General features: G+C 41.6%; 2 protein-coding genes, 1 long non-coding RNA gene and 1 pseudogene across 4 annotated transcripts; all 4 read right to left on the reverse strand.

Annotated features, from left to right (window-relative positions):
• Window positions 1–7,033: 7,033 nt before the first annotated feature.
• LOC110487371 (uncharacterized) lies at window positions 7,034–18,514 on the reverse strand. Of its 2 annotated transcripts, XM_090196067.1 has the most exons (2): window positions 17,913–18,514; window positions 7,034–9,582 (listed from the first exon to the last, which is right to left on the reverse strand). In XM_090196067.1, the coding sequence occupies exons 1-2, from the start codon at window positions 18,235–18,237 to the stop codon at window positions 8,456–8,458; spliced, it is 1,452 nt and encodes a 483-aa protein (XP_090052193.1). In that variant the 5' UTR covers window positions 18,238–18,514; the 3' UTR covers window positions 7,034–8,455. The 2 variants fall into 2 exon arrangements, with proteins under 2 accessions (XP_090052193.1, XP_090052194.1); XM_090196068.1 differs by lacking the exon at window positions 7,034–9,582 and having other exon boundaries at window positions 17,872–18,465.
• A 2,182-nt stretch (window positions 18,515–20,696) lies between these two features.
• LOC118938252 (uncharacterized) lies at window positions 20,697–22,914 on the reverse strand (annotated as a pseudogene).
• Window positions 22,915–27,362: 4,448 nt separating this feature from the next.
• On the reverse strand, window positions 27,363–38,612 carry LOC149978839 (uncharacterized). The gene is made up of 2 exons (XR_016485852.1): window positions 38,305–38,612; window positions 27,363–28,103 (listed from the first exon to the last, which is right to left on the reverse strand). It is a non-coding gene; the product is annotated as an uncharacterized LOC149978839 (long non-coding RNA).
• Window positions 38,613–48,769: 10,157 nt separating this feature from the next.
• LOC110487397 (uncharacterized) lies at window positions 48,770–59,620 on the reverse strand. Its single transcript, XM_021559329.3, has 2 exons — window positions 59,118–59,620; window positions 48,770–50,022 (listed from the first exon to the last, which is right to left on the reverse strand). The coding sequence occupies exons 1-2, from the start codon at window positions 59,383–59,385 to the stop codon at window positions 49,760–49,762; spliced, it is 531 nt and encodes a 176-aa protein (XP_021415004.2). The 5' UTR covers window positions 59,386–59,620; the 3' UTR covers window positions 48,770–49,759.
• Between the last annotated feature and the right edge of the window lie 4,641 nt (window positions 59,621–64,261).

Raw genomic sequence — 64,261 nt, forward strand, 5'->3', positions numbered from 1 at the left:
TTGGTTCTTGACAGAGTTCTTTGTCTTTGTAGCCCATCCCAAAGGGTTTTGAGCAGTGTATATTCATGGGTTATCAGTGTGTTTAACAACAGTCAGTGAATGCGTCATTACATGTTTTAATATGTTATTACAACACCACCCCTCATCACTGTCCCTAAAACTCTTCTGCAAGCAGGTCTTTCTAATCGACCTGGCCCGGGTATCCTGGAAGGATTTTGACCTTATCCCTTCAGTAGGGGATGCCTGGTTGTTCATTAATTGTAATTTCCTCACCATCTGAAATAATTATGCCCCTTTCAAAAAATGTAGAACTAAAAACAGATATATATAGCCCTTGGTTCACTCCAGACCTGACTTCCCTCGACCAGCACAAGAACATCCTGTGGCGTACTGCACTAGCATCGTATAGTCCTCGCGATATGCTTCTTTTCACAGACGTCAGGAACCAATACATACAGTCAGTTAGGAAAGCAAAGGCTAGCTTTTTCAAACAGAAATTTGCATCCTGTAGCTCTAACTCCAAAAACTTTTGGGACACTGTAAAGTCCATGGAGAATAAGAGCACATCCTCCCAGCTGCCCACTGCTCTGAGGCTAGGAAACACTGAGAATTTCAATAAGCATTTCTCTACGGCTGTCCCATGCTTTCCTCCTGGCTACCCCAACCCCGGCCAACAGCTCCCTACCCCCCGCAGCTACTTCCCCAAGCCTCCCCAGCTTCTCCTTCACCCAATTCCAGATAGCTGATGTTCTGAAAGAGCTGCAAAACCTGGACCCATACAAATCAGCTGGGCTAGATAATCTGGACCCTCTCTTTCTAAAATTATCTGCCGCCATTGTGGCAACCCGTATTACTAGTCTGTTCAACCTCTCTTTCGTATCGTCCGAGATTCCTAAAAATTGGAAAGCTGCCGTGGTCATCCCCCTCTTCAAAAGGGGTGACACTCTAGACCCAAACTGTTACAGACCAATATCCATCCTGCCCTGCCTTTTCTAAAGTCTTCGAAAGCCAAGTTAACAAACAGATCACTGACCATTTCGAATCCCACCGTACCTTCTCCGCTGTGCAATCCGGTTTACGAGCTGGCCACGGGTGCACCTCAACCCCGCTCAAGGTACTAAACGATATCATAACCGCCATCGATAAAAGACAGTACTGTGCAGCCGTCTTCATTGACCTGGCCAAGGCTTTCGACTCTGTCAATCACCGTATTCTTATCGTCAGACTCAATAGCCGATAATAACAACCGATCAATCAACAACCGATCGCTAACCACACCCGCCCGACTAGCATCACTACTCTGGACGTTCCTACTTAGAATATGTGGATAACATACAATACCTCGGTGTCTATAAACTTAGACTATAAACTCTCCTTCCAGACTAATATTTAGCATCTCCAATCCAAAATTAATTCTAGAACCGGCTTCCTATTTCGCAACAAAGCCTCCTTCACTCACGCTGCCAAACACCCTCGTAAAACTGACTATCCTATCGATGCTTAACTTCGGCGATGTCATTTTCAAAATAGCCTCCAACACTCTACTCAGAAAACTGGATGCAGTCTATCACAGTGCCATCCGTTTTGTCACCAAAGCCCCATATACCACCCACCACTGCGACCTGTATGCTCTTGTCGGCTGACCCTCACTACATATTCGTCGCCAAACCCACTGGCTCCAGGTCATCTATATGTCTTTGCTAGGTAAAGCTCCGCCTTAACTCAGCTCATTGGTAACCATAGCAACACCTACCCATAGCATGCGCTCCAAGAGGTGTTTCTCACTGGTCATCCCCAAAGCCAACATCTCCTTTGGCCGCCTTTCCTTCCAGTTCTCTGCTGACAATGACTGGAACGAATTGCAAAAATCGCTGAAGTTGGAGACTTATATCTCCCTCACTAACTTTAAGCATCAGCTATCTGAGCAGTTTACCGATCGCTGCAGCTGTACACAGCCCATCTGTAAATAGCCCATCCAACTTCCTACCTCATCCCCATGTTTTTCTTTTTTTTTTGTGCTATTTTGCACACCAGTATTTCTACTTGCACATCATCATCTGCACATCTATCTCTCCGGTGTTCATTTGCTAAATTGTAATTACTTCGCTACTATGATCTATTTTTTGCCTTACTTCCGTACTCCATTTGCACACACTATATAGATTTTTCTATTGTGTTATTGACTGTTCGTTTGTTTATCTCATGTGTAACTCTGTGTTGTTTTTGTCGCACTGCTTTGCTTTATCTTGTTGTAAATGAGAACTTGTTCTCAACTTGCCAACCTGGTTAAATAAAGGTGAAAAAAATATCCTAACTTTATTTTAGTCACATGTTCAACTATCATCAGCTGATCGAGGAAATCATTTTCTGAATGACAGTCGCATGACAAACATCACGACATGCAACATGCAACCAAAGTGCTTCTCTGGTAAAGACAGTTATGCCGTGCTCCATGTTGGATCCAACATCCCAACTTTGGTCATAATGTGTAGAGAACTATTCCTTGATGGATAGGCTATTGTACAACACACAGAGCTATTTTCCTTTATTTGTTGTTAGGTGAAGTTATGGGCCAATTTGGCCAATTGGGGCGAGGGGACGGACTAAAGTCATACTGTTACATTGGAATGTGATTTATCTCTGTGCAATGTTGAAAAATCTATGTTAACCTCTTTTTTTTTTATGTTGATATGACTTCTAATGTGTTGAATGATCTTTAAGGTTGAGAAGTTTATGTGTATGTTTGTGTGGGTCTGCAACCACACACCCTCTGGACAGACAAGCCAAAGGCGCTCGGCCCAAGTCAGGGAACCGTTGATCTACTTCAGAGGAACAGTGTCTAGAGTGATTTCCTCTTGTTTTGACACCTCACTGGAAAACTAGAATAACTAGCTGTTGCTACAGAACGAGACGACCAATTCACAGTTAGTCTGTGTCTCGTTCTCCACACACGGACACATACCAAAATCACCTGTTTTCTATATGCACAAGATAGTTTCACTATATAAGGCTTCTGAACTCCTTGTGTCATGGAGCTCTCTGCCTTCCACCTCAGAGTGTAGGGTTGACCAGCTACATTATTGCAATTCTTATCAAATAAAGGTTGATTGTTTGAAGAGATGACAAAGTCTATGCTGATTGGTTAGAATTTCCACCATAATGTGCAGTAGGCTTTTTCAATACCAACAATGATAGACCAGACTCATAGTACAGAATGAATAACTGTCTGCCCAGATCAACATCAGTTCACTGTCTCACCTCATACTGTATTGGAGCAGCAGCAGCTGACTGCCCAGTTCAACATCAGTTCACCGTCTCACTTCGTACTGTATTGGAGCAACAGCTGACTGCTCGGTTCAACATCAGTTCACCCTCTCACCTCATACTGTATTGGAGCAGCAGAAGCTGACTTGATCGTTGATGCTAATCAGCATGTTTTGAATCTGAGAGTAAATAGTGCCGACTACACTCTAAAAATGAAGGGTTCAACTGGAGTTGTTCTCAGATCCCCTAAGAACCGTAGGGTTCTTGGTCAATGAAAAAAAGCCCCAAAAGGTTCTTCAAAGAACTTGTTAGAAGGTGGGTTCATCGAGGAACCTCCGTTGTTGCTGGACTTCTTCCGGGAACTTCGCAATTACAACTGAAAACGATGGTGACAAGTTTGGATGCGACAACAAGTTAAAGAGGTTAAATTGGGTTGATGTTTGGCTCTGAATATGTCTCGAAATAATTTATATAATAATATAACATACTAATAATGAATAACGAAGACAATGATGGTTTTCTGTGAATATCTTCCATAACGTTACTATAGTTAATTACCGTAAATATTAGAAAGCCGGGTTTGACCGTCGGATTTGTATGAGCTACAGTACAGTACCGTTATCTAGCTAGATAACGTTATGTCCTAACTAGGCACAACTAGGTTTGGATTATTTGCCTCAACTATATTCTTTCCCATATATTGTATATAGTTTCCATAAAGCCAACATGGCTTTACACTTCATTAATGTAAGTTCACAATCTAGAGCAGTTCTCATTTTTGTGAGAATGAACTAACTAACGTTAACTAACTAACTAACTAACTAACTAAGGACGGTGACCTGTCCAGGCGGGATGTTACAACGAACTGAATCGTCAATGGAGGTCTTCCTCACAAGGGGGCATAACGTTACATGTTCAATACTATCCTATTTTGGAAATGTTTCATGTTCAATACTATCCCATTTTGGAAACGTAACATGGGACAATACTATCCCATTTTGGAAACGTTACATGGACAATACTGTCCCATTTTGGAAACGTTTCATGTTCAATACTATCCCATTTTGGAAACGTTACATGTCCGCCCCCTTGTGGAGAGAAATTAATATCTTAAATGGTAGCTGTAGATGGGATTCAAATGCATAATGGTATAAATACAGTGTCTAGACTTCGTCTTTTGTATAAATGCCCATCAGAATCCAAACACAGTATTGCCACGCAGCAAAATGTTGCATAATAATCTTTCAAGTCAGCCTGATAAAATATTGAACAATTTGTGTACAAAGATTTCTTGAAATGTGACATTAGGCCTGTATGGCAGTACTGTTACTGTATTGCACTACTATATTGGCTAGTGCTTTCTCCAATATGTTCTTCTATTTTACATTACATTGTATGTCGATACCATTTATCTTTCAATATATATTTTAGATATATTTTTTATGCTTGTAAGACTATTCTTTGACGCATTTTCTCTTCCTTTGAAATTCTTATAGGACAAAACATGGGCACAATGCAACTGGGATCAAGAAGGTTGGAGCAGCAACCTGTTGTAGGACAGCTGCATTTGAAGTGTACATTAAACCTACATAGCAGTCAATACAAACTGAAATCTATTAGCATACAAATGTGTTCAAATTATCTTTTCAGATCTTCTCAGAAATTAATCAAGTCCATGAAATGAATGTAGACAAAAAAATAATTCAAGGTCAACATAGGTGTGCAAAAAGACAATTCAAGGACTATCAGAGGTAGAGAGGTGAGGCAGGGGGGAGGACATCATCCTGCTATTTTGACAGTCCCTGAAGGACAATACAGAAGAGGGATTTGCTCTTATTCCTTCCCTTTCTCTAATGTATTTTGTAAAAAAAATTGGACTGGAGACCACAGCAGCGATTCTGCTCTTGCCCAACCTCTTCAATGAGGACCCGAGTGGCCTTTATGTCCGTGTCAAGGTATGCTTATGCACCAATCATCTGTTTCTTCATAAACATAGGTGTGCATGCTGATATAAAACTACAGCTGAACATTTGTGATGGTCTTTGTTAATTGTATGTGTATTAATCTTTTCTAACTTTTGTTGACACAGATTTCACGCTCTTCACTCCTTTACTGCACATCACCATGAGAGTGAAATCCCGCTGGCCTTTGATGGGGAGAACATCCACGTCCTCGAGGACGTCCCCATGGGACTTGGGGCTCTGCTAGGGCTGGATTTTTTATTTTCCCTTAAATTTCCCAAAAATGTCAGAAAAACACTTTTGTTCTTAAGTTACTGTGTTCTGGGGATAAGAGAAGTTGGGGTGAAGTTACCAGTGCCGGTCATAAAGATGGCAAACTTCCTAACATAACTAAGTGGATATGATATACACACTAAAGCTGAAAAATCTGTATTTATCATCAATCTACAATATTGTTAGTTTACCTATGATTCATTTTTAATGTGTGTTGTTTTTATTGTACATTATTGTTTTTATTTTTTTAAATGTCATGAAAAGCACTATACAAAGTAAATGTATTATTTATTATGGTCTGACATGTCTGCAGAAATGTTGAAATTTTGTAATGTGTTTTGTTTGGTAAATTGTTTTGTAAATATTAATTCACATTTGTGGTGCCACTAAATAAACAATTAATTATTTAAATCAATATTGTTATTATTATTATTAAAAAATATATATAATGGAGGGAGGGTGGACAGGGAGTTTAAAAAAATGAACCCCAAAAGGTTCTTTGAGCAACCATTATAATGGGTTCTTCAAAGAACTTATAGGGGTTCCCCCACAGTTTCAATTTGACGAACCCCTACAGGATACTACAGGATCCTTTACTTTTTATAGTGTATATTGATAAAAGTCACCTTGTCCGAGAGACATTTACATAGTTATACACAGCCCAATTTGGGATGGCTAATTTGGGGCAAAATAGAGGCCACAACAGACAGAACTGATATCGCCCCATAATTCAACGTCCTTGGACGTCACGTGCTGAGTGGGAATGACCAAAGATATTCTATTTAGCTACACTTTGTAGTACATTTTTACACTGTAATAAATGTTTCTGATGCCACATTGCCCGTTTTCAAAGGGAGTCGTTGGTTTTTAGGGGCAGTCGCTTTTTGTCTGAAATTATTTTCTCAACTGCGATACCAACTCCAGTCAGCAGATGGCGATGTGCGTCTTTCAGGTGATTCTGGCACTGTGACGTATCATCTAGTGGACGGGATGCTTCTTCAACATCAACAGTTAGTCAGCCACCTTTGTTCACTCTAACTTTATGGAAAAAGGTTTATTCAATAAATCTAGCAACTCCTCCCATACTGGGAAAATACAGGAATACACACTCAGAACCTGGGCTCTGTTTACACCTCCAAAGGTGCCTCCCTCACACAGGAATACACACTCAGAGCCTCTTGAATGGGCCCTGTTTACACCTCCAAGGTGCCCCCCTCACACAGTAATACACACTCAGAGCCTACGAGGCTTTTCTAAAAACTACACTTTGAGTGTTTCGCTCATCTCTTTTTTTTAAAACTAGGTTTGAGATGTGGTATCCACTCGGCTCGCTGCCTCTCAGATCAAAGGTGGGTCCATCTGCTCCATTCCCAAAGTGTGGTCTCCCTGAGATCCCATGTTTGAGGGATCCCTGGTGCACCATTTACCAAGGTCGTCAGGAGCGGTCACCAAGTGAAGATTCACATCCCCATCGCCAAATGTGGTTAATTTCTTTAATATCAATTGAGGAGACAAACTTATCACACAAGTCAGAGTTATTCTTAAACTAAATCTTTATTCACTTAATAAGGAAGCAGGCAATACAACGTACACATATAAAAGTTAATCAATTGAGTGCTCTACGATAATGATGGCTGGTCGACGAATCACCCCCAGATGATTCGTTGAGAGCCACGAGACATAAGTACAAAGGTCTTTTACAGCCAAGATACACCCCTTTCAATCTACATGACGAACAACAGATGTATAGAACGGGTCACAAGATTAAGATTTGTATGAAAGGTACTTATAATTCACAGCAGACAGTATCTGCTGTAAAAACAGTACTCTTTGTGTAGAGACCAGGGTCTGGCCCTGAGGTCATCTCTCCCTGGTACCATATAGAAAAAAACATTATCTCATGCTCTGGAATGCAGTCTCTTTAGATATCATCACCCAAAAGACACTGTAAATCTCCTGTCAGTGTTTTCTCCTAGAGGCCCATCCTCAGTAGAACACACAGACACAATAGTTCTAAGAACCCTCTATTCTGTTGCATAAAACAACCATTTGATGCAATAAAAGTATTATAACATAATCTTGCAATTTTTGCTCTCAGTGTCCTCTGAAAGTTGACTAGTAACAACAACTGGAACATAAAAGACACCCACCATGAGACCCTCTAAATCTGCCCAAGAATAGGAGAACAAAATAATAACCCACAAACTTAAAGACAGGAAGCAAACCAAAAAGGTGGATCAACTAAAGGTGTTGACTCTCCACATCTATCAAGACAACTGGAGCACTGGGCAAACAAAAGAACTGGTGTAACACATACTGACTAACGAGGTGACACCAATCAGTGCGCCCTACGAGCTAGACGTGCTAAAGTCCAACCTCAAAACATAAAAGAAAAACTAAAGCCAGTAACACCTTCCCCCTTTAAGACAACAAGAAATATATCCTATATTTTTGTTGGACAAGATTGCTCACCACCAACAGAAAACAACTTCCATTTCACATTATAATCAACTACAATGCTTCACTTTCTACAATATTAAGATGGTGTCTACTGGCTGTCAACAATTAAAAACAAGAAAAAAAAGTTTATTTCTAAATAATAATATACAATAGTGTTATTTCTCACCTTTTTCTTTCTATAGAATCCTAAAACGAATGTAGTAAAAAAACTCCACTAGCTTCTAGAACTCTCATCTTCCTAAAACTCACTAGCTTCTAGAACTCTCATCTTCCTAAAACTCACTAGCTTCTAGAACTCTAGTTTTCCTAAAACTCAATAGCGTCCACTTGGAACGAGCCCAAACAAAACTCATCTCCAATACGGAAAAACTTGCAGTCAAAATAAATAGTGATGCACTGGCTAAAAGCAAAACACAAAACTGTTTGACTGCCCAACCTTGAGACAATCAACAAACAAATACTCCTTCTACAATGTTTGATATAATGAAAAAACTCCTTCATGCATGTATTTTCTGATGTTTAATCAGATATCTTTTATCAGAGTATCTCTTGTCACATTTATCACAGTCATAAGGTTTCTCTCCTGTATGTGTTCTCTGGTGTGATATCAGGTGGCTTGACTGAGTAAAACTCTTCCCACATTGAGTACAGCTATAAGGATTACTTCCTGTGTGTGTTCTCTGGTGAGTAGTTAGCTGGCAAGATGTAGTAAAACTCTTCCCACATTGAGCACAGCTATGAGGTTTCTCTCCTGTGTGTGTTCTCTGGTGTGCTATCAAGTGGCTTGACTGAGTAAAATGCTTCCCACATTGATCACAGCTATAAGGTTTCTCTCCTGTGTGTGTTCTCTGGTGTGATTTCAGGGTATGTGGCTGAGTAAAACTCTTCCCACATTGACCACAGCAATAAGGTTTCTCACCTGTGTGTGTTCTCTGGTGTGATATCAGGGTATGTGGCTGAGTGAAACTCTTCCCACATTGACCACAGCAATATGGTTTCTCTCCTGTGTGTGTTCTCTGGTGTACCATCAGATTGTTAAATGTAGTGTAACTCTTCCCACATTCATCACAGCTACAGGTTTTCTCTCCTGTGTGTGTTCTCTGGTGTGATTTTAATTGTCCTGAGAGTAGAAAACTCTTTCCACAGTCAGAGCAGCTAAAAGGTTTCTCTCCTGTATGGATTTTTTGATGTACATTAACAACTTTTGAGGAGGTGAATCTCTTCCCACAATGAGCACAGCTATAGGGTTTTACACCTGTGTGTGTTCTCTGGTGTGATATCAGGATGGTTGACTGAGTAAAACTCTTCCCACATTGAGTACAGCTAAAAGGTTTCTCTCCTGTGTGGATTCTCTGGTGTGACATCAGGCTGGTTGACTGAGTAAAACTCTTCCCACATTGAGTACAGCTAAAAGGTTTCTCTCCTGTGTGGATTCTCTGATGAATTGTAATGCCTGAGGAGGTGAAACTCTTCCCACAATCAGAGCAGCAGTGAGTTCTCTTCCCTTTGGATCTCTGCTGGTGTTTCTTGAGGTGTTCTAATGTGGAGAGACTCTTCTCTGCCTTGTCAGCATCATGAGGTTGTTGAGGCTCCCCAGAGGATCCACAATAGTCACGTCTCTCTCCTGTGTGAACAACAAAGTCAGACAGATGGTTACAGGGCCACAACAGCAGAAATCCACTGTAAAAGGTGATGCCAACAGCGTAGCCATGATGTTATACAACAATTGATGTCTGTAATGAATGCTCAAATTATTTAACAAATGTCTTAAAATGAGAAAGAACAGTCATATTTTCATCTTGTTTTCACATTATTAGTAACTTTGATTATTGTAGGCTAGGAAAAAGTTATTAAAGTTGTTGAAATCCTAAGCAGTGTGCCAAAATACTTTTGGTTTCCAATATAGGACCCTTTCTGTGTTTGCTAAAATTGCACCACGAGGGCAATGCACACACAATTTGTTTGCAGAAACTCCTCCCTGCGAATTAGGAAACCACTAGTTATGGATGTAGTATATCTGCCTGGAGCAAAAATGGTGAGTGAAGATTTTAGTTTTTCAGATTCCAAGAACACAGGATGAGATGTTACTGTCCTTTGTGCAAGCACTTCCAAGAGTTATGAACAGTGAGCCTGGTGAAATTTTGGGAGCGCATCGTCAGTAGTGTACCTGGAGCAAAAATGGTGAGTGAAGATTTAAGTTTTTCAAAATGTATTCTGAATATTACAGCACACTATCAGTGCAAGATCAGGATGCTACTCAAGGAAACTCACATGAACTTCTTCAGTCTATTTAAACTCACATTCTTAAGCCGAGGCGTCCCGCTAGAGTGACAACTTCCAGTGAAACTGGAGGGCGCGCAATTCAAATGTTTAATCATAACAATTATGGATATTAAACATTTAGGTACATATACAGTTGAAGTTGGAAGTTTACATTCACCTTAGCCCAAAACATTTAAACTCAGTTTAAACTCAATTCCTGACATTTAATCCTAGTAAAAAATTCCCTGTTTTAGGTCAGTTAGGGTCACCACTTTATTAAAAGAATATGAAATGTCAGAATAATAGTAGAGATAATTATTTATTTTAGCTTTTATTTCTTTCATCACACTCCCAGTGGGTCAGAAGTTTACATACACTCAATTAGTATTTGGTAGCTTTGCCTTTAAACTGTTTAACTTCAGTCAAACATTTCGGGTAGCCTTCCACAAGCTTCCACAATAAGGTGGGTGAATGTTGGCCCATTCCTCCTGACAGAGCTAGTGTAACTGAGTCAGGTTTGTAGGCCTCCTTGCTCGCACACACTTTTCAGTTCTGCCCACACATTTTCTATAGGATTGAGGTCAGGACCTTGTGATGGTCACTCCAATACCTTGACTTTGTTGTCCTTAAACCATTTTGCCACAACTTTGGAAGTATGCTTGTGGTCATTGTCCATTTGGAAGATCCATTTGCAACCAAGCTTTAACTTCCTGACTGATGTCTTGAGATGTTGCTTCAACATATCCACATCATTTTCTCGTCCTCATGATGACATCCATTTTGTGAAGTGCACCAGTCCCTCCTGCAGCAAAGCACCCCCACAACATGATGCTGCCACCCCCATGCTTCACGGTTGGGATAGTGTTCTTCGGCTTGCAAGCGTCTCCCTTTTTCCTCCAAACATAACGATGGTCATTATGGCCAAGCAGTTCTGTTTTCTCCACAAAGAACAATCTTTGTCCCCATGTGCAGTTGCAAACCGTAGTCTGGCTTTTTTTATGGCGGTTTTTGGAGAAGTGGCTTCTTCCCTGCTGAGAGGCCTTTCAGGTTACGTCGATATACGTCGATATAGGACTCGTTTTACTGTGGATATAAATACTTTTGTACCCGTTTTCTCCAGCATCTTCACACAGTCCTTTGCTGTTGTTCTGGGATTGATTTGCACTTTTCGAAACCAATGTACGTTCATCTCTAGGAGACAGAACGCGTCTCCTTCCTGAGAGGTATGACGGCTGCATGGTCAAATGGTGTTTATACTTGCAAACTACAGTTTGTACAGATGAACATGGTACCCTCAAGCATTTGGATATTGCTCCCAAGGATGAACCAGACTTGTGGAGGTCTACAATTGTTTTTCTGAGATCTTGGCTGATTTCTTTAGATTTTCCCATGATGTCAAGCAAAGAGGCACTGAGTGTCAAGGTAGGCCTTGAAATACATCCACAGGTACACATCCAATTAACTTGATGTCAATTAGCCTATCAGAAGATTCTAAAGCCATGACATCATTTTCAGGAATTTTCCAAGATGTTTAAAGGCACAGTCAACTTAGTGTATGTACATTTCTGACCCACTGGAATTGTGATACAGTGAATTATAGTTCCTAGGAAACTATACAGTTTTTTGTTTTTTTACGTGTTATTTCTTACATTAGTACCCCAGGTCATCTTAGGTTTCATTACATACAGTCGAGAAGAACTACTGAATATAAGAGCAGCGTCAACTCACCATCAGTACGACCAAGAATATGACTTTCGCGAAGCGGATCCTGTGTTCTGCCTTTCACCCAGGACAACAGAATGGATCCCAGCAGGCGACCCAAAAAAACGACTTCATAAAAGAGGGAAACGTAGCGGTCTTCTGGTCAGACTCCGGAGACGGGCACATCGTGCACCACTCCCCAGTATACTTCTCGCCAATGTCCAGTCTCTTGACAACAAGGTTGATGAAATCCGAGCAAGGGTAGCATTCCAGAGGGACATCAGAGACTGTAACGTTCTTTGCCTCACGGAAACATGGCTCACTGGAGAGACGCAGTCGGAGTCGGTGCATTCAGCTGGTTTCTCCACGCATCGCGCCGACATTAACAAACATCTTTCTGGTAAGAAGAGGGGCGGGGGCGTATGCCTTATGGCTAACGAGACGTGGTGTGGTCACAAAAGCATACAGGAACTCAAGTCCTTCTGTTCACCTGATTTAGGATTCCTCACAATCAAATGTCGACCGCATTATCTACCAAGGGAATTCTCTTCGATTATAATCACAGCCGTATATATTCCCCCCCAAGCAGACACATCGATGGCTCTGAACGAACTTTATTTGACTCTTTGCAAACTGGAATCCATACATCCTGAGGCTGCATTCATTGTAGCTGGGGATTTTAACAAGGCTAATCTGAAAACAAGACTCCCTAAATTGTATCAGCATATCGATTGCGCAACCAGGGCTGGAAAAACCTTGGATCACTGCTATTCTAACTTCCGCGACGCATATAAGGCCCTGCCCCGCCCTCCTTTCGGAAAAGCTGACCACGACTCCATTTTGTTGATCCCTGCCTACAGACAGAAACTAAAACAAGAAGCTCCCACGCTGAGGTCTGTTCAACGCTGGTCCGACCAATCTGATTCCACACTCCAAGACTGCTTCCATCACGTGGACTGGGATATGTTTCGTATTGCGTCAGACAACAACATTGACGAATACGCTGATTCTGTGTGCGAGTTCATTAGAACGTGCGTTGAAGATGTCGTTCCCATAGCAACGATTAAAACATTCCCAAACAAGAAACCGTGGATTGATGGCAGCATTCGCGTGAAACTGAAAGCGCGAACCACTGCTTTTAATCAGGGCAAGGTGAACGGAAACATGACCGAATACAAACAGTGCAGCTATTCCCTCCGCAAGGCAATCAAACAAGCTAAGCGTCAGTATAGAGACAAAGTAGAATCTCAATTCAACGGCTCAGACACAAGAGGTATGTGGCAAGGTCTACAGTCAATCACGGATTACAAAAAGAAAACCAGCCCCGTCACAGACCAGGATGTCTTGCTCCCAGGCAGACTAAATAACTTTTTTGCCCGCTTTGAGGACAATACAGTGCCACTGACACGGCCTGCAACCAAAACATGCGGCCTCTCCTTCACTGCAGCCGAGGTGAGTAAAACATTTAAACGTGTTAACCCTCGCAAGGCTGCAGGCCCAGACGGCATCCCCAGTCGCGCCCTCAGAGCATGCGCAGACCAGCTGGCTGGTGTGTTTACGGACATATTCAATCAATCCCTATCCCAGTCTGCTGTTCCCACATGCTTCAAGAGGGCCACCATTGTTCCTGTTCCCAAGAAATCTAAGGTAACTGAGCTAAACGACTACTCACTTCCGTCATCATGAAGTGCTTTGAGAGACTAGTCAAGGACCATATCACCTCCAATTTGATTTGATTTGATTTCAAATAATCTGTCTGTTAACAATTGTTGAGTAATCCACTCGTTCAACATGCAGACAAAGGAATCCAAAAAGCTAAACCCTAAACTTTGTTTCAACAAGTCAAAATATGTTTCTATTTACTCCTCAGATATAAGTAAATGTCCCTAAATGTAATTAAACTATAATATTTCTTACGGAAAGAAGTATGTTCAATAGGAAACCGACTTTAGCAGGTGCGTCCTGTCTTCATGTCGCGCGCAAACACGAATTTCCAAGACTGTGTCCCTGTACTAAAACTGATATTTCTTATTCGTTTTGGAAGTTACAAGCCTGCAACCTTGAACATAGACTGCTGACACCTTGTGGAAGCCATAGGAACTGCATCCAGGGATTTAATTTTCAGTATGCCTTTTCTGTTGCAATTCTAAGAGGATGGTCTCTCAAAAATGTAAAAAATATCTGGTTGGTTTTTCTTTTGATTTTCTTCTACCATATCTAGTGTGTTATTCTCCTATATTATTTTAACATTTCTACAAAGTGTTGTCTTTCCAATGGTACCAATTATATGCATATCCTGGCTTCAGGGCCTGAGCAACAGGCAGTTTACATTGGGCACGTCATTCAGGCAGAAATTGAGAAAAAAGGGGCCTAGCCCTAATTAAGCTCTGTCTATTCACTAGTTCACCAACGTGAAAAAAATACACTGTAAAAGGTGATGCCAACAGCGTAGCCATGATGTTGTACGACAAATGATGTCTGTAATGAATGTTACAATTATTTGACAATTGTCTTAAAATGAGCAAGAAGTCATATTTTGTCTTGTTTTCACAATAGAAGTAACATCTAACAACTAGAAATAATGTTGTTGAAACTCTAAGCAGTGTGCCAGAAGACTTTTGGTCTCCAATACCGGCCCCTTTCTGTGTTTTCTAAAATTGCGGCACGAGGGCAATTTGATTGCAGAAACTCCTCCAAGCTAATGAGGAAACCACTAGTTATGGATGTAGTATATCTGGTAATGAGGAAACCACTAGTTATGGATGTAGTATATCTGCTCATTTGGAAACCACTAGTTATGGATGTAGTATATCTGGTAATGAGGAAACCACTAGTTATGGATGTAGTATATCTGCTAATGAGGAAACCACTAGTTATGGATGTAGTATATCTGGTAATGAGGAAACAGCTAGTTATGGATGTAGTATATCTGCTCATTTGGAAACCACTAGTTATGGATGTAGTATATCTGGTAATGAGGAAACAGCTAGTTATGGATGTAGTATATCTGGTAATGAGGAAACCGATAGTTATGGATGTAGTATATCTGGTAATGAGGAAACCACTAGTTATGGATGTAGTATATCTGCTAATGAGGAAACCACTAGTTATGGATGTAGTATATCTGGTAATGAGGAAACAGCTAGTTATGGATGTAGTATATCTGGTAATGAGGAAACCACTAGTTATGGATGTAGTATATCTGGTAATGAGGAAACCACTAGTTATGGCTGTAGTATATATGGTCATGAGGAAACCACTAGTTATGGATGTAGTATATCTGCCTGGAGCAAAAACGGTGAGCAAAGATTTGAGTTTTTCACAATGTATTCTGAATGTGAATGGGGGAAAACTCATGGGAGTAAACTCCATTTCTAGGTTGCTTATGAGTGCATTTCACACAACTTTGGATTATAATTGTAAAGCTCGCTTGAATCTCCTACTTAATATGTTTGTGTTACTGTCGCAAATCAACTGCTTTAAACTTTTTAAAAACACTTCAACCAGAATTGTACTTTGGCTAGCTTTGCCATCAGCCTGACAATGAGGGTTTGTAAGTGTTTGCCAAATTGGCCCATAACTTCACCTAACAATAACATAGACCTACTGTAGGACCCATAACTTCACCTAACAACAACATAAACCTACTGTAGGACCCATAACTTCACCTAACAATAACATAGACCTACTGTAGGACCCATAAGGTCACCAAACAACAAATATACCTATGTCATGATGTTTGTCATTTGACTGGCATTTAGAAAATGATTTCTTGAATCAGCTGATGATAGTTGAACATGTGACTGTAACTAAACAGCTACAGTATTAAGAACTATGTGTAGTTATTGAAGAACCACGTTAATGACAGTATCCATTTGGGTGCTGTCAATCAACTTCAGATGACTCTCGGTTTAAACCATTGCGAAATCCAAACTCTGAAATGATTTAGGATTTCTGTGCCCGTGAAAACTGTTTTCCCAGCGTAACATAAGGAGACAATAAATGTTACATAGTTCGAGTGCATTTCAGAGATCTGAATACAAAAAATGTCCGACAACAAGATCCGGTATTTAAGATTACTTCTTATCCTTTGCAAAAATAGCCTAAAGCAGCTGTGTCTGTCCCGAATTCACTGGGAAACTGAGGCCCCAGAATATTTTATACAATGTCGCAAGCTTGCTATTGGGAGTTTCGGCTGACCCAGTTGATGGAATGTTTCAAGTTCGTTGTCGACAGGGCATGTGCAGCCAATGTGATTTATAGAATATTTATTTTTAATCAGGATATTTTCTACCTGCAGGCTGCAGTGTTTTTATTTGTAGGCTTTATGTCGGCTATTTTTACATAGTTGGCAACTAGAATTCATCCATGATGTCATAATGGCAATAAAAGTTACTTTAAGATTTGTATAATTTTCATCTTCTGGTTAGGTTATATTGATGACTGGCTCCCTCTAGTAATTTGTGTATCTGTAATTATTTAATCACAAAACAGCTGGTTAAAGCATCAGACAAGTTACATACATATAGTTGATTTTATTAAAACACATGGGGCGATTGATGGAAAGAACAGATGACTCTTGGTTGACCAAGATATATTTTAGTTGGGGACAGCACTAGAACATGATTTTGGGGCTCATGAGTGGCGCAGCGGTCTAAGACACTGCATCTTAGTGCTTGAGGCTTCACTACAGACACCCTTGTTTGATTCCGGCCGTTATTGGGAGTCCCATAGGGCGGCACACAATTGGCCCAGTGTCGCCCAGGGTAGGCAGTCATTGTAAATAAGAATTTGTTCTTAATTGACTTGCCTAGTTAAAAAAAGGTTACATTTAAATAAATGTAAAAAATAGTGTTTTATGACAAACTGTTTTTTACAAATCCGTCAAGGCACCAACTTTGAGAAGGGATTAAAACAAAGGTTTCAAACCAATTCATGAATGTAACTGAATCTAGGTATGTCTTGCCTTTAATGTAATGGCATGAAAAAAAAATGGCTGAATATTATACAATGACTTATCAACAGCTCTAATAATTTGACACCCACAAGAAATCTTCACTGGCAATTATAGAATATACTATATAGCCTAGAAACCTGGTTAAACTATCATTATGACATCATGGATGAATTCTAGAATATACTATATAGCCTCAAAATCTGGTTAAAACTTTCATTATGAACTCATGGATAGCCAGTCCTTGTATTCATAGTGTAGTGAATTCAGGGAGTAGGCCTGAGGTGGACTCAAACCTGGGTCCACTGACTGTCAAGTCAACACCTTATAACTGTTACGCCAAGATGTCTGAACTTCATGACGAGGTCGCTAGGTGTTGGGTTACAGTTGCTACAATAGCTTTCTCTATGAATTTGAGAGTGGTTACACTTCTCCTTCCCCCATCCTTCAGCTGTTTACCAAACCAAGTCTCTGGGCAGTCATTTTGTTGCTGTTTAAAAAACCCACACAACCCAGCAATCTGCTGTTCAAACAATAACAAATCTGTCATTCCACCACTGTTTTGGTAATAAGATGATGATGGGTCTGGAGAAATGTAATTACTTTCAAATTCATAGACAGACCTATGGATGCAAGGACTGACCATCCATGATATCAACATTATAGTTTTAACCATGTTGAGGCTATACAGTGTTGGTTTACATTGGTTTTTTTTCAGATTCTGATGGGGTACAACAGTTGAACAAAGCTCATGAGGCATTTATAAGTGATTTCTTCAAGAAACAATGAATTAATTAATGTATAAGTCCCACAATGGATGTAACAACTGCTGATTGCCCCTTTAAGACTACATATTGGGCTAAACTAATAGGAGATATTGAGAACTACAGTACTTCAGGCATTGTCAATGGATGCATTGACAATGCCTGAATGTTCTACACCTTAAAGTGAAGCTTCAGCCATTCCTACAGAACAACATTAAAGTGTAGAACCCCTTTACTTCATATTGGTTCAACGACTGTAAAGACGGTACTTACTGGTGTTAAACAGATCTCCAACCTCCTCCTCTTCCTCCTTCAACGTGACAGTCATCTCCCCCTCCTCCTTCACTCCAAAAACTGCATCCTCCTCTTTCTCCTCTTCTTTTACTGTAACATCCTCCTCCTCGTTCACTCTGAACGCGTCTTCCTCTTCTTTCACTGAAACGTCTTTCTCTTCTTCTTTCACTGTAACAGCCTCACCCTCTACTTGTTTTTGTATTGTAACAGCCTCCTCTTCCTCCTCCTCTTTCACAAGAGCTTCTTTCTCCGTCCAGCAGACCACCTCTTCTTTAACAGGAGGAGAGTAGCTTAGTGAACTCATGGTCGAGGATGTTAGCTAGCTAGCATTAGCGACTAGACTAGTTCTAAGCTAATTTAGCAAACCAGCTAGCTGACAAACAACGTAAATATGTAATTAAATGGGCCATCAAGTACATACAACAGAAGTGTGTTTCATACACAGCGACTAATATACACCAAAACAGTGTAAAGAGCGTGAGTGTTGCTGCTATGTTTGCTAGAAAGCTACGGAGGTGTCTGACTAGCTGTTGTTGTTGTTGAAGGAGCGTCCCGTCCACTAGATTACACGTCACACTGGCAGCGTCGCCGGAACCTAAAAAACTCACATCTCCACCAGCTGACTGGAGTGGGCAACGCAGTTGAGGAACCAAACGTTTATTTTTCATTTATTTCATAAAAGTTGATTATTATATTAAGTTGTTCAAAGAGAAGCATGTGTTGATTGATTCGTTTTAGAATTTAAAACAAACTTTACACCCACTACATATTTTTATTTAGCCATACATCTGACATGGATCATTTTGACCCCAGAGGCATATCTTTTATTATAGCCAAAATGTGGTTTATTCAATTCTTCCAATTTTTCATGACTTTGTCAATCAACTTGTTCTTAATAAATCTAAATATGGTTTAGTGTTTCAGTATCAATATGGACTTTTAACAAATTCAAATTTGGAGTCATTTTGACTCCAGGCAAAAGCACCTTTGATAAATAGGATGTTTATTTTCAAATCCAAATCCAAATCACATTTTATTGGTCACATACACGTGTTTAGCAGATGTTATTGCGGGTGTTGTGAAATGCTTGTGGTTTTAGCTCTGACAGTGCAGTAATATCTAACAAGTAATATCAAACAATTTCACAACATATACCCAATACACACAAATCTTGGTTTCTCTGTCGACATCCCACCAGAGGGTGGAGGGGCACCAGTATCAGTGGTTTTGACCAGATAGACACCTGCAGACACACAGTATAGTGCCTCTCATGTACTCTCCTAAGATTGGAGTTTTCTATACCACATATCACATGACTGTACAAAACTGCCAATGGTAGAAAACTCTGCCAACATTCTGCCAGCAGAAGAAGAATCTGCCAACGGTAGAAAACTCTCCCAGTGATAGAAAAGTCTACCAGGGGTATACAGTGCATTCGTAATGTATTCAGACCCCTTCACTTTTTACACATTTTGTTACATTACAGCCTTATTCTAAAATGGAAGATTTTTTCCCTCATCAATCTACACACAATTCCCCATAATGACATCACAATACACCATAATGACATCACAATACTCCATAACGACATCACAATACCCCATAATGACATCACAATACCCCATAATGACATCACAATACACCATAATGACATCACAATACCCCATAATGACAAACCAAAAACAGTTGTTTTTTTACAATTATGCACGTATTCAGACCCTTTGCTATGAGACTCGAAATTGAGCTCAGATGCAACCCGATTCCATTGATCATCCTTGAGATGTTTCTACAACTTGATTGGAGGCCACTTGTGGTAAATTCAATTGATTGGACATGATTTGGAAATGCACACACCTGTCTATATATGGTCCCACAGGTAACCAAGCCATGAGGTCAAAGGAATTGTCCGTAGAGGTCCAAGACAGGATTGTGGCAAGGCACAAATCTGGGGACGGGTACCAAAAACATTTCTGCAGCATTAAAGGTCCCCAAGAACATAGTGACCTCCATCACACTTTTTGGAAGGAGTTTATTATAATTATTATTATTTGTAGTCTGAATCCGTGGAGCTGCAGGGATTTATAGGCTTAGTTGTCTCCATCATACCTAATGGAAGAAGTTTGTTATTATTATTATGTGTAGTCTGAATCCATGGAGCTGCAGGGATTTGTAGTCTTAGTGGCCTCCATCATACTTAATGGAAGAAGTTTGTTATTATTATTATTATGTGTAGTCTGAATCCATGGAGCTGCAGGGATTTGTAGTCTTAGTGGCCTCCATCATACTTAATGGAAGAAGTTTGTTATTATTATTATGTGTAGTCTGAATCCGTGGAGCAGCAGGGATTTGTAGTCTTAGTGGCCTCCATCATACTTAATGGAAGAAGTTTATTATTATTAGTAGTAGTCTTGCATGTCGTCTACTTTGATGCTAATTAGCATTTTCGAATCCGTGAATAAAGGATCTCCATTAGTTCCTGCCAAGGCAGCAGCTACTCTTCCTGGGGTACAGCAAAATAAAGGCAGTTATACAATATTAAAAACATTACAACAGATTCACAACACATGGTGTGCCCTCAGTCACCTTGTCCTAGAGAGATTCACATGGTTATCAAAACGTCACACCAGGGTGAGCCTAAACAAAACACAGCCCTGTGGGAAAATGAATGGTGGAAAAACGATGTGAACCATTTCCCTGTTTGACCTGTAGTTGTTATGGATATTCTGAATCTACAGCGCCCCTCAGTGGACGGGTCACAATATGTTACTTTGATAAAGCGCACTTTATTTAACCTCCATGTTATCTTGTTTTTACATGAAATTGTAGATTTTAGCGGTATATAGTATGCATTTTGGATGCTTTCAGTGTATTTTCAACACTTTCAGACAATGGATTAATCGCAATAAAAAAATAGTACACTAACATTACACAAAGTTATCTCAAGTCTGACAGCCCAAACAAAAACACACATTCTCAGTCAAAAACACAATTCAGAACACAGCCTCTCTCATGTGTTTTCAGGTCCTCTGACTGGGAAAATGTTTTTCCACAATGAGAGCTGTGGTATGGCTTCTCCTCCGGCATATTTGTATCTATTCTTTCATGCTCTTTCAGGTACCTTAACCGGGTAACTCTCTTTCCACAGTGGGAGCAGTGGTACGTCATTTTTCCTGTGTGTGTCCTCTCATGCTGGTTCAGGTTTCCTAACTGTGCAAAATGCTTTCCACAATGGGAACATTGGTAAGGCTTTTCTCCAGTGTGTCTTCTCTCATGCTCCTTCAGGCTCCCTAACTGGGTACAACTCTTTCCACAATAGGAACATTGGAAAAGTTTTTCCCCTGTGTGTTCCTCTCATGCATTTGCAGGCTCCCTAACTGGGTAAACGTCATTCCACATTGGGAACAGTGGTAAGGCTTCTCTCCAGTGTGTATTCTCTTGTGTGTTCTCAGGCTCCCTAACTGAGTAAAACTCTTTCCACACTGGGGGCAGTGATGTCGTCCTGCTGGTTTGGACGTCTCAGGGTCTGGTTTCCCTGAAGGACTCTTCCTGCTGTCAGAAGGAGAGTCTGGTCTCTCTCCTGTCAGAGACAAACATATGATTTAATTAAACAGAGACCTGAATGAAACCTCCACATGATAAAACTTCCTATGACGTTTAATCAAGACTAGATCCCTCAATCACCTGAAGTCAGTTTTCACAAGTATTATTAAACCGACTACAAAATGCAGGTCTCTGTGTGGTTCTTAGTCAGAGAGGCCTTCAGTCAGTATGGTCAGGAGGAGTTTGGTTGTCTTTTACAAGGAGCTCTTGACTAAGGCATGATTACACCAGAGGAAGTCATGTCAGAGTACTTCCAGTACAAGAGATTTGCCCAGGGCCCATCAGCTGGCCCAATGAGACATTTTCCTCAATGTCCCGCAGTCATGGGTGTACTGGCATAATGTTCAATGCCCGCCGCCCTCACAGATCATGCTATAGTAGAGTTATATGTTGATATAAACTCCGAAAGTGTGAGGAAGGGTAGATTTAGACTCAACACCATGTGTGACAGGTTATTGGTAATATTCATAGCCTGTTATACATTAAAAAGTATTAGTAAGTTCATAGTATGTGAGGATCTTAAAACATCTAAGGTTAAAAATATCATGCATTCAGTATTAGTTGATAGAGATTGATAACATTCATATAATTGTGTTACATAGTTCAAATCCGTCAAGCGTACAAAGGGTACGAATTGTGAGAGGAATGTGTAAACGTTATATTGATTACTTTATTTTGTGGTGCCTAATGGAAGGGTAGAAGTGTTAATCTGTCTACTAAATGCTCTTAATCTATGAGCCTGAGATCGATTGCTCTGGTCTCCACCCAAGTTCCCGGGGAAATCGCGGTCTTTCCTCATTGAACTAAAAGTTCTCATTGAGGAAATGATATCGTATCACTCTCGTGATTATTTCTCCCCTTTTTCAGGTACGTTATTGATGATAAAAAAAGAGAGTAATTTAATTTGGACTATAACAAGAGGAGGATAGAGCCGCCATTTTATCTATGAAAGCAGGGAAATCACCCGGTTTGGGCGGCCTTCCTGTAGAATATTATAAAAGTATATTGACATTCTTGTACCTGTGTCATGATGGGTCGAAGATGGAAGACTGGTTTGCCCAGCAGAGATCGCCCTCGTCCCTTGTAGAATCTGTCTGGTCGTAGTGTCATAAAACGGATACGTTGTACCCTGTTGTTCTCAGGAGCTTGTCTGTCCTTTCCTAGGCCACATAGGTTTCCAGCTGCAGCTGATAACTCGCTGTTTAGGATGTATCACTTCTTCTTCAGTGAATAAGAATTCAAAGTTCTTACCAAGTTGCCTCAGCTCAGCTCGTACTATATTCTGGCTAGATTCGAAATTCATGCTTCCTGTGTAGCCCTCATCTGGAACATGAGGTTGACTTCCGTCAATGGGCTTTTGTAGTGGGGGAGAGAAGGGCATGTTTCATAGTTCTCAACCAATGTCTGTTCACTTGGGCGTGGCCACTGATTGAGCCCAGTTCACTTATTGAAAACAATTATATCATTTCGAAGCTAAAATTTCGAAGCTAAAATCATATTTAAACATTTAAATTGCACAACTAGAGATAACTAGAATGTGTAGACTTTCCAAGATCATACTTCACGCTGATAGCATTGCCTGAAAGACACACATCGCCATCTGTTGACTGGAGTGGGTAACGCAGATAAATGTTTATTTTATTTCCAGACAAAAAGTGCATTTTTACATTTCTTTCATTAAATAATAATATAATAGTCAGACAACTTCAGATTTGTAATAAATATAAATTTAAAATCTACTTCCACATTCTACCAATCCAACAGATATTTCTACTACAAGGAATATTATCCAATGAGGTGGGTCTTTCCACATTCTACCAACCCAACAGATTTTTCTACTATGAAGCAACGCTTTCAGGTTGATTAAAGTTTAATTCCCAAATAGCCTATACAGGTTTGGTCATTATCAGATATTGGAGCATTGAAAGATGATGCACAACAACGGTTTCTTCCAGGAAACCACGACTCCAATAAACACCGTGGTCAAAATAACTGTAAAGTACGTCACCATCGAAACGACTACCGCTACAATCAACCTGTTCGCAATACATAGGTATTGGGATCTGACCTCATTGATCTGTCAGTAAGCTATGTTTACATAGGTATTGGGATCTGACCTCATTGATCTGTCAGTAAGCTATGTTTACATGGGTATTGGGATCTGACCTCATTGATCTGTCAGTAAGCTATGTTTACATGGGTATTGGGATCTGACCTCATTGATCTGTCAGTAAGCTATGTTTACATGGGTATTGGGATCTGGCCTCATTGATCTGTCAGTAAGCTATGTTTACATGGGTATTGGGATCTTACCTCATTGATCTGTCAGTAAGCTATGTTTACATGGGATCTGACCTCATTGATCTGTCAGTAAGCTATGTTTACAGGGGATCTAACCTCATTGATCTGTCAGTAAGCAATGTTTACATGGGTATTGGGATCTGACCTCATTGATCCGTCAGTAAGCTATGTTTACATGGGATCTGACCTCTTTGATCCGTCAGTCAGTATAATCCAGCAAAGCAGTCCTACTAGTTCTGCAGGAATAAGGCAGGGTAGTGGGGCACAGCCCAGCTAGCAGTAATAAGGCAGGGTAGTGGGACACAGCCCAGCTAGCAGTAATAAGGCAGGGTAGTGGGGCACAGCCCAGCTAGCAGTAATAAGCAGTAATAAGGCAGGGTAGTGGGACACAGCTCAGCTAGCAGTAATAAGGCCATCTTGTTTTTCCGAGGAGGCCATGGTCAGAGGTTCTTCGCCGACTCTTGGCCTGTTTCGGTGCTTCCCTTGTCTTTTTTTGACTTGTAGGCATATCACCACACTTCACTAAAGTGTAGTAATCAGTATGGGTGAAGTTATCGAGTTTTAGTACAAGTTTGTTAAAGATTTATCGGGAGCTATTTCTTAGCTTCGCTGCATCACGTGACACCACTCCCCTAGGAGTCTTAACATGTTCGATACCAATGTATCTCAGACAGACAGGGAATTCCTGTCCGTTGGCTTCCTGTATAGGTCTGTGCTAAAGCCACTCCCCTCCCTCTTAATCAAAATGTCCAGATAACTTGTTTCATGCGCATCAAAGGTGAGGGTGAATTTCAGATGTTCACTGCATGTCTTGATGAAGGAGTGGAATTGATGAAGTTCCTCTGCTGTCCCCTGGAATAGAAGGAATACGTCATCAATGAAGACTTTTTCAGAGCCTGATGAGGTGCTAGAATGGTTTGCTAGGGCTGACAATCACATTCTTCTCAAACAACCCACATACAGATTGGCACAATTAGATGCTATTTTTAAACTAAAACGATCATATTGACCTGCGCACCTACTTGTCTTGTCTGTGTTTCTTTTACACCTGCTATGTAAAAGAGACAGAATAATGCACAATGGTCAATGCTATCTGGGATCCTTGGGACATCCCTACCCTAAACCCTAACCTTAACCCTTTTAAAAGTCTAATTCAATGGGCTAGGGACGTCCCAAGGATGTATCTCTACTTGAAAATACATGATCTAAGTGATTGAAAGTTGGTATTCAGCAGTCATAAAGCCTTATTTACTTCAATGAACTACTAAAATAGTGATTTTGTCAGACAGCAGCTCTACACTTTATTGACTGACTGACTGATCCATTCATCCTTCCATCCCTCCTCAGCCTTCCTCTCCTCTGAAGACCCAGTGAGGGTGGAGCTCAGTCAGAGATCTGTTGAGGGACTGGTTAGGAAGAACACTTCTACAGCCAGAGAGGTCACACATGGTTTAGATGGTAAATATTTATGTCCCCTTAGTGGTTCATCACATCAGCAAAGGGGAATATGTTCCATCATCTATGTTTATTTACATATTACATTAGTGCAAATTGTCCACTGATATTGGTGTAATTTCTAACCACTTTTGGCTGTATGAAATTTAATTTCCCCTCAGGCAAACACATTTCTTCTTTGCTATTATGAAGGTCATTTGTGTAGAATGTACTTTTCCCCACTCATTCACCCCAACTCTTTACGTTGTTTATTCATATTCAGTGGCCTGGCTGTGTCCAGACTGTCAAAGGCCCATCTTGGTAGATCTGAACCTAATGCAGTTTGGAGTGATCAGATGACAGAAGTCACATTTAGGTGCCAGGTGTAACTGAGGCCATAGACACTCCATATCCATTACTTTTAATGTTTTATATAATATGACTAAATGTGTTTATTTCTGTGTTGCAGGGGCAGTCAAGAAATGGAATGGCAAGGCCACAGAACATGACATGAGCAGAGCTGTGGGACCAAGAGTCTGTTTATTGGTCAGTCGTTGGGTTCAACACAGCACATTTCAGACATGAATGCAACACAATGGCTTCACAGGAAGAAAAAAAAATGAAAATAAACAAAAATATTTAGTACACAACAAACAGAAGATTAACAACTGAAAGACTAATGAACATTAAGGAAATTCCATTGATTAAAATATTAATTGGATGCAATATCCAACCCAAAATATTAGCTTATTTTTTAGGAGGGGCTCTGAAAGACACTATGGGGGTGTCCACTGGAAGGTGTAACACATACTGACTAACGAGGTGACACCAATCACTGCAAACGAGCTACACGTGCTAACGAGCTACACGTGCTAAAGTCCAACCTCAAAACATAAATGGAAAAACCAAAGCCTGTAACACCTTCCCCCTTAAGACAACAAATATGTCCTATATTTTTGTTGGACAAGTTTGCGCACCACCAACAGAAAATAATTTCCATTTCACATTATAATCAACTACAATGCTTCACCTTCACCAATATAAACATGGTGTCTACTGACTGTCTACAATTAAAAACAAGAAAAAACACATTCCTAAATAAAAATAAACTATCATATTATTTTTTTCTCCTTTTTCTTTCTACAGAATCCTAAAACTCACTAGTTTCTAGAACTCTCGTCTTCCTAAAACTCACTAGCTTCTAGAACTCTCCTCACCTTGGAACGAGCCCAAACAAAACTCAAATAAAATTGTATTAGTCACATGCGCCGAATACAACAGTAAAATGCTTCCTTACGAGCCCCTAACCAACAGTGCAGTTTCAATACGGATAATAATAACAGATAAAACTCAAAATAAATTGTGATCATGGTAACACACTGGCTAAACGCAAAACATAAATCTTTTTGACTGCCCACCCCAGAGATAATCAGCAACCAAGTTGTCCTTGCCACGGACATGTTTGATTTCAAGAGGAAACTCCTGCGATATCCGTAGTAACTTTCCACCTCACTGCGGAGCTTCTCTCTCTTTTCAGGGTTCACTCGATAGGCATGTTGTTGGATCAGGGCCCAGTCCCAAATGTCATGCTCTAGTACATTTGGTTTGGCACATCTGAGAATGAACCATGATATTCTAAAAACAGGCCAACAATGTTAATATAATTGTACCAAAAAATTGTCAGTTTGTTGCATGAATATATATCACTACCAAATGTTACATGAAATGTAAATGTGAAATATTTGGTTGCATAGTCATATTTTCAATGTCTTTTCAATGACATTTTGCTTGGTGGGATAGCCCAATGTCAAAACACAGTTTTAACTTGTCAAAATCAATAACCAATATGCAGAAACAGTTTGGGATAAATTGAAAACCTAACATGTGCTATATACACAAACATCTGCTACAATAATCGTATTACTTGTATTTTTTAAAACAAGCTCCTTATAAACTGCACAAGCACCAACAACGCTGTTGTTTGACAAGTAGCAATAAATCACTGATATCGTTTAGAGGGGAAATCAGGTTGTATGTGCTGTTGAAACTGACACAACAACAAAGAAACACACAGAAATGGGAGATATATATATATATTTTTTTTTAAACTCTGTTTATTAAGTTTTACACACACACACAGACAAGACAATGCAATATAAATAATATACTCAACTAGAAAAAAAATACAAATTAAAATACAAATAAAAAAATAGCTTTAAAGATACCATACTTTAGACAAGTTAAACACACCAGGCAGAAGGCTACAGAGGTTAAAGGGCAATCTATAGTACAAGGACAGAGCAAACACCTCACCATTGTTCCTGTAAACAGTCAAGGGATAAGGGTGGAGAAATGCAACCACTCACAGACAGTCATGGCCACACACCGACCATCCACTGGACCAAAAATAAAGTTTACAATTCTTTAAAATAAAATAAATAGAATGATTATTCATGTAGGTGTGAACAAAATGTAAAAATAACTGGGAAAAACAAGCTCACACTTCAAGCTCCTCCAACCCTTAAGTCACAGGGGGGTCAAATACAGACTTATTTTAGTTTTAATTGGAATGCCATCAGAGGATGGACTGTTTAAAGTAAGACCGGAATGGAGCCCAAGCCTCATTAAACAGTTTGGGGTTCCCACGTGAATTGAATTGAATTTTTTCTAGTTTCAGAGAGCACAACACATCTCTCACCCAATATTTATAAGATGGGGGAGCTGCCATCTTCCAGTTCTGTAGTATTAGCCGTCTAGCTAAAAGAGTTGTATAAGCAACAGTGTCCGACTGGATTCTTGATAGGGGGGTACCCATGGGCAGTACTCCAAAAAGGGCTGTAAGGGGAGACGGATATATAACAGTGTCATATATATCAGAGAAACATTTAAATATTAATTCCCAGAAACCTGACAGTTTATGACAGCCCCAAAACATATGCAACAGTGTGGCTGGTTCCACTTTACATCTGACACAGGTAGGATCAAAATCAGAGAATATTCTTCCAAGTTTGGCCCCCGACCAGTGGATACGGTGAACCACCTTGAATTGAATGAGGCTGTGTCTAGTGCTAAAAGAGGACTAAAAGAGTGCACCCTGTGCAGCACAGATTCCCAGGCGTCCTCCCCAAGTTCCTCCCCCAAATCCTTTTCCCATCGAGTCTTTCAAGGCACCAAAGAAGGGTTCTGTAAGTCATGAATGATTGCATATACATCTGAAATTGTTCAACTCCAAGATGCTCTCTATAGCTGTATTCGCAGGCCTATTGGGAAATCCAGGTGTGTTAGCTCTGACAAAGTTTCTAGTCTGGAGATAGCGGAAAAAGTGGGATTGGGGGAGATTGAACTTTTCCTGCAGCTGAGAAAAAGAGGCAAATGTATCATCAAATAATAATTGGGCTAGCGAGGAGAGGCCTAGTGAGTGCCAAATGCCAAAAGCCCCATCATTCAAAGATGGAGGAAATAAAATGTTCTGATTGATTGGGCCTGATAGAGAAAAGCCTCGGAGGCTAAAGGCTAAACGGAACTGATTCCACATTTTAAGAGACTGCTTTACAATTGGGTTGGCACACCTTTTGCCTAGGGACACTGGGAGAGACGAGCACAACACAGAGGAAAGTGCTGCAGGTTTACACGATTCAGACTCCATCTGGACCCAGAGTGGTCTAGGGCCAGTAGGATCAGTCTGCAGCCAGTACAGAACGGCTCTGAAATTTGCAGCCCAGTAGTATGTCTGAAGATTTGGTAGAGCTAAATCCCCCAATGACCTAGGCTTCTGTAAATGTTTTCTACCAATCCGTGGTACCTTGCCATCCCAAATAAAATGCATGAATGTTTGATCCAGTGAAATAAAAAAAGATTTTGGAATAAAAATGAGTAAACATTGAAATAAATATAAACATTTGGGCAACACATTCATTTTAATGACATTAATCCTTCCGATAAGAGAAAGGGGTAGCAAATTCCAAAAAGTAAAAGATTGTTTCAAGCTGTCTGCTAGAGCAACAAAGTTTTCCTGAAACAAATTTGAATATTTCCTTGTCACTTTTATTCCCAAGTAGGTGAATTGATCCCGGACAATCCTAAACTGAGAACTTACCGGAAAAAGCTCACTCTTGCCTAGATTCAGCTTGTACCCTGAGATTGATTCAAACTTTTTAAGAACAGATAGGGCACGTGGCAATGAGGTATCGGGGTTGGAGATAAACAAAAGGAGGTCGTCAGCATATAGCGGGACTTTCTGCTCCCAGCCCTCCCTGATTATACCTTGAATGGCATCATTAGAGCGTAGTGCAATGGCGAGAGGCTCGATTGCCAAAGCAAACAACAAGGGGAAGAGTGGACAACCCTGTCTGGATCCGCGGTGCAAGAGAAAATAGTCAGAGGACAAGTTATTAGTCCGTACCGAAGCCATGGGGAAAAATAAAGAATCTTTATCCACGCAATGAATTTGGGGCCAAAGCCAAATCTAGAAAGGGCAGCTGTTAGGTAATTCCACTCAACGCGGTCAAACGCTTTTTCGGCATCAAGTGAGACCACCACCTCCGGGTCCCCCGACGCTGGGGAGTACAGTATATTCATAAGGCGCCTAATATTGAAAAATAAATGCCTATTTCTCACAAAGCCAGTCTGCTGGAGTGTATTACTTGGTGCAGCAAGCCTTCCATACGGATGGCTAAAAGCTTAGCTAGGATTTTGTAATCACAGTTTAAAAGCGAGATTGGGCGATAGGATCCACATTCCAGGGGGTCTTTGTTTTTCTTTAGTAGTAATGAAATTGAAGCCTGATAAAGACTAGGCGGTAGCTTTGAAGTATTAAGGCACTCTGCAAATAGTCGAGACAAGAATGGGCAAAGCAGACCAGAAAACATCCTGTAAAATTCGGTTGGAAAACCGTCCGGACCCGGTGATTTACCACTTTTCATTGCGGATACTGCTGTTGCAATCTCCTCAAGCGTAAATTCTTCTTCTAGACAGTCATGGGAGTCTGTATCAATTGAAGGCATATTCAAGCCATTAAAGGAGGAGTCAAAGGGTCTTGAGGGGATTCAGAGGTGTATAGCTCAGAGTAAAATTGTTTAAATTGATCATTGATCTCTTTATGTATAACTGTGGTGGCACCAGACGGGGTCCTTATTTGTGGGATTAAACGTGAGGCCTCAGATTTACGGATCTGATGCGCAAGGAGTTTACTGGCCTTGTTGCCTTGTTCGTAGACTTTGTATCGAGCTCGCAAGAGTAACTGTTCAGCTTGCCTGGTAGAAAGCTCATCAAATTCAGATTGGAGTAGTTGGCGCTCTTTATGCAGATCAGAGGAAGGATCCGTAGCATACTTCTCATCCAATGTGGCTATGGACTCGCTCAGGTCCCGAAGTCGCTGGGAGCGAACTCTGTTTTGGTTGGCTGTATAAGAAATAATTTGGCCACGTAGGTATGCTTTGAGAGACTCCCATATGGTAGAGCAGGACATACCTGGTGTTGAATTAGTTTCTAGGAATAAGGTGATTTCAGAAGAAAGGAAATTGACAAACTCCTTATCTGAGAGTAAAATGGGGTTGAGACGCCATTGATAACACATAGGAGGTCGCTGGGGAAACTCTAGTTCAAGCACTAATGGTGAATGGTCAGAGATAACAATACTCTCATAAGTACACCGCCGAAGGTTAGGCAGAAGTTTTTTGTCCAAAAAGAAGTAGTCAATCCGGAAGTATGTTTGATGAACATGAGAATAAAAGGAATACTGTCTATCTGTAGGATGTAGGAAACGCCAGGCCTCAAACATAGCATATTTCTGAAGAAAGGATTGAATAAGTAGGGCACATTTAGATGGGCCTGTATTTGTTTGTGAGGACTTGTCAAGAACTGGGGACATTTTACAGTTGAAATCCCCCCCTAAAATCAACAAATGAGAATCTAAATTGGGAATAGCAGACAGAAAGGAAGAAATTAAACTTGTGTCATCCCAATTGGGAGCATAAACACTAGCCAAAACAAGATGGGTAGAAAACAGTTCACCGGTTACTATGACGTATCGTCCCTTAGGATCAGCAATAACCTCAGAAGCTACAAAGGGAGTACCGTTATCAACCAGAATAGCAGCACCTCTTGATTTACTATGAAAGTTTGAGTGGAACACTTGACCAACCCAGTCCTTACACATCCTAAAATGCTCACCAGTCCTCAAGTGAGTCTCTTGTAGAAATGCAATATTTGCATTCAAACCCTTTAAGTGTGTCAACACCCTCTTACGCTTCACCGGGTTATTAACCCCTTTGGTGTTCCATGAAATGTACTTGATCGCATTATTTCGGCCCCTCTGGGCATTCCCGTTATTCAACCCTGTCATTAGAGCATAGAATGGAAAAGCAATGAGCGCCCAAAACCCCCAGAATAACTTGTCTCAGAGTAATAATGTACGGTGGTAAATGTTTGGAAAAAGTACAGAAAAAAAAACTAAAAAGACAGAATGACAACATTAGAACTGAACAATTCAACCTGCCACCCCACCCCCTCCCCCCATCCCAGACAATACCTCCCCAAACGAGGTATAAGCCTAAATAGAACATGTTCTCTTCGCACAGTACGTCTGTGAGAGTGCGGTCTTAAACCTAAACCCACAGTCCCGCTCTTTAAAGTCGCGTTTTGTTAGTGGATCAAGCAGCAAAAATAAAGATTTGTATGTATTTTTTTCAAATAAAAAAAAGGTGAATCCCTTGTGCAAACAGAATGACAAAAGCACCACTTGTAGATGTATATAATTATATTCCCAGTCTTATAACAGGCATTGAGAGAGAAAATACATAAAATGTATAAAGGCTCTCAGCCAAAAATCTAATTTGAAGTAAGGAAATCGTAGTAAGACAATCAAAAATAATAGTAATTATAATAGTAGTCTAGTTGACGCTGAGACAGCTTACAACCAATACCAAAAAACTACGTGTTGAACGTTTGCTGGGCATAAATGACGCTCAAAACTTTTAAAATTAAAGTGAGACCCCAAAAACCGTGTAGCCTCGGGAAACATTTACTGTTTACTGGGTCAATGCAAACGGATGCAGTAAACAAATAACCAAAAATATTTTGAGTCACTGAGACACTGTGTAAACAAACTAAATAGGTGAGCGAGACAGCCTAGAAACACAGGAGTTAAGTAAAACCTTAATACAATTAAATTAAAATGACTGAATGCTTGTAAGGCACGCACACTAGATGATCAAAACATTAGATCACATCAAATAAGCCTGAATAGTTTTGCCAACTATACAAGACTAGCCTGTTATATCTAAACATAATTGTACCACAGGTGGGTTACTTACTGTCCACATTTCGCAAGCAACAGTTGCTGAACTGTGAGCATATTCAAGACTTCTTGATGTGACGTTGAATGTGAGCCATAGCCTCATCCGGAGATTCAAATGTGTAGTCTTTACCCTCATGAGATATCCATAAACGGGCCGGGAATCGCAGTCCATACTTCACACTTGGATGGTCCCGAAGTACTCGTTTGGCCTGTCCGAAAGCTGCGCGCTGCCTGGAAACAGTGGGGGAGTAGTCCTGGTAGATGGAGAAGCTTGAAATCCCAGAGTGATATTGCGGGCTCGTCGGAGGATCTCCATCTTCTCATGAAAAAAGTGCACTCTAAGAATTATGTCACGGGGCCTCTCCCCATCCCGGGGCTTTGGGCGCAGCGACCGGTGGGCTCGATCAATCAGGGGCTTTTCATCTAAGGCAAGAACATCCTTCAGCAGCCCTGAAACGAAATCCGTGGCGCGATGCATTTCCGCTGACTCTGGGACCGATACAAGTCTCAGATTATTGCGGCGAGAAAATCCCTCTAAACTCACACAGCTCTCCTTCACCTTTTTCAAATCCGCAGCTAGGCGTTTAACTTCAGCCTCCAGGGATGTAGTTAAGTCGGAGACATTAGTAGCGGAGGTCTCCAGTGCTGCAATCGTTGTAGTGTGTGACGCAGTTGTTGTTTTGAGTAATGTGATTGCTGGCACAGTCTCGTTCCGCAGGATGGTTAAATCTGCTTTTAAAGTATCAGAAACCTCCTGTATTCTGGTCTCAATCGTAGCAACCACCTGTGTTTTCATTTCAACTATCTCAGAGCGTAGTAGTTTGATGGCCTCGAGAATGTTCATTTCAGCGCCGCCAGGCCAAGCCGCACCCCCGAGTAAAGTGTGCGTCCCCGGGCCCTCAGACTCAGGAGAGGGCGGTGATGAGAGCGGGTCTTGTAGGCCAGTCATGCTTTTGGCCTTATGCTTGGTCGACATGCTGACATTCGGAAGCAAAGTAGTTTTGGTTTTTACGGAAAGGGATCACCAAATTAATATTTGAAAATAAATACGGTTCTGCTGCAAAATTCACATAAACTTTAAGAATACCACGGGAGCAAACGGAAAACACGTCAGTCGCACATGGCGTCCCCCCTATCCCCTCCCTGGGAGATATATTTTACCTCACTGGTTAGAGGACAACCTGCAGAAGAGTCAGCTACATTTGTGAGTGATGCTTTTAAATATAGGGGTCGCTAAACAAGGGAATGCAACACGTATTTGTCATCACTCATCGATATCATGCTAAAATCATTTGTGCCGAGAGCGGAGATGAGGGTGCACGTCCTATTAAAACTAACAGCTCAAAAACCACACGGAATCTGGGAGTAATGTGTACATCCCTGGTTAGAGGACAATTTGTAGAAAACAGCTTGCCACATTTTGAAGTGTTGCATTTTGATTCAAGTGGGTCACCAACGTGGTAGGTGTAACACAACTCCTAATTGTCCCTAGAATTTCTAAGCAAACAGCATGAGGCAGGGCTTTCTCCTATAGAGCTCCATTTTAATGGAATGGTCTGCCTACCCATGTGAGAGACGCAGACTCGGTCTCAACCTTGAAGTCTTTACTGAAGACTCATCTCTTCAGTAGGTCATATGATTGAGTGTAGTCTGGCCCAGGAGTGTAAAGGTGAACGGAAAGGCTCTGGAGCAACGAACCGCTGTCTCTGCCTGGCCGGTTCCCCTCTCTGCACTGGGATTCTCTTCCTCTAACCCTATTACAAGGGCTGAGTCACTGGCTTACTGTTGCTCTTTCATAGGAGAGAAAGAGGAGGGGTCCCTAGGAGGGGTGCGTCACTTGAGTGGGTTGAGTCACTGACGTGATCTTCCTGTCTGGGTTGACGCCCCCCCCTTGGGTTGTGCCGTGGCGGAGATCTTTGTGGGCTATACTCGGCCTTGTCTCAGGATGGTAAGTTGGTGGTTGAAGATATCCCTCTAGTGGTGTGGGGGCTGTGCTTTGGCAAAGTGGGTGGGGTTATATCCTTCCTGTTTGGCCCTGTCCGGGAGTATCATCGGATGGGGCCACAGTGTCTCCTTATCCCTCCTGTCTCAGCCTCCAGTATTTATGCTGCAGTAGTTTATGTGTCGGGGGGCTAGGATCAGTCTGGGTCAGTTTGATATATGTGGAGTACTTCTCCTGTCTTATCTGTTTTTCTGTGTGAATTTAAGTATGCTCTCTCTAATTCTGTCTTTCTTTCTCTCTCTCGGAGGACCTGAGCCCTAGGACCATGCCTCAGTACTACCTGGCATGATGACTCCTTTCTGCCCCCAGTCCACTTGGCCGTGCTGCTGCTCCAGTTTCAACTGTTCTGCCTGCGGCTATGAACCCTGACCTGTTCACCGGACGTGCTACCTGTCCCAGACCTGCTGTTTTCAACTCTCTAGAGACAGTAGGAGCGGTAGAGATACTCCTAATGATTGGCTATGATAAGCCAACTGACATTTACTCCTGAGGTGCTGACTTGCTGTACCCTTGACAACTACTGTGATTATTATTAATTGACCATGCTGGTCATTTATGAATATTTGAACATCTTGTCCATGTTCTGTTATAATCTCCACCCGGCACAGCCAGAAGAGGACTGGCCACCCCTCATAGCCTGGTCCCTCTCTAGGTTTCTTCCTAGGTTTTGGCCTTTCTAGGGTGTTTTTCCTAGCCACCGTGCTTCTACACCTGCATTGCTTGCTGTTTGGGGTTTTAGGCTGGGTTTCTGTACAGTACTTTGAGATATCAGCTGATGTAAGAAGGGCTATATAAATACATTTGATTTGATTTTAACAATATTTTTATTTGTCAATTTTTGTTAAATCACATAAATAGTACTCTTCCATTTCAGAGCCTGGATTTTTTGCCTGGATTTTTCCCCTGAGGCTAATATCCATATCATTTTGAAATCAATTCATAAGGGGGCAAACGTTTAGGTTTCAACATTGCGACATCATTAAAATACTCCTACTGCAATGTTAAAACATTCTACATTGTGACATTAATTCATTGAAATCCTGAAACAACTCCTTCATGTACTGTATGTATTTTCTGGTCACAAATTGGCCCATAACTTCACCTAACAACAAATATACCTGTAATGAACGAAGAAGCACTTTTGTTGTTGTTGCATGACATAATAGTGTACTCTAGGACCCATAACAACAACATAAACCTACTGTAGGACCCAAAACTTCACCTAACAATAGCATAGACCTAATGTAGGACCCATAACTTCACCTAACCACAACATAGACCTACTGTAGGACCCCTAACTTCACCTAACAACAACACAAACCTACTGCAGGACCCAAAACTTCACCTATGAACAAATATAGGAAAATAGCTGTGTGTGTTGTACAATAGTCTATCCATCAAGGAACAGTTCTCTACACATTATGAGCTAAGTATCTCCGTGTCCAAACAGACTAACGAGACCCGACTGTAAATCAAGCAGACAATAACATTATAAACATCAATTTGTTAGGGATGTTGGATCCAACATGGAGCACGGCATAACTGTCTTTACCAGAGTAAAGAATGAAGAAGCACTTTGGTTGTTGTTGCATGTTGTGATGTTTGACATTTGACTGGCATTCAGAAAATTATTTCCTGGATCAGCTGATGATAGTTGAACATGTGACTAACAAAACAGCTACAGTATAAAGAATGATGTGTAATTATTGAAGAACTGCGTTAATGACAGTATCCATTTGGGTGTTGTCAGTAAAGTGACAAATATTATTTTTTAATTTTTTTATTTCACCTTTATTTAACCAGGTAGGCCAGTCGAGAAAGAGTTCTCATTTACAGCTGCAACCTGGCCACGACAAAGCAAAGCAGTGTGACAAAAACAACACAGAGTTACAAGTGGGATAAACAAACGTACAGTCAATAAAACAATAGAAAAATCTTTATATAGTGTGTGCAAATGGGGTATGGACGTAAGGCAATAAATAGGCCATAGTAGCGAAGTAATTACAATTTAACAAATGTGATAGAGTGATAGATGTGCAAGTAGAAATACTGGTGTGCAAACGAGCAAAAAAAGTAAATAAAAACATGGGGATGAGGTAGGCAGTTGGATGGACTATTTACAGATGGGCTGTGTACAGCTGCAGCGACAGGTAAGCTGCTTAGATAGCTGATGCTTAAAGTTAGTGAGGGAGATATGTCTCCAACTTCAGCGATTTTTGCAATTCGTTCCAGTCATTGGCAGCAGAGTCTGCCGTTCCAGTCATTGGCAGCAGAGTCTGCCGATAAGAATACGGTGGTTGACAGAGTCGAAAGCCTTGGCCAGGTTGATGAAGACGGCTGCACAGTACTGTCTTTTATCAATGGCGGTTATGATATAGTTTAGTACCTTGAGCGTGGATGAGGTGCACCTGTGACCAGCTCGGAAACCAGATTGCACAGCCGATAAGAATACGGTGGTTGACAGAGTCGAAAGCCTTGGCCAGGTTGATGAAGACGGCTGCACAGTACTGTCTTTTATCGATGGCGGTTATGATATTGTTTAGTACCTTGAGCGTGGATGAGGTGCACCCGTGACCAGCTCGGAAACCGGATTGCACAGCAGAGAAGGTACGGTGGGATTCAAAATGGTCAGTGATCTGTTTGTTAACTTGGCTTTCGAAGACTTTAGAACGGCAGGGCAGGATGGATATAGGTCTGTAATAGTTTGGGTCATAGTGTCATAGTGTCACTATTCGATGCTAGTGCAGTACGCCACAGGATGTTTTTGTGCTGGTCGAGGGCAGTCAGGTCTGGAGTGAACCAAGGGCTCTCTCTGTTCTTAGTTCTACATTTTTCAAAAGGGGCATGCTTATTTAAGGTGGTGAGGAAATTACTTTTAAAGAACAACCAGGCATCCTCTACTGACGGGATGAGTTCAAAATCCTTACAGGTTACCTGGGCCAGGTCGATTAGAAAGGCCTGCTTGCAGAAGTGTTTTAGGGAGCGTTTGACAGTGATGAGGGGTGGTTGTTTGACCGCGGCCAATGACTGGAACGAATTGCAAAAATCACTGAAGTTGGAGACTTATATCTCCCTCACTAACTTTAAGCGTCAGCTATCTGAGCAGCTTACCGATCGCTGCAGCTGTACACAGCCCATCTGTAAATAGACCATCCAACTACCTACCTCATCCCAATGTTTTTATTAACTTCATTTGCTCTTTTGCACACCAGTATTTCTACTTGCACATCATCATCTGCACATCTATCTCTCCAGTGTTAATTTGCTCAATTGTAATTTCTACGCTACTATGGCCTTACCTCCGTACTCCATTTGCACACACTATATAGATTTTTCTATTGTGTTATTGACTGTACGTTTGTTTATCCCACGTGTAATTCGGTGTTGTTTTTGTTGCACTGCTTTGCTATATCTTGGCCAGGTCGCAGTTGTAAATGAGAACTTGTTCTCTACTGGCCGTCCTGGTTAAATAAAGGTGAAATAAAAAATAAAATCTTAACTTCATTGACAACACCCAAATGGATACTGTCATTAACGCGGTTCTTCAATAATTACACATAATTCATAATACTATAGCATACCTTATATTAAATTAGGACATTCAATTGAGCCTTACAATTATAATCCAAAGTAGTGTGAAATGTACTCATGAGCAACCTGGAAATGGAGGTTACTCCCCAGAGTTTTCCCCCATTCACATTCAGAATACTTTGTGAAAAACTAAAATCTTTGCTCACCATTTTTGCTCCAGGCAGATATAGTACATCCATAACTATTGGTTTCCTCATTAGCAGGGAGGAGTTTCTGCAATCAAATTGCCCTCGTGCCGCAATTTTAGCAAACACAGAAAGGGGCCTATATTAGAGATCAAAAGTTGTCTGGCACACTGTTTAGAGTTTTGTTAGATGAATTTAGTTCTTATGTATTCATTAACCAATTCAATTAAAATACTCAGTCTGTACCCAGCGTTTGTAAGGTTCTAGGGGAAATGAAACAGACGGAGACCAGCCAAAAATAGTGAGTGACGTATATTCTCAAGAGCTCTGCCTATCATTTCCTGTACATTGGTTTATATACCTCTCATTTCGTCATAAATGTCCCTCCCCCTCTCAGACAATGACAAAGCTGCTTTTCAATTCCATTCCAACACATACACATTGCTTATCTTCTGCTACCATATGTTACACAATCTACTGCACACCCAACGGTTTCTCCCCTCCCTGGTTGGGGACCAGACATATTTCCTGTTGTTAGTTTCACTGTGATCACGAGTTGTCTGTTGACCCTTCCTCTTTGCCTATGTACCAACATATTCCTTAACAGACAACATATAACTCTGTGAGTTATAACTCTATGTCTAATGTATACATTATTTAGTCAATATTAACAAAATTCCGTCAACAAGTTTCAACAACATCAATATCTTATTTCTAGCCTACAATCTTAGATGTTACTACTAATGTGAAAACAAGACAAAATATGACTATTCTTGCTCATTTTAAGACAATTGTCAAATAATTTTAACATTCATTACAGACGTCAATTGTTGTACAACATCATGGCTATGCTGTTGGCATCACCTTTTACAGTGGATTACCGCTGTTGTGGGCCTTTAATCATCTGTCTGACTTTGTTGTTCACACAGGAGAGATACGGGACTATCGTGGATCCTTTGGGGAGCCTCAACAACTTCATGATGCTGAAGAGGCAGAGAAGAGTCTCTCCAGATCAGAACACCCCAATAAACACCTGCAGACACCTCAAACGTCATTTTATAAAAAGAAAGAGGTGAGCGAAACACGTAAAGTGGAGTTTTTAGAAAAGCCTTGTAGGCTCTGAGTGTGTATTTCTGTGTGGAGGTGTAAACAGGACCCAGTCAGCTATCTGTGTGAGCTGGATGAAAACTAGAATCTGTGTTTAGTAGTTAAGACCATTTATGATATAGTATAAGATAGTAAGGTGCACCTGTAATTGTTTTAAACCTTGAGTTGTTTTAAATCTGCACCCAATTTCAGAAGTATTGAAAGATGTAAATGTATGAGTTACATTATCCTAGGAACTAACCATGACATATAAATGTGAAAATATTCCTGCAGGTTAAAATATTGTTGAAAAACAACTAATTGATTAGGTATGTTTGAAAATAGCATTGTGTTGTGTGAATGTGGAAATGAGTCTTAATCTGACGTTTGGATAGTAACATATAGAAATATGCTCAATCAGATGATTGAAATTTGGATAATAAGCGGGATGATATTTTAGAAAGCAGCGGAAGATCTAAAGTTCCTGGGAGGCTTGATTTTGCCGTGGTCTCTGGGAAGTTAGTGAACTGTTGGGGATCCAACAAAAGTTTATTTTTTGTTCTGCTGGGAGTATGTTTGGAGAGCTGCTGTGTAGCGGCGGAGAGTCCTTGAAAAAGCAAATGGAATGGTTGTCGTGAGTAGCTGAGATTTTCTTACGCTTTATATGAAAATATGATGAATTGTATGTGTGTATAATGATTACTAGTGTCATGACATTGGCCTGGGGGTTAGGTTTATGACAGTCATAAATACCTCTTCCCCCCCATTTTCCTCTCTCTAACCTACTGAGGTTGTTAAGGTGCGTGAATGAGGACCCAAAAGCGAATTAACGTAAACAGAGCTTCTTTAATAACAAAACAAACGTAGGCTCAGATGGACCGGCAGATTCCGACAGGACAGGACAAGGTTGCAGCAAACATGACGATAGTCTGGTTCAGGCATGAATAACACAAACAAGAATCCGACAAAGACAGAAACAAAAACAGAGAGAGATATAGAGGACTAATCAGAGGGAAAAAGGGAACAGGTGGGAAAAGGGGTGACGAGGTAGTTAGGAGGAGACAAGGAACAGCTGGGGGAAAGAGGGGGAGAAAAGGTAACCTAATAACGACCAGCAGAGGGAGACAGGGTGAAGGGAAAGGACAGAAACAAGACACAACATGACAATACATGACAGTACCCCCCCACTCACCGAGCGCCTCCTGGCGCACTCGAGGAGGAAACCTGGCGGCAACGGAGGAAATCCTCGATCAGCGCACGGTCCAGCACGTCCCGAGAGGGAACCCAACTCCTCTCCTCAGGACCGTACCCCTCCCAATCTACTAGGTACTGATGACCACGGCCCCGAGGACGCATGTCCAAAATCCTACGGACCCTGTAGATGGGTGCGCCCTCGACAAGGATGGGGGGGGGGGGAAGACGAGCGGGGGCGCGAAGAACGGGCTTGATACAGGAGACATGGAAGACCGGGTGGACGCGACGAAGATATCGCGGAAGAAGAAGTCGAACTGTGACAGGATTAATGATTTGAGAAATACGGAACAGACCAATGAACCGCGGGGTCAACTTGCGAGAAGCGGTCTTAAGGGGAAGGTTCTGAGTGGAGAGCCAAACTCTCTGACCGCGACAATATCTAGGACTCTTAGTTCTACGCTTATTAGCAGCCCTCACAGTCTGCGCCCTATAACGGCAAAGTGCAGACCTGACCCTCTTCCAGATGCGCTCGCAACGTTGGACAAAAGCCTGAGCGGAGGGGACGCTGGACTCGGCGAACTGAGATGAGAACAGCGGAGGCTGGTACCCGAGGCTACTCTGAAAAGGAGATAGCCCGGTCGCAGACGAAGGAAGCGAGTTGTGGGCGTATTCTGCCCAGGGGAGCTGTTCTGACCAAGACGCAGGGTTGCGAAAAGAAAGACTGCGTAAGATGCGACCAATAGTCTGATTGGCCCGTTCTGCTTGACCGTTAGACTGGGGGTGAAAGCCGGAAGAGAGACTGACGGAAGCCCCAATCAAACGGCAAAACTCCCTCCAAAATTGAGACGTGAATTGCGGACCTCTGTCCGAAACGACGTCTGACGGAAGGCCATGAATTCTGAAAACATTCTCGATGATGATTTGTGCCGTCTCTTTAGCAGAAGGAAGCTTAGCAAGGGGAATAAAATGAGCCGCCTTAGAGAACCTGTCGACAACCGTAAGAATAACAGTCTTCCCCGCTGACGAAGGCAGTCCGGTGACAAAATCTAAGGCGATGTGAGACCACGGTCGAGAGGGAATGGGAAGCGGCCTGAGACGGCCGGCAGGAGGGGAGTTACCGGACTTAGTCTGCGCGCAGACTGAACAAGCAGCCACGAAGCGACGCGTGTCATGCTCCCGGGTGGGCCACCAAAAACGCTGGCGAATGGAAGCAAGCGTACCCCGAACGCCAGGGTGGCCGGCTAACTTGGCAGAGTGAGCCCACTGAAGAACGGCCAGACGAGTAGGAACGGGAACGAAAAGAAGGTTCCTGGGACAAGCGCGCGGCGACGGAGTTTGAGTGAGTGCTTGCTTTACCTGCCTCTCAATTCCCCAGACAGTCAACCCGACAACACGCCCCTCAGGGAGAATCCCCTCGGGGTCAGTGGAGGCTACTGAAGAACTGAAGAGACGAGATAAAGCATCAGGCTTGGTGTTCTTAGAGCCCGGACGATAAGAAATCACGAACTCGAAACGAGCGAAAAACAGCGCCCAGCGCGCCTGACGCGCATTAAGTCGTTTGGCAGAACGGATGTACTCAAGGTTCCTATGGTCAGTCCAAACGACAAAAGGAACGGTCGCCCCCTCCAACCACTGTCGCCATTCGCCTAGGGCTAAGCGGATGGCGAGCAGTTCGCGGTTTCCCACATCATAGTTACGTTCCGACGGCGACAGGCGATGAGAAAAATACGCGCAAGGGTGGACCTTGTCGTCAGAGAGGGAGCGCTGAGAAAGAATGGCTCCCACGCCCACCTCTGACGCGTCAACCTCGACCACGAACTGTCTAGAGACGTCAGGTGTAACAAGGATAGGAGCGGATGTAAAACGATTCTTGAGGAGATCAAAAGCTCCCTGGGCGGAAACGGACCACTTAAAGCACGTCTTGACAGAAGTAAGGGCTGTGAGAGGAGCTGCCACCTGACCGAAATTACGGATGAAACGACGATAGAAGTTCGCGAAGCCGAGAAAGCGCTGCAGCTCGACGCGTGACTTAGGGACGGGCCAATCAATGACAGCCTGGACCTTAGCGGGATCCATCTTAATGCCTTCAGCGGAAATAACAGAACCGAGAAATGTGACGGAGGAGGCATGAAAAGTGCACTTCTCAGCCTTCACAAAAAGACAATTCTCTAAAAGGCGCTGGAGGACACGTCGAACGTGCTGAACATGAATCTGGAGTGACGGTGAAAAAATCAGGATATCGTCAAGGTAAACGAAAACAAAGATGTTCAGCATGTCTCTCAGGACATCATTGACTAATGCCTGAAAGACAGCTGGAGCGTTAGCGAGGCCGAAAGGAAGAACCCGGTATTCAAAGTGCCCTAACGGAGTGTTAAACGCCGTCTTCCACTCGTCCCCCTCCCTGATGCGCACGAGATGGTAAGCGTTACGAAGGTCCAACTTAGTGAAAAACCTGGCTCCCTGCAGGATCTCGAAGGCTGAAGACATAAGAGGAAGCGGATAACGATTCTTCACTGTTATGTCATTCAGCCCTCGATAATCTATGCAGGGGCGCAGGGACCCGTCCTTCTTCTTAACAAAAAAAAAACCTGCTCCGGCGGGAGAGGAGGAGGGGACTATGGTACCGGCGGCAAGAGCTACAGACAAATAATCTTCGAGAGCTTTACGTTCGGGAGCCGACAGAGAGTATAGTCTACCCCGGGGGGGAGTGGTTCCCGGAAGGAGATCAATACTACAATCATACGACCGGTGTGGAGGAAGAGAGGTGGCCCTGGACCGACTGAACACCGTGCGCAGATCGTGATATTCCTCCGGTACCCCTGTCAAATCACCAGGCTCCTCCTGTGAAGAAGAGACAGAGGAAACAGGAGGGACAGCAGACATTAAACATTTCACATGACAAGAGACGTTCCAGGAGAGGATAGAATTACTAGACCAATTAATAGAAGGATTATGACAAACTAGCCAGGGATGGCCCAAAACAACAGGTGTAAAAGGTGAACGAAAAATTAAAAAAGAAATGGTTTCGCTATGATTACCAGAGACAGTGAGGGTTAAAGGTAGCGTCTCACGCTGAATCCTGGGGAGAGGACTACCATCCAAGGCGAACAAGGCCGTGGGCTCCCTTAACTGTCTGAGAGGAATGTCATGTTCCCGAGCCCAGGTCTCGTCCATAAAACAGCCCTCCGCCCCAGAGTCTATTAAGGCACTGCAGGAAGCTGACGAACCGGTCCAGCGTAGATGGACCGACAAGGTAGTGCAGGATCTTGAAGGAGAGACAGGAGTAGTAGCGCTCACCAGTAGCCCTCCGCTTACTGATGAGCTCTGGCCTTTTACTGGACATGAAGTGACAAAATGACCAGCAGAACCGCAATAGAGACAGAGGCGGTTGGTGATTCTCCGTTCCCTCTCCTTAGTCGAGATGCGGATACCTCCCAGCTGCATAGGCTCAGCACCCGAGCCGGCAGAGGAAGATGGTAGTGATGCGGAGAGGGGGGCAACGGAGAACGCGAGCTCCTTTCCACGAGCTCGGTGACGAAGATCAACCCGTCGCTCAATGCGAATAGCGAGTTCAATCAAGGAATCCACGCTGGAAGGAACCTCCCGGGAGAGAATCTCATCCTTTACCTCTGCGCGGAGACCCTCCAGAAAACGAGCGAGCAAAGCCGGCTCGTTCCAGCCACTGGAGGCAGCAAGAGTGCGAAACTCAATAGAGTAGTCTGTTATGGATCGATTACCTTGACATAGGGAAGACAGGACCCTGGAAGCCTCCTCCCCAAAAACAGATCGATCAAAAACCCGTATCATCTCCTCCTTAAAGTCCTGATACTGGTTAGTACACTCAGCCCTTGCCTCCCAGATTGCCGTGCCCCACTCACGAGCCCGTCCAGTAAGGAGAGATATGACGTAGGCGACACGAGCAGTGCTCCTGGAGTAAGTGTTGGGCTGGAGAGAAAACACAATATCACACTGGGTGAGGAACGAGCGGCATTCAGTGGGCTCCCCAGAGTAACACGGCGGGTTATTGATTCTGGGCTCCAGAGATTCGAAAGCCCTGGAAGTGGCCGGTGGATCGAGGCGGAGATGGTGAACCTGTTCTGTGAGGTTGGAGACTTGGGTGGCCAGGGTCTCAACGGCATGTCGAGCAGCAGACAATTCCTGCTCGTGTCTGCCTAGCATCGCTCCCTGGATCTCGACGGCTGAGTGGAGAGGATCCGAAGTCGCTGGGTCCATTCTTGGTCGGATTCTTCTGTTAAGGTGCGTGAATGAGGACCCAAAAGCGAATTAACGTAAACAGAGCTTCTTTAATAACAAAACAAACGTAGGCTCAGATGGACCGGCAGATTCTGACAGGACAGGACAAGGTTGCAGCAAACATGACGATAGTCTGGTTCAGGCATGAATAACACAAACAAGAATCCGACAAAGACAGAAACAAAAACAGAGAGAGATATAGAGGACTAATCAGAGGGAAAAAGGGAACAGGTGGGAAAAGGGGTGACGAGGTAGTTAGGAGGAGACAAGGAACAGCTGGGGGAAAGAGGGGGAGAAAAGGTAACCTAATAACGACCAGCAGAGGGAGACAGGGTGAAGGGAAAGGACAGAAACAAGACACAACATGACAATACATGACAGAGGTTACATTTAAAATACCCTTGGTTAACATAGAGATTCTGGGAACGTCAGAATGTGGGGGGGAAATGAACTATATTCTGGTAATCCGAACAATTGAACATATGCAATGGTACTTAATGAATATGATGTCAGTTCGGTTGTCATCTGAGACATTCTCATCAATGATAAGATGACAAACTGTACAGTGGAAAGTCTACACATCAGAGTTATCGGATTCACATGGAATTGTTGTTCAATTTAAATGTTTTAATATGACATTATTTGTGACGGGATGAAATGTGATTTTAGCTTCTAAAATGTGAGATGTGGGTTTTCATAAATTAGGGCTGCTCACTCAGTGGCCCGCCTCTGTGAAGGAAAATGGGCTATAAAACTTTTCAAACATGCCCTCTTCTCCCTTCCTATATAAAGCCTTGACGACAACAGAACTTCCTGTTCCGGGTACATTAGGATGACGATCCGATGTCAGAATGGTTCAGATAACTACAGAATGAAGCCAACCTCAGCGTGAGCTTTGGTTGCGAATTGTATGAACTTTTAGCTCTTATTCACTACAGAAGTGATACCTGCTAGCCGTTGAGTTAGCAACAGCAGCTAAAAACGTGGGCTAGGAAAGGACAGACAGGGTATCCCGTCTACCACCCAACGACGACATTACAACGTTTCCCGTTCACCACCAGAGACACTCTTCAATGGACAAAGGACTCTGTTGGGCATCACGGCCATCCATCTACAACCAACCCATCAAAGCGCAGCTCAGAGTAAATATTTATTGCATTTTCCTTTTCCAAATGGGCGGTAATTTAGAATGCATAAGATACTGTATTTACGATCGAGTAGCTGCCTACGGCCCGATAGAGACATCACTTCTCCTTTTGTTCCTCAGTCTTCCCGCTCTTTCACTCAAACCCAATCCCCTTTTCTTTGTGTAACCAGCTGTCATATCTGTTCCGTCAGCTAGGGATGTTTTCCTTTATGACGTAACTTGTAATCAAGTTATGATTAATTGTGTGTATGTGAATTCTGTGTGATTAGTTACGTATTTAGTAAATAAATAATTAAACCCAATTTTGTATTGCTGATTCAACTTGTTAGCCAGGGTTCTTGCAGATAACCAAGAATTTACACTTCTACAAGAATCTACACGCTTCTTGGATTTTCTCCGTCTGGGTACTATATTTGAAATACAACTGACCTTAAGGCCTGGGGGGGGGGGGGGGGGTGTCTTCCTTGTATGAGAGGTGTTTACTAGATTTATTGAATAAACATTCTTCCATAAAGTTTGAGTGAAGCAAGGTGGCTGACTAACTGTTGATGTTGAAGAAGCGTTTTGTCCACTAGATTATACGTTTCAGTGGCAGAATCACCTGAAAGATGCACATCGCCATCTGCTGACTGGAGTTGGTATCGCAATACTTTGACAAATAGCTTCAAAGCGACTGCCCCTAAAAACCAATTACTCCCTTTGAAAACTGTACTAAAATGTACTACAAAGTGTAGCTAAATAGGTAATTTGGTCATTTCCACTCAGCGCGTGACGTCGAATTATGGGCGATATCAGGTCTGTCTGTTGTGGCTGCCATTTCACCCCCAAAATAGTCATCGCAAATTGGGCTGTGTATAACTCTGTAAATGTCTCACGGACAAGGTGACTTTCATCAATATACACTCTAAAAAGTAAAGGTTCCTGGAGTATCCTTTAGAGGTTCTTCAAATTGAAGATGTGGGGGAACCCCTAAAAGTTATTTGAAGAACCTTTTGTGGGAAGCCCTATAAGTTCTTTGAAGAACCCCTTATAATGGTTCCTCGAAGAACCTCCCTCCATTATAACAATATTGACTTAAATAATTTTTTATTTAGTGGCACCACAAATGTGAATTAATATTTAAAAGCAATTACAGTGCCTTGCGAAAGTATTCGGCCCCCTTGAACTTTGCGACCTTTTGCCACATTTCAGGCTTCAAACATAAAGATATAAAACTGTATTTTTTTGTGAAGAATCAACAACAAGTGGGACACAATCATGAAGTGGAACGACATTTATTGGATATTTCAAACTTTTTTAACAAATCAAAAACTGAAAAATTATTCAGCCCCTTTACTTTCAGTGCAGCAAACTCTCTCCAGAAGTTCAGTGAGGATCTCTGAATGATCCAATGTTGACCTAAATGACTAATGATGATAAATACAATCCACCTGTGTGTAATCAAGTCTCTGTATAAATGCACCTGCACTGTGATAGTCTCAGAGGTCCGTCAAAAGCGCAGAGAGCATCATGAAGAACAAGGAACACACCAGGCAGGTCCGAGATACTGTTGTGAAGAAGTTTAAAGCCAGATTTGGATACAAAATTATTTCCCAAGCTTTAAACATCCCAAGGAGCACTGTGCAAGCGATAATATTGAAATGGAAGGAGTATCAGACCACTGCAAATCTACCAAGACCTGGCCGTCCCTCTAAACTTTCAGCTCATACAAGGAGAAGACTGATCAGAGATGCAGCCAAGAGGCCCATGATCACTCTGGATGAACTGCAGAGATCTACAGCTGAGGTGGGAGACTCTGTCCATAGGACAACAATCAGTCGTATATTGCACAAATCTGGCCTTTATGGAAGAGTGGCAAGAAGAAAGCCATTTCTTAAAGATATCCATAAAAAGTGTCGTTTAAAGTTTGCCACAAGCCACCTGGGAGACACACCAAACATGTGGAAGAAGGTGCTCTGGTCAGATGAAACCAAAATGGAACTTTTTGGCAACAATGCAAAACGTTATGTTTGGCGTAAAAGCAACACAGCTCATCACCCTGAACACACTATCCCCACTGTCAAACATGGTAGTGGCAGCATCATGGTTTGGGCCTGCTTTTCTTCAGCAGGGACAGGGAAGATGGTTAAAATTGATGGGAAGATGGATGGAGCCAAATACAGGACCATTCTGGAAGAAAAAAGTCTGAAAAAGACCTGAGACTGGGACGGAGATTTGTCTTCCAACAAGACAATGAACCAAAACATAAAGCAAAATCTACAATGGAATGGTTCAAAAATAAACATATCCAGGTGTTAGAATGGCCAAGTCAAAGTCCAGACCTGAATCCAATCGAGAATCTGTGGAAAGAACTGAAAACTGCTGTTCACAAATGCTCTCCATCCAACCTCACTGAGCTCGAGCTGTTTTGCAAGGAGGAATGGGAAAAAATGTCAGTCTCTCGATGTGCAAAACTGATAGAGACAAACCCCAAGCGACTTACAGCTGTAATCGCAGCAAAAGGTGGCGCTACAAAGTATTAACTTAAGGGGGCTGAATAATTTTGCACGCCCAATTTTTCAGTTTTTGATTTGTTAAAAAAGTTAATATCCAATAAATGTCATTCCACTTCATGATTGTGTCCCACTTTGTTGTTGATTCTTCACAAAAAATACAGTTTTATATCTTTGTTTGAAGCCTGAAATGTGGCAAAAGGTTGCAAAGTTCAAGGGGGCCGAATCCTTTCGCAAGGCACTGTACAAAAACACATTACAAAATTGCAACATTTCTGCAGACATGTCAGACCATAATAAATAATACATTTACTTTGTTTAGTGCTTTTAATGACATTTAAACATTTTTTAAATAATGATGTACAATAAAAACAACTAATTAAAAATGAATCATAGGTAAACTAACAATATTGTAGACGTGATGCTAAATGCAGATTTTTCAGCTTTAGTGTGTATATCATATTCACTTAGTTATGTTAGGAAGTTTGCCATCTTTGTGACCGGCCCTGGTAACTTCACCCCAAAACACAGTAACTTAAGAACATAAGTGTTTTTCTGACATTTTTGAGAAATTTAAGGGAAAATAAAAGAAATACAGCCCTAGCAGAACCCCAAGTCCCATGGGGACGTCCTCGAGGGCGTGGATGTTCTCCCCATCAAAGGCCAGCAGGATCTCACTCTCCTGCTGAAATGGCATTTTGGGTTCTACATTGTGACATTAAGATACTCCTACTGCAATGTTAAAACATTCTACATTGTGACATTAATTCATTGATATCATGAAACAACTCCATGTATGTATTTTCTGATATTTGATCAGAGATTATTTATCAGATTATCTCTGGTCAAAGCTAAGAGGTTTCTCTGCTGTGTGTGTTCTCTTGTGTACAGTCAGACTGCCAGATTGACCAAAACTCTTCCCACATTGATCACAGCAATAAGATTTCTTTCCTGTGTGTGTTCTCTGGTGTTGAGTCAGCTTGCTAGATGAAACAAACCTCTTCCCACATTGACCACAGATATAAGGTTTCTCTCCTGTGTGTGTTCTCTGATGTAGAGTCAGATGTAGTAAAACTCTTCCCACATTGATCACAGCTATAAGATTTCTCTCTTGTGTGTGTTCTCTGGTGTAATGTCAGAGAGCTAGATGTAACAAATCTCTTCCCACATTGACCACAGCTATAAGATTTATCTCCTGTGTGTGTTCTTTGGTGTAATGTCAGCTGGTCAGATCGAACAAAACTCTTCCCACATTGATCACATATATACGGTTTCTCTCCTGTGTGTGTTCTCTGATGGAGAGTCAGAGAGCCAGATGTAGTAAAACTCTTCCCACATTGATCACAACTATAAGGTTTCTCTCCTGTGTGTATTTTCTGGTGATTTTAATGCCTGATGAGGAGGTGAATCTCTTCCCACAGTCAGAGCAGCAGTGAATTCTCTTCCGTGTGGGTCTCTGCTGGTGTTTATTGAGGTGTTCTGATGTAGAGAGACTCTGCTCTGCCTCGTCAGCATCATGATGTTGTTGAGGCTCCCCAGAGGACCCACGGTAGTCCCGTCTCTCTCCTGTGTGAACAACAAAGTCAGACAGATGGTTAAAGGCCCACAACAGCGGTAATCCACTGTAAAAGGTGATACCAACAGCGTAGTCATGATGTTGTACAACAATTGACGTCTGTAATGAATGTTAAAATTATTTGACAAATGTCTTAAAATGAGCAACAATAGTCATATTTTGTCTTGTTTTCACATTAGTAGTAACATTGATGATTGTAGACTAGAAATAAGTTATTCATTGACTTTTGGTCTCCAATATAGGCCCCTTTCTGTGGTTAATAAAGTTGCAGGACGAGGGCGATTAGCACACAAGTTGATTGCAGAAACACCTCCCTGCTAATGAGGAAACCGATAGTTATGGATGAAGTATATCTGCCTGGAGCAAAATGGTGAGCAAAGATTATAGTTTTTCACAATGTATTCTGAATGTGAATGGGGGAAAACGCAGGGGAGTAATCTCCATTTCCAGGTTGCTTATGAGTACATTTCACACTACTTTGGATTATAATTGTAAGGCTCGTTTGAATGTCCTGCTTAATATAATGTTTGCTACAGTATTAAGAATTATGTGTAATTATTGAAGAACCGCGTTAATGACAGTACACATTTGGGTGTTGCTAATAAAGTTTAGATTTCTTTCTATTTCACCTTTATTTAACCAGGTAGGCCAGTCGAGAACAAGTTCTCATTTACAACTCCGACCTGGCCAAGATAAAGCAAAGCAGTGCGACAAAAAAACAACAGAGTTACATACACTTGGGATAAACAAACGTACAGTCAATAACACAAGTGTGTGCAAATGGAGTAAGAAGGTAAGGCAATAAATAGGCCATAGTAGCAAAGTAATTACAAATAAACACTGGAGTGATGGATGTGCAGATGATGATGTGCAAGTAGAAATACTGGTGTGCAAAAGAGCAAAAAAAGTCAATAAAAACATGGGGATGAAGTAGATTGTTGGATGGGCTATTTACAGATGGGCTGTGTACAGCTGCAGAGATCGGCAAGCTGCTCAGATAGCTGATGCTTAAAGTTAGTGAGGGAGAGTCTTTAGCTTCAGTGATTTTTGCAATTCGTTCCAGTCATTGGCAGCAGAGAACTGGAAGGAAAGGCAGCCAAAGTAGGTGTTGGCTTTGGGGATGACCAGTGAGATATATTTCCTGGAGCACGTGCTATGGGTGGGTGTTGCTATGGTGACCAGTGAGCTGAGTTAAGGCGGCCTAGCAAAGACTTATAGATGACCTGGAGCCAGTGGGTTTGGAGACGAATATGTAGCGAGGGCCAGCCGACGAGAGCAGTGGTACATGAAGCTTTGGTGACAAAACGGATGGCACTGTGATAGACTGCATCCAGTTTGCTGTGTAGAGTGTTGGAGGCTATTTTGAAAATGACATCACTGAAGTCAAGGATCGGTAGGATAGTCAGTTTTGCGAGGATATGTTCGGCAGCGTGAGTGAAGGAGGCTTTGTTGCAAAATAGGAAGCCAATTCTAGATTTAATTTTGGATTGGAAATGCTTAATATTAGTCTGGAAGGAGAGTTTACAGTCTAGCAAGACAATTAGGTATTTACCGTTGTCCACATATTCTAAGTCAGAACCGTCCAGAGTAGTGATGCTGGACGGGCAGGTACGGGCAACGATCGGTTGAAAAGCATACATTTAGTTTTACTAGTGTTTAAGAGCAGTTGAAGGCCACGGAAGAGTGTTGTATGGCATTGAAGCTTGTTTGGAGGTTAACCTTTTTGGGATAGGGGGCAGCATTTTCACTTTTGGGTTAATAGCGTGCTCAGAGTGAACTGCCTCCTACTCTGTCCCAGATGCTAATATATGCATATTATTATTAGTATTGGATAGAAAACACTCTGAAGTTTCTAAAACTGTTTGAATGATGTCTGTGAGTATGGCAAAAACCTGAGAAAAATCCAACCAGGCAGTAGGACATCTGAGGTTTGTGGTTTTTTTAAAGCTTGGCTTACCGAATACACATTGAGATATGGATAAAGTTGCACTTCCTACGGCTTCCACTAAATGTCAACAGTCTTTAGAAACTTGAATGAGGCTTCTACTATAAAGGAGGGGCTAATGAGACCTCTGAGTCAGTGGACTGGCAGAGTGCCTTGGTCTCATGACGGGCGCTCCCGACAGAGTTACCTCTCGTTCCAGTGCTTTTCTTCAGACAAAGGAATTCTCCGGTTGGAACATTATTGATATTTTATGTTTAAAACATCCTAAAGATTGATTCCATACATCGTTTGACATGTTTCTAAAGGACTGTGACGGAACTTTCCGCGTTTTTGTCTGGACGAAGTGCCTATGCCTCATGAAGATGGATTACTGGGCTGAACACGCTAACAACAAGTGGCTATTTGGACATATATTATGGACTTTATGGAACAAATCAGTCATTTATTGTCGAACTAGGATTCCTGGGAGTGCCTTCTGATGAAGATCAAAGGTAAGTGAATATTTATGGTGTAATTTCTAACTTCTTTTGACTCCAAAATGGTGGATATTCCTCTGGCTGTTTTGGGTTCTGAGCGTCGTTCTCAGATTATACTTTTTTTCCAGTAAAGTTTTTTTGAAATCTGACACAGCGGTCGCATTAAGGAGAAGTCTATATTTAATTCTGTAAATAACAGTTGTATCTTTTATCAATGTTTATTATGAGTCTTTCTGCAAAATCACCGGATGTTTTGGAATAAAAAAATGACTGCATGTAACGCGCCAATGTAAACTGAGATTTTTGGATATAAATATGCACATTATCGAACAAAACATACATGTATTGTGTAACATGAAGTCCTATGAGTGTCATCTGATGAAGATCATCAAAGGTTAGTGATTCATTTTATCTTTATTTCTGCTTTTTGTGACTCCTATCTTTGGCTGGAAAAACGGCTGTGTTTTTTTTACTTGGCTATGACCTAACATATGTTGTACTTTCGTTGTAAAGCATTTTTTTTCCCGGACACGATGGGTAGATTAACAAGATGTTTATCTTTCATTTGCTGTATTGGACTTGTTAATGTGTGAAAGTTACATATTTCAAACAAATATTTTTGAATTTCGCAAGCTGCCTTTTTAGCGGAATGTTGTCGAGGGGTTCCCTGCCCTAGAAAGGTTAACCTCTCTGGGATCGTTTGGGACGCTTGCGTCCCACCTCGCCAACAGCCAGTGAAAGTGAAGGGCGGAAATTTCAAAACAGAAATATCATAATTGAAATTCCTCAATCATTACAAGTATTTTACACCATAAAGATACACTTCTCGTTAATCCAACCACAGTGTCCGATTTCAAAAAGGCTTTTCGGCGAAAGCAGAACATATGTTAGGTCAGCAACTAGTCACAGAAAGCATTCAGCCATTTTCCAACCAAAGAGAGGTGTCACAAAAAGCAGAAATATAGATAAATTAATCAATAACCTTTGACGATCTTCATCAGATGACACTCCTAGGATTCAATCTTACACAATACATGTATGTTTTGTTCGATCAAGTTTATATTTATATCCAAAAACCTCAGTTTACATTGGCGCCATGTTCAGAAATGCCTCCAAAATATCCGGAGAAATTGCAGAGAGCCACATCAAATAACAGAAATACTCATCAAACGTTGATGAAATATACATGTTTTACATAGAATTAAAGATAAACTTATTCTTAATGCAACAGCTGTGTCAGATTTCAAAAAAGCTTTACAGCAAAAGCACAATATTAAATAATCTGAGAACAGCGTTCAGCAACAAAAGCAAGCCATACAGTTAACCGCCAAATTGTGGAGTCAACAAAAGTCATAAATAGCATTATAAATCTTCACTTACTTTTGCTGATCTTCGTCGGAATGCACTCCCAGGACTCCCACAAGAAATGTTTGTTTTGTTTGATTACGTCCATATTTGTCCAAAATACCTCCGTTTTGTTCGTGTGTTTAGTTCACTATTCCAAAGGCACAATGCGCGACTAGGTTGTCACGTCGCGCAGTAAACAACTGATTGGCCACAGCCTAGTCCATTGTTGAAACAGCTCTTATTCGACCCCCTTCCACAATAGAAGCCTCAAACAACTTTCTAACGGCTGTTGGAATCCTTGGGAAGTGCAATCTGGCCCCATATACACAGGATAGGCAATCACTTAAATTAAACTACAAACCTCAGATTTCCCACTTCCTGGTTGGATTTGTCTCAGGTTTTCGCCTGCCATATGAGTTCTGTTATACTCACAGACATCATTCAAACCGTTTTAGAAACTTCAGTGTTTTCTATCCAATACTAATAATAATATGCATATATTAGCATCTGGGACAGAGTAGCAGGCAGTTTACTCTGGGCACCTTATTCATCCAAGCTACTCAATACTGCCCCCCTAGGGCCTCCCGGGTGGCGCAGTGGTTAAGGGCGCTGTACTGCCGCGCCAGCTGTGCCATCAGAGTCCCTGGGTACGCGCCCAGGCTCTGTCGTAACCGGCCGCGACCGGGAGGTCCGTGGGGCGACGCACAATTGGCCTAGCGTCGTCCGGGTTAGGGAGGGATTGGTCGGTAGGGATCTCCTTGAGTCGCTGGTGCGCGATGAGACCTGTGGCGGGCCATACAACAGGCCCTTCAATTTGACACACTAAACTCTGTCTGAGAAGTAGTTGGTGAACCAGGCGAGTCAGTCATTTGAGAAACTAAGGCTGTTAAGAATACGGTGATTGACAGAGTCGAAAGCCTTGGCCAGGTTGATGAAGACAGCGACACTGTATTGTCTCTTATCGATGGCGGTGTCATGACGTTGCCCTCTTTGAGTACAGCGAGTACCATCCCCCGCTCTCTGCTTCTACAACCAGACTAATGTGGTCAGAGGTCGTAAATGCCTTAGAAGACCCTGCCTCATGGCCACACAGTATTAGAGATAGGGTAAACTTTCACAGAGGACAAAGGAATTGCTTCCACCTCACAGAACTCAAACAAATTTCATGTTCCGGAGAAAGTATAAAAGGTCGGTGAAGAATCCAGCTACGAACTGGTCCGTTTGTTACAACTTTGGGAAGCTCATGGGAGATGGTGTGGCCACATTACCATTACGCTGTTTACATAATAGCCTCAGATATGAGGTTTACATCTAATTGTTGTATAAGATGAACGAGTGAGTATGATACTGTTTGTATAATTGTGTAATATGGTTGTGGACTGTTTAATGAAGAAAAATACAATTCCCTTTTGATTTGAACTAAATCAGAGGACCGCCCCTGAGCCCGGTTAGGGTCAGGCCTCCTGGGACAGCCCCTTTTCTGCCATTCCGAATAACACCCAACTTTGAGAAATTATCAGTAGACCATGTTTTTCTCCATTAGGGGAGGACAAAGATTGTAGACCAATGTTGAATCTTTTAACCATACCACGTGGTTAAACTCTTAGACTATTGATACCGACAGAATAAGAACAAGTCTTTGATATTGATTACTAGTCTGCAGGTAGGAATTCGGTATCATTGAACTCGAAGAACGACAACCGCCGAAACATCCATTCTATAACGAATGTCACTTTGAACTATCCCCTCTAATCAAGACAGGGAGAGAGACGGACAATTCTACAAAATAAATACTTTTCACCAGCAATCAAGACGACAGACTGAGCGTAAATATATATATTGATTGCAATTGTTCGCGAATGAGTGAGCGTTCATGTGTAAGGGATTAGCATTTTAATTGTTATAATTAACTCTGTAGGGACTTCTTAGTCGACCTACATTGCCCCTTTGTCTAACAAGCCGCCATGCCGGTTCAGCCCACATTCTATCATTTCATGTAACCATATTTACTTTTTGTTTATGCATTTCTGTGAATTACTTAGTAATAAAAAAAATATTTAAGACAATTGATGTATGGATGACTCAGTGAAGACTGGATTCGTGCAGATAACCAACAATTTACAACGTTTGGAATGAGACTAAAATAAATAAATCATTAAATTAGAAGACTTTTGATCAGATATGAAAATATCTGAAAGGTTATATTGGGAAATTAGAACTTTGTAATCTGAATACTTTCCTTGGTGCCCCAATTTCCTAGTTAATTACAGTTACATGATTATTCAGTTTAATCGAGTAACTAATTACAGAGAATCTTTGATAAAAACGAAGTCTTCAGTTTAATGATTGTAAAGACACAACAGCGGTTATGATATCGTTTAGTACCTTGAGATTGGCTGAGGTGCACTCGTGACCAGCTCGGAAACCGGATTGCACAGTGGAGAAGGTACGGTGGGATTCAAAATGGTCAGTGATCTGTTTGTTAACTTGGCTTTCGAAGACTTTAGAAAAGGTAGGGCAGGATTGATATTGGTCTGTAACAGTTTGGGTCTAGAGTGTCACCCCCTTTGAAGAGGGAGATGACCGCGGAAGTGTTCCAATCTTTAGGAATCTCGGACGATACGAAAGAGAGGTTGAACAGACTAGCAATAGGGATTGCCACATTGGTGGCGGATATTTTGAGAAAGAGAGGGTCCAGAATGTCTAGCCCAGCTGATTTGTACGGGTCTAGGTTTTGCAACTCTTTCAGAACATCAGCTATCTGGATTTGGGTGAAGGAGAAACTGGGGAGGCTTGGGCAAGTGACTGCGGGGGGTGGGGAGCTGTGGCCGGGGTTGGGGTAGCCAGGAGGAAAGCATGGCCAGCCGTATAGAAATGCTTATTGAAATTCTCAATTATCATGGATTTATCGGTGGTGACAGTGTTTCCTAGCCTCAGTGCAGTGGGCAGCTGGGATGAGGTGCTCTTATTCTCCATGGACTTTACAGTGTCCCAGAACTTTTTGGAGTTAGAGCTACAGGACGCAAATTTCTGTTTGAAAAAGCTAGCTTTTGCTTTCCTAACTGACTGTGTGTATTGGTTCCTGACTTCTCTGAAAAGTTGCATATCGCGGGGACTATTCGATGCTAGTGCAGTACGCCACAGAATGTTTTTGTGGTGGTCGAGGGCAGTCAGGTCTGGAGTGAACCAAGGGCTATATCTGTTCTTAATTGTACATTTTTTGAAAGGGGCATGCTTATTTAAGGTGGTGAGGAAATTACTTTTAAAGAACAACCAGGCATCCCAGTTTAGGTCACTTAACAGAACGAACTCTGAAGATAGATGGGGGGACAATCAATTCACATATGGTGTCCAGGGCACAGCTGGGAGCTGAGGGGGATCTGTAACAGGCGGCAACAGTGCAAGACTTATTTCTGGAGATCATTTTTTTAAATTAGAAGCTCGAACTGTTTGGGCTTAGACCTGGAAAGTATTACAGAACTTTTTAGTCCATCTCTGCAGTAGATAGCAACTCCTCCCACTTTGGCAGTTCTACCTTGACGGAAAATGTAGTTGAGGATGGAAATTTCCGAATTTTTGGTGGCCTTCCAAAGCCAGGATTCAGACACGGCAAGGACATCAAGGTTGGTGGAGTGTGCTAAAGCAGTGAGTAAAACAAACTTAGGGAGGAGGCTTCTGATGTTAACATGCATGAAACCAAGGCTTTTACGGTTACAGAAGTCAACAAAGGAGAGCGCCTGGGGACACGCAGGGCCTGGGTTAATCTCTACATCACCAGAGGAACAGAGGACTAGGATGAGGGTACGGCTAAAGGCTATCAGAACTGGTAGTCTAGTGTGTTGGGAACAGAGAATAAAAGGAGCAGATTTCTGGGCGTGGTAGGATAGATTCAAGGCATAACGTACAGACGGGGGTATGGTAGGGTGCATGTACAGTGGAGGTAAACCTAGGCATTGAGTGATGATAAGAGAGGTTGCATCTCTGGAGGCACCAGTTATGCTAGGTGAGGTCACCACATGTGTGGGAGGTGGGACAAAAGAGTTCTCTGAGGCATGATGAGTGGGACTAGGGGCTCCGCAGTAAAATAAAACAATGATAACTACCCTAAACAGTATACAAGGCATATTGACATTAGAGAGACATAAAGCGAGGCATAAAGCAATCAGAGGTGTTGATTGGGTGAGCTAGTTAAGACAACAACGGGTAAGACAACAACAACAACAGGTAAAATGGCAATGAATGGGCAGAGAGGGTCAGTTAACTACACACAGGGCCTGAGTTCGAGGCTGGGGCCGACAGATAAACAAAATAAACAAAATGGAGTACCGTGATTAATGAACAGTCCAGCAGGCATCAGCTATGTAGCCAAGTGATCATAAGGTCCAGTGAACAGCAAAATATAAACCAGGGAAGCCGTTTGGTAGTCGTTACAAAGCTAGCTGGGCGCCTGGCTCGAGGCTAACTGGTGCTAGCGTCGGGACAAGGGCATTAGCCACTATAGCCACTCCGGTGCGTCCGGGAGGAGGAAGAGGTTTTTTCTGGTGGTTAGGCTATCTTGATCTCTGGCTCCCGAGTTATTTGTGTGTCTTAATTATTTAATCAAACAGCGTGCTTAAAGCATCAGACCAGTTCAGTACATATAGTTGATTTAATTAAAACACATGGGGTGTGTCTATATATGGAAAAATACACGTTATAATATTTCTACCAATCGGTTGGTAGAAAGAAAAGATGATTCTTGGTTGACCTAAAATTTGTTTTAGTTGGGGCCCTAGTGCATTCATTAAGTTCAGACCGCTTCCCTTTTTACACATTTTGTTACGTTACTTATTCTGAATTTAAGAATTACATTTAAATGTTTTAGAAATGCTTGAGACTCAATTAAATCAATTAATCATATTGAGGATATACAGTGTTTGTTTACATTTACTGATAAACATTGGAGTAAAAAAAAGCTTATATTTTGGGTTCTGATGGGGTATGACAGTTGAACTAATCTCATGAGGCATTTATAAGTGATTTCTTCAAGAAACAATGGGTACAGATCATTAATGTATAAGTCCCAAAATGGATGTAACAACTGCTGATTGCCCCTTTAAGACTACATATTGGGCTAATCTAATAGGAGATATTGAGGACTACAGTATTTCAGGCATTGTCATTAGATGCATTTGATCAATTGTTCACGTTTTGTTGATGGTCCACTCTTGATGTTCTACATGTTACAGTGTAGCTTCAGCCATTCCTACAGAACAACATTAACGTGTAAAACCCCTTTACTGCATATTGGTTCAACGACTGCAGAGACGGTACTTACTGGTATTAAACAGATCTCCAACCTCCTCTTCTTCCTCCAATGTGACAGTAATCTCCCCTTCCTCCTCTTTCACTCTGAACGAGTCTTCCTCTTCTTTCACTGAAACGTCTTTCTCTTTTTCTTTCACGGTAACAGCCTCACCCTCTACTTGTTTTACTGTAACATCCTCCTCCTCCTCTTTCACAACAATGTTCAGCCCCAGAGCTTCTTTCTCCGTCCAGCAGACCTCCTCTTCTTTAACAGGAGGGGAGTAGTTTAGGGAGTTCATGGTCGGGGATGTTAGGTAGCTATCATTAGCAACTAGGCCAGAGCTAACTTAACTAATACAAAATAACGTAATATTAAATAGGTTAACAAGTAGATACGACAGAAGTGTGTCTAAAACACAGTAGCTAATATAGACCGAAAGCGTATAAATAGCTTGAATCTTTCGGCTATGTTGGATAGCAAGCTACCGAGGTGGTTGACGAGCTGTTTCTGAAGAACCGTCCACTAGATTATACGTCACGCTAGCAGCGTCGCCTGAAAGACGCACATCGCCGTTTGCTGACTGTAGGGGAAACGAAGATAAAGAATATTTTTAATGGATTTAATTAAATAATACCATTATATTGAGACATACAAAGACAGGAATGTGTTGTTTAATTAGTGCAAATAAAACATGTTTACTACAGCCCATTTAAGGCAGTTTCATTATGTAACACTAAATCTAAATATGTAGCTAGCTACTGTAGGTCTATACTGCTCCAACATGGTGTAACAATACATCACGTCGATGTATATAATGAACAGACTAGGTTTATACTGCTCCTACATGGTGTAACAATACATCATGATGTAAACTACCGTTCAAAAGTTTGGGGTCACTTAGAAATGTCCTTGTTTTTGAAAGAAAAACAAGTTTTTTTGTCCATTAAAATAACATCAAATTGATCAGAGATACAGTGTAGACATTGTTAATGTTGTAAATGACTATTGTGGCTGGAAACGGCAGATTTTTTATGGACAATCTCCATAGGTGTACAGAGGCCCATTATCAGCAACCATCACTCCTGTGTTCCAATGGCACGTTGTGTTAGCTTATCCAAGATGATCATTTTAAAAGGTTAATTGATCATTAGAAAACCTTTTTGCAATTATGTTAGCACAGCTGAAAACTGTTGTGCTGATTTAACAAAGCTTTTGTAAACAGTGTGTGGGCCTTCTTGTTCTTTATCAAAGCTTTTGTAAACAGTGTTGTTGCATAACAATCAGGCAGTAGAACAACAATAATCATCACCCTCTTGACCAATCTTCCCCTTTTAATATTGGGTTTGATTCAGACCCTGACAGTGTACCAGGTGGACAATAGGTTTGATTCAGACCCTGTCAGCATGGCCAGAAATGTATTCCAAGGTCAGTAACTTATAACCACAGAACCACCTCAGCCCTTTCATGCATGACTAAAAACAACTAAGTATTAGATTTACTGCCCCGGTCTAGTATGTCACCACCTCAGACACCATTCACAATGCCGGCTGAGGTACGAGTAAAACATGACATATTATTTCCTAACCATTCACAATGCTGGCTGAGGTACGAGTAAAACATGACATATTATTTCCTAACCATTCACAATGCTGGCTGAGGTACGAGTAAAACATGACATATTATTTCCTAACCATTCACAATGCTGGCTGAGGTACGAGTAAAACATAACATATTATTTCCTAATTGTAAAAAAAAATCCCCACTCCTTAATCAACTTGTCTCTCATTGTTTAACCAGAATAACATGAGTTGTGTCCGGAAATCATTAATTATCATGTTGCTCTCATGAAATGAACAAAATATTTCACAATCATTACCACTGCTGAAATTCACATAGAATAATTACAAGGATCATATTTCTCAGTTGCATTGACCTGCAGATATCAAACACCCCTCTCCCGTATGCACATGTGACTGAAAAGTAACCAAATCACATGGGTCTATGCTATGATGAAAGCAGGGGAAGCTGCTCCATTGTTGATGAAAGCGGGGGAAGCTGCTCCATTGTTGATGAAAGCGGGGGAAGCTGCTCCATTGTTGATGAAAGCAGGGGAAGCTACTCCATTGTTGATGAAAGCAGGGGAAGCTACTCCATTGTTTCTGAAAGCAGGGGAAGCTACTCCATTGTTGATGAAAGCAGGGGAAGCTACTCCAATGTTGATGAAAGCAGGGGAAGCTACTCCATTGTTGATGAAAGCAGGGGAAGCTACTCCATTGTTGAGGAAAGCAGGGGAAGCTACTCCATTGTTGACGAAAGCAGGGAAAGCTACACCATTGTTATGGAAAGCAGGGGAAGCTACACCACTGTTATGGAAAGCAGGGGAAGTGTTGTGAGTAACAGAACTGCCTGCGGTGTGGGGGAAGGGAAGCTGCTCACTGATTGGCTGTATGGACAAGGGTCCCTCCAAAAATCTATCACTATTCCCCCAAATCTCCCACTAATATGCCAAGCCTCCACAGACCCTGTCTTGTATTGACTAACATAACACATTTTTTAACATTCAAATATGTCATTTTAAATAGCTCAATTCAATCCAGCTGGGCCTTTTTAACACAGACAGTTGTTCCTGCTGTAGATGTTATGTCTTTGTACAGATCGAGGATCAGTTCTCCTCCACAATGCATACAAGGTACCGGTCAATTGTTTGGACACACCTACAAATTCAATGTTTTTTTCTTTATTTTAACTATTGTCGACATTGTAGAATAATAGTGAAGACAACACAAATATGAAATAACTCATATGGAATCATGTAGTAACCAAAAATGTGTTAAACAAATCAAAATATATTTTATATTTGAAATTCTTCAAAGTAGCCGCCCTTTGCCTTGATGACAGCTTTGCACACTCTTTGTATTCTCTCAACCAGCTTCACCTGGAATGCTTTTCCAACAGTCTTGAAGGAGTTCCCACATATGCTGAGCACTTGTTGGCTGCATTTCCTTCACTCTGCAGTCCGATTCATACCAAACCATCTCATAGGCACAGTTGTGGTGTCTTCACAGTTAACTATAATGAACTTATCTTCTGCAGCAGAGGTAACTCTGGATCTTCCTTTCCTGTGGCAATCCTCATGAAAGCCAGCTTCATCATAGTGATTGATGGTTTTTGCGACTTGCACTTGAAGAGTCTTTCAAAGGTCTTGAAAGTTTCCGCATTGACTGACCTTCATGTGTTAAAGTAATGATGGACTGTCATTTCTTTTTAGCTTTTTGAGCTGTTCTTGCCAAAATATAGACTTGGTCTTTCAGCAAATATGGCTATCTTCTGTATACAACCCCTACCTTGTCACAACACAACTGATTGGCTCAAATGCATTAAGAAAGAAAGAAATTCCGCAAATTAACATTTAACAAGGCACACCTGTAAATTGAAATGCTTTCCAGGTGACTTCCTCGTGATAGATAGATGATATGAGATAGAATGATGGTCAAAAGATAAAAGTCAAAAAAAAAAAAACATAATAAAAAGTACATTTGAATGACACTAAGTGGCAGCGTTTTTACAACTAATGCCGGTTTGCCTGAGGCTGATGCCATGTAGGTGTTTGAACACATGCATATACACACACTCTCATTCAATTAAACACAGACAAGAACACACACATACATGTAATAGTGCCAGACATGCACACAAACATATACAGTTGGCATTGCTGTTATGATTTTAGTTGTCATTGATGTCCTTTGTTTTAAATGTATTATTTTGTTTTATTATTTTTAAATTGTTGTTTGCTGTTTTCTTCTGTCTTTTCCTTTTTTCTCTTTAGTTCATTCTCTTGGTTGTTGGTGCATTGGGGGGTTCTTGGGGGTGGGGAATGGAATTAATTGTATTTTAAATTTTTCTTCCTGAGGGGGGACTGTGGGACGGTTCTCGAATGGTTGAGGGACAGCTATTGGGGATCTTGGAGGGTTCGGGTTCACGATTTTTGGCCTGGTGGTAGATCGGTGAGCAGGGCATTGACCCTGGATGCTTCTGTGTGTCGCTCTGAATGGGAGTCTGTTGGGTGACTGGTGTGATGTAGTTGTTGAGTGGCTTCACTGCAAGTATATTGTATGTTAATAATATTCAATATTCAATAAAAATCCCCAAAAATCTAAATGTAAAAACTTTTGCAAGCTTGAGCTAGATATTGAGCTAGTGTGACCTTCCTCGTCCCTTCTCTCAAGTCAGTGAGTCAACACAGCAATGAATGGATAGTTAATTTATTTACAAAGCTGCAATGATGGGACACACACAGTATGGATGAATGATCAGTAGTGACGGGATATAAATAGCACTCCCACAGCAATTTTCCATAAATCTGCACTATAATATACTAACAAAAAAAACAATTGAAATGTCTATCAAAGTCATTGTGATCGTATAGTGGATTTAACAATTCCTACTAATTCCTAATTTACTATATTAAATTAATCAATTGTTTCCATGTGTCTCATATTCACTACATCAGAATAAACTGTAACCCATTTTAGTATCAAAATATATCAAATAAAACTGGAAAATGACTAAATGTCCCTCTCTGTTGGCGAAGTAGTATGATACACCTAAACTAACAAAACCGGGCTAATAAACTGGCTGGTGTTCATGAGTTTATAAAACATATACTTTATACATTTGCCATAAATTACCTGCATTGATGAGACACACAGTGTGGATGAATGATCAGTAGTCAACAGGGTAAAAATAGCACTCCTAAAGAAGATGCATTTTCCAGTTAGATATCAACTTGAAAGAGGGAACTTTAGCATAAAACCCACATGGAAAACTGAGATTCGGCAAATAACATATAAAGAGGCTTATTTGACACCAAACCAACAACAGTAGTTACTAAAACATAACATTCTAATGTACGATGTAAAACGTGGATTTTATGATGTAATGTCAACTTTATACATTTCTATCCCAGGACCACTCAATTTTCAAATTCTCCAAAAATCTGCTGGGGATTACCCAGAATCCCATACCTTTATCACTGAGTGTATTACACCTAGTGTAATGTTAACACACGAGCAGCGCAGCGGTCTAAGGTACGGCATCTCAGTGCTAGAGGCGTCACTACAGACCCTGGTTCAAATCCAGGCTGTATCATAACAGGCCGTGATTGGGAGTCC

The sequence above is a fragment of the Oncorhynchus mykiss genome, chromosome 13, assembly GCF_057628025.1.
Source record: "Oncorhynchus mykiss isolate SJ-2025 chromosome 13, ASM5762802v1, whole genome shotgun sequence".
NCBI lineage: Eukaryota > Metazoa > Chordata > Actinopteri > Salmoniformes > Salmonidae > Oncorhynchus > Oncorhynchus mykiss.

Excerpts from the sequence above, each read along its gene's own strand:
- LOC110487371 (XM_090196067.1), bottom strand. The coding sequence starts at position 18,237 with ATGAGTTCACTAAGCTACTCTCCTCCTGTTAAAGAAGAGGTGGTCTGC. Across the intron at positions 9,583-17,912 it reads TGGAGATCTGTTTAACACCA|GAGAGAGACGTGACTATTGT; the intron begins GTAAGTACCGTC and ends TTGTTCACACAG.
- LOC110487397 (XM_021559329.3), bottom strand. The coding sequence starts at position 59,385 with ATGAACTCCCTAAACTACTCCCCTCCTGTTAAAGAAGAGGAGGTCTGC. Across the intron at positions 50,023-59,117 it reads TGGAGATCTGTTTAATACCA|GAGAGAGACGGGACTACCGT; the intron begins GTAAGTACCGTC and ends TTGTTCACACAG.